The following is a 66,363-nucleotide window of genomic DNA, read 5'->3' as shown; positions in this document are numbered from 1 at the left end:
AACAATAAGAAAAAAAACAAAGAAAGTAAGGGGCAGAGACAGACAGAACATGCAACAGGGAAAGCCGTCAAGACCAGAGGAGCCCAGAGAAGAAACAGAGAGGAAGAGGAAGGGAGAAAGACAGAGACCGAGAGAACACACAATAGCAGAGATAAACACAGACGTTCCCATGGAGATGGACACCAGCACAGATGTGGACACACACGTGGAAAGGGCCAGCTGGCCTCAGGCTGTCCAGGCAGGTGTGACTGTGTGACCATTGTGGGTCTCACCTCCTTACCTCAGTTCTGTCTCTGTCCACTGCAGAGGGGGAGTGGGGTCCAAAGAGTCAGGGACAGGGGCCCAGGCAAACTGCCAACCCTGGTTCCTTCCACTCCTGGCCAGTTCCCATCAGTGTCCCTGGCATACGAGAAGGCTGAGAGTGACATCATGCACTTGCGTCCACGGAACCCAAAGCGGGACCGACTGGTCAACGAGCCCCTGGCTGCCTACTCCTACTTCCAGATCGGTGCGCGCCTGGGGGCGCGGGATGGGGCGGTGCAGGGCTGTCCTGTGGGACTGCTCGCCGACCTGCTCGCCGACCGTGGGGTCTCTCCCTGGGACTTTGCCTTGTTCTGGATGTTAGTGTCTGCCTTTGATCCTGGGTGTCTGTTGTTCTCTGAGTCTGTCTGCACACGATGGCCTCTGTGGGCCCCTGGGTCCCTCCTCTGTCTCTGGCCTCATTCTCCTTGACCCTGCCTCTGGGTCATTGCCTCTTGTCTTTTTTGGATCCTCTGGGTGTGTCTGTCCCTGCCTCTCCCTGTGTCCTGTCTCGTGTCACTGTCGATCTCTCTTGGAGTCTTTTCTCTGTCTGTCCACTGTTTGTGTTCTGTCTCCATGCTGCAATTTCTGTGTGTTCCTGACTCTCTCTGTCTGTCCATCTCTGTCTCCCTGTCTTCTCACCCAGGTGCCATCCAGTCATTCGCTGGCTTCACTGACTACTTCACGGCCATGGCCCAGGAGGGCTGGTTCCCTTTGCTGTGTGTGGGACTGCGGCCACAGTGGGAGGACCACCACCTACAAGATCTGCAGGACAGCTATGGCCAGGAGTGGGTGAGTCCCTGCCCCCATCCCCTGAGTTTCCAGTGCCACCTTCTTGAGTGTGGCCCACACTCACTCCTCCATGCATGACTGAGCTGAGCCAGAGCCTCCCGGACACCCAAGCTCTCTGCCAGTTCTGTGGTAAGGGGCCTTTCCCACCACAGTCTCGAGCTCCAACGTCTCGTTTCTGATGACCTAGCTGCAGATGGGTCCTCTCTCCACCTTGACAGCAAGACATCATCTCAGGTGTGGAATCAGGATGCTGCCCCGCTGCCCAGTATCCTGTTATTTTTCCCTGCAGCAGCATGACTTACACAGAGTATTTGCATGTGTGGCTGACTTAGGTGAAAGCTCGTGCACAGAGAGGCTAGATCTGGCTGACAGGTGTGTTTAGTTTGCCCTGTGGAGTGACAGATCGGGACATTCCCCTTGAACACTTACTGTTAAGAAAATAGATCTTGGTACCAGACTGCTTGGGTTCATTGTCTGCCACTGCTCCTCACAGCTGTGTGACACTGGGTGAAGTCATTTGCCTCTCTGTGCCTCAGTTTTCCCACCTCTAAAGTGGATAGCATACTCATGTCTTATCTTGGTGACTTTCACCTTATTGATTTTTACAGTGTGGTCCCCAGACCAGCAGTATCGGCAACACCTGGGAACTTGTTTAAAATCTCAGTTTTTCCCTCAGACCTCTGGGGTCAGAAACTCTATTGGTGGGACCCAGGTTTTAACCAATTCTTCTGGGGATTCTGATGTATGTCAAAGTTTGAATACCACCAATCTACCTCATAGGATTATTGGGAGGATTTAATGAGATAACACATGCAAAACACTTGGTACCTGGAGCATAGTGTTCCTTACACAATTAGTGGTATGTATAGAAATAGTTATACTGCAGACACGGATTGAACAGTGGCTGCCCCCTCTAAATGTGGCTTGTGCTGCATTCCTCAAAGGCCCATCTGGCTCACGTTTGCCATCTTCCCAGGTCCTGGAGTCACCGAACTTTGTATACCCTGCCTCAGGATTCGAATTCCCTTTGCCCAGGTGCTCCCTTTAGGGTGCCCAGGAAATCCTGCATCCCTCCTTTCATTATGAAGGCAATTGACCTGACCTACTGATTGGCCAGGCACTGACATCTAAGCTCACTGGACTAGGTTTCTAGGCCCTGCACTCTGGGGTCCTGCAAACCTGGCAGACCGTGCAACTCCCTTTGTCCCCGCCAGGGCCTCTGACACAAGGGATAGACTATTGAGGGGCTTGTGGCCCCAGGCCCTGTGTGCCCGGCTGGCTGCAGAGGCTCTCCGCCTGGGCTCAGGCTGCTTTTGTTCCCTCTGGGTCCACAGACATTCGGGCAGCGCCTGTACCAGCAGTACACCTGCTACACCGTGTTCTTCATCAGCATCGAGATGTGCCAGATCGCCGACGTGCTCATCCGCAAGACACGCCGCCTCTCTGCCTTCCAGCAGGGCTTCTTCAGGTGTCCCCGGCCGGCCACAGCCCCACCCCCACCCTGCCCTCCGAGCCCTCCGAGCCCGAGCAGGTCTTGACCAGGGCTTACTGCAGCCAGCAGACCCCAACACTGGATGTGCCAGGGCCAGGTGCTAATGTTCCTGATCAATAGCTGGCCAAGAGCTCCCACCCCGTGCATCTCAACTGGCCCCTCTATGTTTCATCAGCTAAAGGGGTGATACTGACCACTCCTGGTGTAGGGCCAGCGTCCACTGGGGGAGAGGTGCAGCTACGCCAGGGTTCGGTATTTAGAACATCTCCCTTCAGCTTCTATCTGACGCCCTCTGACCCAGCACCATGATGTCCATCCGGTCCCCATCTCCTCCTGGCCTGTCTTTGTCCCGAGTCCACCCGTCTGAGTCTGTTCCACCCCACCCCACCTGCAGGAATAGGATCCTGGTGATTGCCATCGTGTTCCAGGTCTGCATCGGCTGCTTCCTGTGCTACTGCCCTGGCATGCCCAACATCTTCAACTTCATGCCCATTCGGTGAGGGGCTGTGAGCTGTGGGCATCAGGTGGGCCTGTGGGACACAGACCTGGGGGTAGCCTTGACCTTGCCATCTCACCTGTGCCTTCAGGTACCAGTGGTGGCTGGTCCCCATGCCCTTTGGCCTCCTCATTTTTGTCTATGATGAGATTCGGAAACTTGGAGTCCGCTGTTGCCCAGGAAGTGAGTGTGGAGCCTGGAAGCCGGGGGATGGAAGGCTGAAACTTTCTTAGAGCTGCTGCCTTGACGTTTGATTTCCAGTACTTGACCTCTAAGCCCTTGACCTGCCGTATGAAACCACCACTGAGCTATCACCTTTGAGCCCCTGGCTCCCACATACTCACCCGAAACCCCCAGCACTGAGTCTCCTTTCTCTCTTTCTCTCCCCTAGGCTGGTGGGACCAGGAACTCTACTATTAGAAGGACCACTGCCTTCAAGTCATCCTTGTACCCACTACAACAGGGGTGGAGGTGGGGGACACCTGGGACCCTCTGAACAGCCGCCAAAACATCTGAGCAGTCGAGTTCCAGCCCCATCTGTGTCTGTTCTTGTAGCCCGCAACAACTCAACCTCGGAGAGACCTTCCCCACTCCCCTTCCCCACTCACCCTCCCTAGGCCCAGTTCTCTGAGCTGGCCTCAGGGAAGCCCCCACCTGAAGGGTAGGGGGCGCTCTGAAGGGGAGTGGGAGTTCACAGCTCCTACAAGGTGGGTCTCTCCTTAGGACTCCAGGCCAGCAAGTCTTCTTTAAAAACACACTTGTGTCTGCATGATAGTAATAAACCAGCTCACACTGACTGTGCTTTTATTCGGTGCTGGGCATTGTCATCTTGTTTTTTTTTTTCATGAGCCCCTTTGTTGCCTACAACTCAGGGGCTGTTTGTTCCAGGCTGTTATCTCCCGTTTCTAGAACACAGCCTGGCACAGAGTAGGTATTCAGTAAACGTTGCCTGGGAGAAGGAATTCCCAGTTCTTTGCCAAGAGTGACAGCATTTCTGGGCAAGCTGGTGTGACTGTGGGCATGCTCCAGAGTAGTGCCTTTTAACTGTACCACTAGCTAACCACCACCTCTGGGCTCTCCTTTCTCAGTACCCCTTTCCATCTCTGGAGGCTCCTCAACAGGTGTCAGAATCATTTCGGCCTGAAGCAGCCCCTCCCAGTTCACAGGAGTTTCCTGATTCCACTTATACCTTTGCAGCTGCAATGGGCACCCTATCGCTGGTTAGTCCCAACCGACTCCTGGAGGCTAAAAGTCACAGGTCCCCTCCTCACACCCCTATCACCTGAAAAGTGAATCCTCCAACTGTTGGAAACTCCCTTGTCCACAGTCCGCCCCCCTACTTTTGCCACTCCTTTCCCCAGTCCTCTTTTCCCTGTTCTTTGACAAGTCTCTCTGGCTGTACCCCAGGCTTCTCCTTCCTCATTGGCAGACCCCACACCCCTACCAGCCTCAGCCATCTCTGCAGTGATGCCCACATCTGCCCCCAGCCTCCCCTGGCATGTTCAAGGGGGCCTACAATGGCCTCTGCATCATCCTCCAAACCTGCTCCCATCATTCTGGCTCCTTCTCCCTGGAAACGTCGTGAGCCCTCAGGAGTGCTCACAAACACCACACTTCTATTACCCTGGACTCACTCCTTTCTTTCTCATGGGTCATCTCCCTACTCCCCACCCCCAGCCCACCTGGCAAGATAAAAACACACAGCTCCCTGAACTCATTCCAACCAGTTCTTGTTTCACTGGAAAGGCCAGGCACTCTCAACTTCAAGGACTTTGCTCCTTGAAAAGCAGGGCCTTGACACCTACTTTCTCCTCTTTGCCCCATGAAATCATCCTCTTAAGTCTCAGCTCACACACCCTCTCCTCCAGGAGACAGATAGCCACCTTTTCCCTTCCCAGCCTTTATCACTGTAGTCTAGCCCACCAGGGCCACCCTCCCGGCCATGGTTCACCATCAGTCCTGATCCGTCTGGCTTGAGTGCCCCTATTCAGTCCCTGAACCCCATGAAAGCTGGGACTACTTCACAGACAGATGGCCACCAGTAGGCGGCCTGGATCAGATCCCTGCTCAGCAGATAGGATGAACATTCATTTCTGCAACCTTCCCTCTATGTGCTCAGGGCCAGGTGGGGCATGGGAGGGGGATACGGGAAAAAGCAATACCCTTAAATATCCACGCATGTGGGCTTGGGGAGCGCCCCATCCACTCCCTTTTCATATCAAACTCATGGTGACCTCTCACTCACCTCCCCACCTCATCCCAAGGCCCCTGGAAACCCTGTCTTGACTATGAGCAATGAGGAGGAGGTGGGCTACATGGTGGTTGCCCCATCTGAAGGCAAATGCTGCCTCTGGAAACACCAAGACTCAGAGTAGAGCTGAAGAGATCTGTGTTTGGTGCTTTTCTAGGCCCTGGGTCAAGTAACATTATGGCAGGACTTGGAGAGCCTAGTGGAGGGAGGGAGGCAGGAAGGGAGGGAGAGAAGGGGCACGTGCTCTATCTCATGCCCTGGGGGATCCCACTGATAACAGCAGGGCTGGGGTGCACCTTCCCATGTGGTCAGGGTTTGCAGCTGGGTGGATCTTGCGGAAGCCATTCAACGCCTTGCTTCTAATCAATCCCCCTTAGGGAAGGGGAGAGAAAGTGGCATAAAGCTGGCCTTACTAGACCAGGGAAGGGCTGGGATGAGCAGGGTGGTATTCAGGGTAACAGCCACATTGGTGGGCTCTGCTCCTGGGCTGCAGCTGTCTCTGTTCTCCACCCTAAGAAGACTCAGGCCAGGGTTTAATCTGAGGGCCACAGAAACAAGTCAGCGCACTGAGAACCTCAGAATCACAAAACAGATGCTCAAAGATAAAACCAAGGGTCCAGTGGACTGCTCCAGTGTGAGGAACCCTAGATAGTTGTAAGCAGAGAAGGGCAAACTAGTAAGACGGGGGTTTCAGATAGATTCCCTTAGTTCCCATACAAAAGGTGGATGGGGGGATGGTTTGGGACCAGGAGCTGAGGAGGTGACCAGCCAGGGAAGGGCCACATGGGAGAGGGCCAGGTTAAGGCAGTGAGGAGAAGCCCTCAAGAACCATCTCTTGGATTCTGGCTCCCCTCTGTCACCTGTTCCCTGAGGGCCCAGGCTATGCCACTGCTCAAAGACTGTCTACAAGCCCTCAGCCAACTCAGGGAAAACAAGGAGCAGAGGAGCTGGTCCAGGAACACAGGACAAATCAATGCTGCCTAGTCTCCCGGCTTGTCTACCTGGCTCCGAAACCAAAACGAGGGCCGCTGGCACCCAGGTGAGCACAGTATTGGCAGACAGTTCCAGAGAGAGAAACGGAGGCAGAAACAACTTTCCAAATACTGTTTACTTCACTGAACCTGGGGATGGAGAGGAGGTATGTGAGAGTCTGGGATGCCAAGCCTAGGAATGCACGTTGACAACGGCGACATACAGGGCCAAGGTGCTGAGGGCCAGCAGCCCCGTCACCAGCGCTCGGGCCAGCAGTGCCGTCCAGCTGCCCAGGGAACAGAGGTGGACGAAGGTCCTGTGAGGAAACAGCACAGTGAGGGAGGGAGAAGAGAAAACCTGGCCCATCTAGACCCGGCCTCCAACCCCACCCCGCTCACTCCATGACAAAGGCCTTGTAGACGCTAAGGAACATCAGGAGGAGGACTGCTGGCCGGTAAGTGTGGTACAGGTCGTAGCGAGTTATCATCCACACCTGGGCAGAGGCGACGATGTAATGGACCTGGAGGGAAGCGGGCAGTCAGGGCCGGGCCTCAAGAGGAGTAGAGCCACCAGCAAAGGAGATGTGTGTGGGGTAAGCAGGACTGCGTACCAGGCTGATGTTGGAGTCGATGCTCATCTGGATGTATTTCCAGTCAAACTCAATGCCCCGAGCTCCAACCCAGAGGGGGATGCAGCTGAGGAAGGCAAAGGGAGGGATTCTCCAGTACCCAGACACCCTCAGCACCCAGAATCTGAGTGAGCCCCCGCCCTCCAGCACCCCCTGGAACCCAGGTGTCCCTTCTTAGGAGTCTGGGCTCCAGGCTGCTGCACACACCGGGACATAATGAGCTCGGCGGTGGCCCAGCCCAGGGCAGCAACCATGATCTTGTATTCCCCCTTGCCGGCGTTCCGGGACATGACAAGGTTTAGGCCTATCAGGTCTGCCACGTCCACGCTGGCCTTCATGAACTCCTGTGGGTCAGGTTGAGGCTTGAGTAAGCACAGGTGCCAGGGGCCCCCACTCCTGTACTCCCTCCCCCTCCCTTGCCCCCACTCACCCCAATGAAGTCATAGATGCCGCCTTCCCAGGTGGGAAAGAAAGTGGCCAAGAACAGCATCTGAGACCAGAACACAGAGAGGTCACCTCAAGGTGAGGGAAAGCAACCACATGGATTGGGTAGGAAGTTAGTACGTGGAGGGGAGTATATTGGGGTTCTGGTGGCGGGGAGTGGGGGGTGGTCCATGTGGAAGAGGGATCACCAGAGAGCAGCAAGAAGGCAGAAGCTGGGGTGACTGAGGGCAGGGGCTTGGAAGTCTGGGTTCTGTGGTGATCAGAGGGGATCGAGGTCAGGTCTGGAGGCGCCGCGGCTGGTTACCCACCAGGGCAGTGGTAGCAGTGTTGGTGGGAGTTGGGGTTAGTCAGCGGCTCTTAGTAGTTAGTATCCAAAACCGTCTTGGCCATGTAATCGAACGTTCTCAGTTTTACTAAAAGTGCTATACAAAAGTTGCTCGGGGACCTCTCCTCGGGTTCCAGCCTTTCCAAGCCCGGCTTCCCCAGGCATTCTGGAGCAACCAGTTGGGGTGCGGGAGTGGCCCCACCTCGGGGGTCCGGGCGGGGGCACAGATGCGGGTCCCCCGAGCCCTAGCGCGGCACCGCTGGCGCCCTCACCTTGCACAGCTGCACGAACAGGTAGGTGACCCCGGCCTGGACGCACTTCCAGAAGGCGTTGTACTCCGACCTGGGAAGTAGGCGGTGAGGGGGTCGGCTCGACCCGCAGCACCCGCTTCCCACCGCCCCGCGGCCTCCCCGTACTCACAGGCCGCTGCACTTGTAGGTGATGAAGTAGGGGAAGTAGGCCAGGGCGAAACAGTTCCCGAAGTGGAAGAGCGTCATGACGCCGGCCGCCCGGCCCGCCGGAGCGCGCCTCTCTGCCTCGGCGGCCTGGCGCCAGAGCCCGGGCCTGGCGCCCACCTGCCTCCGCCGCGGCCCGCGCGGCCTTCTGGGAGCCGGAGTCCGTGGCGCGGCGCGCTGACGTCATCCGGCTCCGCCGCCGCGCCCGGGGGCGACCAGCAAGGAGCCCAGTCCGGAGCTGGGCCCCGCGCCGTCCCGGCCTCTCGGAAGCGGCTCTCGGGGTCCGGTCGCCCGAATCGAGCGAGCGCGCGTGCGGCGCGGCTCTGGATCTCGGACCCGACCCCGTCGTGACCGGCGCAGAGACATGGCGCGCAGCTGTGAGCACTCTGGGTTTTTATTTTACCACTGGCCCAGCGGCACAGGCCCCTCGCGTGGGGACACCCACCTTTCCCCGGGGGTCCGAGGACGGGGATAGGAGAAACAGGTTCCAGCCCGGGAGCACTGGGAAGCAGAGGTGGGTCAGCCTGCTTCACTTGTCTCTGCTGAACATGTAGCGGACGAGGTCCACCACTCGGTTACTGTAGCCATATTCATTGTCGTACCTGGGGAGGGAGGGATGGAGGGGGTTCAGGGGATCCTTTCCGGCCACTCCCACTCTGCCCACCACGGTCTCTGACACCTTCCCCCTTTACCAGGAAATGAGCTTCACGAAGTTGTCGTTGAGCGCGATGCCGGCCTTAGCATCGAAGATAGACGAGTGGGTATCGCTAAGGAAGTCCGTGGACACGACCTGAACATCAGAATTTCAAAGATAAGCGTGGGTCGCAGAAGAGGGACCTTCAGGAGCGCAGTCTCTTGGGCGCACAGTATTTGATGGAGCCCCACTCTGTCCAGGTTCTGGGGACAGGGTATGAGGGAGACTCATGGGGGCATTGCATAGGGGCCTCATAGGGGCCAGGCTAAAGGATACAGACTGCAAACAGCCTTTAATGCTGCACCAACCGACATCTCTTCCTGGGAATCCTGCAAGGGGGATGAGTCGCTAGAGGCCCTTGAGGGAAGGTGGTGAGCCTGGCTCTGGACGACTAGGAGGATCTGGTCAGTTCCACCCCTCAGTAGGGTCTGAGGTGGAAGGAACTGGAGCAGGAGGGCCCTTGGGGGTTTGATCCTAGCACGGTGGAAGGCTACAGGAAGGTTTCCAGCTTTGAGGATGATGTGATCTGATTTCTTTAAGAGATCCCGGCAGCTTTGGGAGGGTGGACTTGAAGGAGCTAAAGCAGGGAGACAGCACCAAAATGGACTGATGGAGCAGAGGGAGGTGATACCCATTCCTCACAGGGAAGGCCATGGGCTGTGGCCGGCCCAAAGCAAGTGATGAAAAATGGGAATCCTTGTCTTGTTCACTAAGCATGTGTTGAACACCTCCTGTATGCCAGGCCCTGGAAGATGGCTGGAAGTGAAAAAGGAGTCCCAAGGTCACTACTGTCTTGGAGTGTTCATGCTAGCGGAGCCAACAGTGACCATGAAATGACATTTCAGGTAAGGACAAGGGCCACAAAAAGAGGTAAGAGGTTTAAGTAGTGACTTGGAGAAGGTGAGGGCACACTATGTGGCTACTTGAGGGAAAAGCAGTCCAGACCAAAGGGGAGCGAGTACAGAGACCTGATTTGGTGGGGAGAGCTGACCTTCCCAGCCCTGCAGGTCCTATCTTAATACGCTGCAAACAACTCCTTGGCGAATGGAAAACCATGCTCCCTCCCCAGAGGGCTCTTCCCAGGGTCCCTTCTCAGCTCCTACCTCATCTTCCGTATAGGCAAGGATGCCAGCCATGGGCCCCTTGGCTGCTGCTTTGATGGCGTCCTTGATGGCTGAGTATGGGGTAGGCTGGGCCAGGCGGCAGGTCAGGTCCACCACAGACACGTCTGGGGTTGGCACTCGGAATGCCATTCCTGTCAGCTTCCTGAAGAATCCCACAGCAGGGGCAGGAGTCAGAACCCAGGGGCCTCGCCACCATTCCCCCTTGTCTCTGCTTTCCCCACACTGGACACCTCCAGGGTTGGGGGCCAGTCCAGTCTTCCTGGGGTGGGCCCCTGCCCCAGTTGCAGCCTCATGCTCTCATACCCTTTGAGGTCTGGGATGATTTTGCCCACGGCCTTGGCAGCCCCCGTGGAGGCTGGGATGATGTTCTGGTGGGCGCCCCGTCCGTCTCGCCAGGCTTTCTTCGACGGCCCATCCACTGTCTTCTGGGTGGCCGTGTAGGAATGGACTGTGGTCTTGGGGAGGAAGAGGGCCAAGGTGAGGCCTTCCCGGCTCCTAGGCTTCTTCTTCCCAGGCCCAAGGTTAGTGGTCCAAGTGTGGAGGTTGGCAGGGCCACAACCACCCATCCACAGGAGGAGCACATGCAGGCAGGATCCAGAGTTCAAAGGATGTCACCACTGGTGGGCTTCTCCCCTCCCAGAAATCCAGCCTCTCCCTGTTAACTCCACACACGAAGCGAGTACGGGAGGAAGAGGTATAGGTTCCCAGCTGTGTCTCCTGCCCCACCCCCTTTCCCCAGCTTACCATCAGCCCTTCCAGAATCCCAAATCGTTCATGGATGACCTTGGCGAGGGGGGCCAGGCAGTTGGTGGTGCAGGATGCATTGCTGAAACAGCCACGAGTGCCAGGGCACTGTGAGGTGAGCTGCAGAGCCACCCCTCCCCGCTTACCTGACCTTAAGGGTTTGCACACAGACTTGGTTTGCTAAAAACTTGGGCTGGGGATGAGGGAGCAGTGGGGAGTGGAAGCTCCCCAAGCATGTTCTGAGAACATTTCTAACTGATGGCTTTAGAGTAACATGAACAAGAGGGCTGCTAAGACCTTGGGAAGGAGAAGTGAAGTGAAGTGAAGACAGCACCAGGGGGCGAGGGGGAGTGGTGAGGGTGAGACGGATTCCTATGTCCCCCACCCCCCACCCCCAGGCTTGTCCTTCAGGCACACCCTGCAGAATATTGCTGCCCATACGTCGTTACCTGACGATTTTCATGGAGCTGGGGTTATATTCCTTTTCGTTCACCCCCATGACAAACATGGGTGCATCTGGAGAGGGCGCACAGATGACCACACGCTGGGCACCTGCCTCGATGTGGGCCTAGAGAAGAGGCAGAGAGTCACGAGGCACTTCGAGTGCCACCCCACCCAGGCAGCCCCGGGTGTCTCCTCCCAACTTACCTTAGTTTCCTCTAAGGACAGGTACACACCGGTGGCCTCCACCACAAAGGGGCTCCCGACAGACTTCCAGGGGATTTCTTTGGGTTGCTTGCTGTGGAGGGGCGGCAGCGCCGTCAGTCAGTCTCTCTGCTGCCTGGCCTCCCCTTCATAGTCCCTGGCCTTCACCATTTGAGCAAGGCTGACCCGAGGCCTTCCTGCCAGGCCATCTGGCAGGAATGAGTGGCTTCCTCGTCTCCCTGGGCACCACGCATGGTTCTCACTCTGGTCATCTGGCAGGTCCCCCTTTTCATCATCTGACCCAAGCAGCTCTTCTCTTATCCCCCCCTTCCCCTTTTTCTGCCTTCCAAGTTGGGGAAAGGGCCCTTCAACAAATTTCCTCTGCAGCAGTTGGGGACCTGGCATGCGGCAGAGTCAGTGACTCTGGAGACGCCAGCCCCCTCCCCTAGGTTGTCATGGGCCCTGCCCTCCTGCCCAGGGACCTGTTTTGAGGATTCTATTCATTCGTTCTTCAAGAAGTACTAAGTCTACCCAGGGGGCCAGGGCCTGTGCCCACAGGTGCCAGAGCAACAGTGGTACTGCAGACTGACAGGGCCCTCCCTGCGGGAGCGCTGCATGAGGCCTTGTGGGAGGAGGACCTTCCTGGTGCTCCCCGCACACCTCTGGCCCTTCTCCCCGCTCTGGCTGCGGTGGGTATGATCAGCATCCCCATCAGATACACGAGGAAACCAAGCTTCATTCTCTTGCCCAGGGTCATGCAACAGGAAGTGGGGGAGCAGGGTAAAGGACACACATAAGCCACACTGCTTGTGCAGACATGCCAGAGGGCATCCATGGTGCTGCGATGCAGAGCAGTGGGGAAGGGAGAAAAAGGACTGCAGTCACCAGAGAAGGCGGGGCACACACGGGGTGGCTGTGTGCAGGCGGAACAGCACTGGGAGGGTATCCTAGGGGACAGGGATCATGGTGCCCGGGCCCAGGAAGGAAAGGACTCTGTGTCTGAGCAACAACTGCTCTGCTGGAATCGAATTGTTTTTGTTGTCATGACTTCAAATTGGGGTCAGACAGCTTCTCTCATTCTGACTTTCCAGTCCTCACCTCCACCCATACCTGACCACCGATGGACAGCAGGGCTGACAGTGGACCTGCTGGGAAGAGCGCTGGGAAGGCCGTGGATCTTGCCTGCGGCTGGAGAGGGCTTGCAGGTGTGCATGTGTGAAAAATGGAAGGCAGCCACAGGGCCAGCAGTGGCTAATTTACCTTAGATAAAGTAGATTTACTGATTCCCATTTTATACATTTTAATTTTTTTTTTTTTGGTATTTTGAAAATGTATTTGAAGCTTAGTAAACATCTAGTTGTTACTGATTTTGACTTACTAGATTCTAAACATTATCTTTAAGGGACTTCCCTGGTGGTCCAGTGGTTAAGAATCCACTTTGCAATGCAGGGGACATGAGTTTGAGTCCTAAGGTAGGGGAACTAAGATCCCACATGCAGCAGGTCAACTAAGCCCACGTATGGCAACCACTGAGCCCGTGGGCTGCAACCAAGACCTGAGGTAACCAAATAAATATTTAAAAAAGCACAAATACATCTTTAGATGAAGGACGAGTGTTTGTATCAGTGAGAACTGGGTGAAGTGGGTTCTAAGAGGTGCTGGAGCAGGGTTCCAAGAGGTCGATCGCCAGTGTGTCTTTGGTGACATGGGGCTGGGGCATGGGGCACATAGTTGGTGGGGAACCCGGTCAGCAGCTGGGATTTTGTTTGTGGGGTGATGGGAAAGCCACTGGAGGATTTAAGTGGGGATGGGGGGTAACCAGTCCAGCTGTTTAAGAAGGCTTCTGTGGCTGCTGTGTAGGTACTGAATGGAAGTAGTTGGCTAGATGGTGATGCCGTTTCCTGGGCAGGGGGATAAATAGATTGAAGGGTTGAAGGATAATCAAGAGTTGAATTTTAGACAGGTTGAGCTGATATGCCTCAGAGAAAACACACACATGTGTATTAAATAAAAGTATTTTGAGTACAGTGGGACATCTTTCTAGATTAGTGCTTCCCCATTCTAGGGGTCAGGGGCTTCTCCAAGATTGCCTCTCCAAACCAGTACCTGGAAGCATATGCACATGCAGTTTGGGGGATTACAAATTGAACCCTACATGAGAGGCTGGAATCCCCTTCTAATCACCTCTACAACCCCTACATTAATATGTTGCAGGTTGGCATCAGACAGCTGCCCTTACCACTGGAAGACACTGATCTCATTGTTATCGACGACCAGTTGTCCATTCTTGTGTTCCACGTTCCCCTTGTATCGACCATGGGTGGAGTCATACTTAAACATGTACACCTGCAGGAGACAGAAGGACTTCTAGTCCTGGAGTGGATGGGGAGTGAGCATCTCTAGGGACCAGGGCCCCCCACCCCCCGTGAGAGGTCCACAGGGCAGCTGGGAGCCTTCCACAGAGCTCCTCCGAACCCCTTTGCCACTCTGGTCCCACTGTCTCCCACCCTGCCTTTTGTCTGCTGCTCACCATATATTCCAGGTCAATGAATGGGTCGTTCACTGCTACCACCTTAATGCCCTTCTCCATGCAGGCACGCAGCACTAGACGACCGATGCGTCCGAATCTGCCAGGGAGAAGGTTGGGGGTTTGTCCTCAGAGTCCCCAGTCAGCAGGCAGAGGAGGGGGGTGGGAGGGAGGGGCTAAAAGAGGCCTGCTCGGGGACTGGGTGGGATATCTCAGTCTGGGGAAGACGGTCCCATCCCTGTGCGGGCCGGTGTCATTTTGCTCACAGGATCTCGCCCGTTTCCACCGCTTTATGTGTTTCTCTGCCCCTCTGTCCTCACCCCTATTCCTCACTTCATAGCTGGACGCATCCTGTAGAACCTCAGGTCAGATTATCGAGCTGAAAAATGAAAACCTCTATCCCCGTCTATCAGTAAAACCAGATCCAAACTCCTGACCATGGTCCTTCAGGCCCCTGTGTGGCTTTCCACCATCCTCCGTCCTCTTCTCCCTTGTTTGTGCCACCCCCCACCAGCTGTGCTGAATTCCTGCCTGTCCTTAGAACACTGAGCTGCCCTCTACACCCCTTAGCCATTGCTTGCTGCCCCATTGTCACTCAGAGCATGGTCGGACTCCAGTGTCACTTCCCAGAGGCCTTCCTTGAGTCCCTGGCTAACATAGCCCTCTTCAGTCTTACTCTTCCCCCAAGTTCCACACTGTTCACCACTGAGCTGCTGTGTGCCATAATCATTGACTTTCTACCCAAATGTGAGCTCTCTGAAGGTGGAGCCCTCTTGACTTTATCCCTGTGTTTCTCCAGGACGGGCAGGATGAAAGCATTGGTAAGACATGAGGAAATGCCCCCTTTAGCAATAGAGTGTCGTTGTTTAGTCGCTATGTCATGTCCGACTCTGTGGCCCCATGGACTGTAGCCCACCAGGCTCCTCTGTCTATGTCCATGGGATTTCCCAGGCAAGAATACTGGAATAGGTTGCCATTTCCTTCTTCACGGGATCTTCCCAACCCTGGGATTAAACCCAGGTCTCCTGTATTGCAGGCAGATGAACCACCAGGGAAGCCCAATGGGGTAGAGCTTTAGGGGTAGGCCCTAAAGCTTTGGGAACCGCTCAGGGGTGACTCACCCATTGATGCCAACTATCAGCTCCCGAACCTTCTTAGGTGCAGGAGGGGGTGGCGGTGGTGGAGGTGGTGGGACTTCCTCCTTGATTGGCTCCGGCTGGGGCGGGGGCTCACGCTGTGTTTCAACCCTGGGCTCTGGTGGGGGCGGTGCTCTGGTTACTGTTGGGAGCAGGCGAGAGGGACAATGAGCTAATGAGCTGTACCATCACTGCGGCAGAACGAGCCATCTTTGCCACTCAGGATCTGCTGCTGGCTTCTGTCGAGCCCAGTGTTCCCCAAACTACCCAATCCACAGAGAGGATAGGGGGTGGGCTTGCTTTAAAATATCAGTGCCAGGGCCTCTTCCCTGGGGATTCTAACTCAGTGGATGTGTATTTTTTAACAACTGCTTGGGGTGATGGTCTCTGTGCCTCGTGTTCCTCCTCTGTAAAATGGAGATGATAATGGTACTTCTCTCAGAGGATCGCTGTAAGGATTAAATGAGGTGACACAGTAGTGCTTACAAGAGAGTCTAGGAAACATGCCACACACAATATTTTGAAGATTGTTTCCCAAACTTATCTGATAATTGATCTAGTCCAGTGGTCCCCAAACTGTAAGGATCCTTTTGGTAAGGATCATGGGAAGACCTCTTCCTAGGGAAATCTGACTCAGCGGGTCTGCACTGAGCCCCAGGAATCCTGTTTCCAAGGTGATTCTTATCCTCGGAAACAGAAGTCCATTGTAACATATGAAGTGAATGGAAATCCCTATCAGCTTCTGCTTCTCCAAACATGCATGTCCACATCCATACTGTGTTTAAAACATGCTTGAAGCTGTGTTGTCTGAGCTACAGTTTGAGGGTTTGATGTGGGGAGGAGGGACCTGGTGGAGACAGCAGTCAAGGGAGCCTGGCTGGCAGAGGGTTTCAAGCTGGGGGTCAGGCCTGGATGTCAGCCCTGGCTCAGCCACCTGCCAGCTGAGTTGTCTTGAGCAAGGTAATGAAACTAGCCTGTTTCCTGGTGTCACACCTGACCCTTCACCTGGGGGCTACTGTGAGGACTCAGCGAGATCTCAAGGCACAATCGGTGCTGGTTTTAAGAGAGGGGAGAACGTCTGACACTAAGTGTAGTCTGACACTAAGTGTATTCGTGAGGAAAGGGAAGGGAAGGGATTGAAGAGAGCCTGGAGGATGAAGGTTGGAGTTGTGTTTGGCACCAGAATCAAAGGGACTTTGCAGGGGGTGGGATTAGGAGCTGGGGGTCAGCTGACCTCTCTTCTAATCTCTCCAGTCTGCCAAAGACCTTGTGACCTGAGGCTGGGCTGTGTGTGTTTCCAGTACCGCTACAAGTTCATAAAACTATTGGTCAGTGTTTATTGGTGACCTTAAGAATGTCTGTATTCGTGGGGGTTCTGTTTCTGCTCTCGTGAAAAGGGGCATTTCTTCATATGGTGAAGAGTAGGGATCTGAGCCTACACTGTGACCTTTCAGGAGAAACCCTAGCTGGTCCTTTTGCAACTTCCCCCAGGCTTGCCTTCTTCCCTCTGCTCCTGGATCGGGTACATGGGCTGGGAAGGAAGAGCCTGGGGCAGCTTCGGTGATGAAGCCTCACCTGGTAGGTGAAACACAGTACTGGGCGCGCTATCAATTATTTACAATGACGCTCCCATTTCCTGGTGCCACCAAGGCTAGATGCTGTGCTGAGCTCTTCACGTGCATCAGCTCACTGAATCCTGTGAGGTGTGCGCTGTACACCCACTTTGCCGAGGGGAAACCCACGACTGAGATCACTGAGCGAGTGATAAGCAGGGAGGGGGTTCAAGGTCTACAGGCTCGTTCCAGGGTCTCCAGGACTCTGGAGCCCCGCCCAAGCCCCACCCACCGCGACCCTGCCCACCCCCCTGAGGTGCGGAGGCTGCGGGCCGCCTAGCCCTCAGTCGGTAAGGGGGCGGGCGGGAAGTGGGTGAAGATCCCGGGTGCCGCCTCGTAGACCCGGCTCCTGCCTTCACCCAGGCCGGTTTCTACCCTTCCATGGCGCTATTGGCGCAAAGCCCAGCCTGGAGGCGGGGGTCCCCTTTCCCTCCACCACCGTCATAGAACGCACTTTGCCCGCAAACCAGGTGGTGAGGAGGGTGGGGCTGTGGGGAGCGAGGGCAGCGGCTCCGGATGGAAGAGCCCCGACCGGCAAGTGGTCCCTCACCCCGCACCTCCTGTCCGGCTCCTGGTGGACGCTACCAGGGCGCCCCCCGCCGGCAGGGGCTCGGACCCACCGCCCTTTCTTCCCTCCCCGGGGGTCGCTCCGCCGCCTCCCTCACCAGGGCACGGCTGTCGCAGCAGCTGGACAACGGTGACATTGGTGAGGATGACGTCGCGTTTCGACATGGCCTTCTAAGGTTTCATGGCCCAGCTAGCCGCCCTGGCACTCGCCGCGGTGTTACTGCTTGACGGGGCTCGGGGCTGGAGGGACCGGAACTTCTTTCCGTGACGTCCTGTGACGTCACAGAGGAGCCTGTGCGAAGGCCCAGTCCCAGTCGAGGCACGTGGCTGCGGCCATGTACCACCCTTCCAAGACCACCCCTGGCGTCTCGAATGGAATCCAACATTTTGCACTGATCTTAAAAGCCCTTTCTCTGTTCTTTCTTCTCCTTGGGCACACAGGCTCTATGCTCTTCTGGACCCTCCTCTGGATAGTTATCCTCGCTATTTCTTTTTGCCTGGAAGTCCTGTATTTATTCATTCGTTCTGGTATTCATTCAAGTTCTTCCCTTGGCAGCCTCTTGGTTTCCCTCAGGTGCTACACTCTAAGAGAGTTCCTCCTAACTCCACATCTAAAGTTCTCTCCTTTCTCAGCCACTACCTGCCATGACCATTAATTACTCCTGTCATCCAGGAATCTTTGTTTGACTTACCATCCTGGGTTACATATGAAAATGTGCCAAACTGCTCTAGGGTTATACTCTATAATTTTCTTTTCCTCCCGGCATATGTCTCTCTCTAAAGATCATTTTATTTATCCTTTTTTTTTTTTTTCTTGCGAATTGTCTCTGCCCATTAGAGGGCTTGTCTGCCTTCGTCACTTTTATATCCCATTGACTAGAAGAATGATACTTAAAAGGTGCTTGCTCAAAAAATAATTCCAGGATGAATGAATAAATGTAACCTCCTGAGGTTTCTTCTGATGCCCAATCTTGAGTCCTGTCCTCTCGCACATGCTCTTCTTTTCCTGATGGCTTTTCATGTATTTAGTTTCCCATGAGGCAGTTACTCCTTTACTTGTTCATTGTCTCCCTGTTGGGCCCATTGTTTTCTGTTTTGTTCATCACTGGTCCTCCAGCTCCTGTGCCTGACACAAAGCAGGCTTTCATTAAACATTCTGGGAAGAACACATGGACCGATGGCTCCCTTCCCCCAAAGCATGGGGTGTGGGGGCTTGCTTGCCTGCTCATCTGTGACTCACAGGCAGGCACCTTCACCTGTAGGGCCAGTTGACACACAGTTGTGACCAAGATTTCGGGGGGATTTGGGCCAGGAGGGAGTCATCATCCCAGAGAGAGGTGTGGAAGCAAGAAAGGGCAGAATGACATAACCTCTTCCTTCCCCTAACCTCCATAAGGACTCAGTTTGCTAAGCATCTGCCATGAGACAGAGCAAGGGTGAGGCCCTCCTGCTTGGATGAGAAAGGTGAAACTGAAAATAAGTTGAGTGAACAGTTGGGGAGATGTCAACAAACCCAGACCAAAAAAGAGAACAGAGCTGGGGGGTACCAAATTTAACATGTATAGTCTAGATGGAGGAAGTGTGCACAAATAAAACCAGGACTGAAAAGGGACCGATTTTGTATGCCTTTACAATAATAGATATGAACAACTAGATGCAGTTAAAATGTTCTTAGAAAATATGAGGGATCAAAACTGGTACAAAAAGAAATGGCGGGACTTCTCTGGTCTGGGAAGATCCCACAAGCCTTGGGACAATTAAGCCCGTGCAACGCAACTACTGTGCACAGTAACTACTGAAGCCCACGAGCCCTGGATATTGAGCTCCACAACCAGAGAAGCCACCGCAATGAGAAGCCTGCACACTGCAACTAGAGAAAACACATGCCCAGCAACACAGACCCAGTGCCACCAAAAAAAAAAAAAAAAAAAAGGAAATGGCAAATCTGTGGAGGCCAATAACAAGAGAAGAAACAAGGAGTTAAGATCTGTCCTCCCAAAGGGTGACTCAAATCCCAATGATTTTATGGGCAAGATGTGCTGAGGCCCTGGGAACAAATATTCGCCATTCTACAGGACCTAGTGCAGAGCCTAAGTGAAGCTGGGAAGCCTAGTGGCAGCTCCTGTGCTGAGGCACTCCGGGTAGGGCCTGGGCTCTGAGGCCCCATGGAGTGGCAGGCACACTGTGTGTACCCACATTGCACACTTCATGGGAGTGCTGTGGGGGTGCTGTGACAGCTCAGCTCCTGAAACCTCCACTACTCACTCGAGGAAACAGCGGAGAAAGGACAATTCCAGGTTAATCTCATATACGGACATAGATGCCAAAGTCCTGAGTTAAATAGTGCAAGTGAGAATGAATGGTTTTTCCAGTAGTCATGTATGGATGTGAGAGTTGGACCATAAAGAAGGTTGAGCATGAAGAATTGATGCTTTTGAACTGTGGTGTTGGAGAAGACTCTTGAGAGTCCCTTGGGAAGTAAGGAGATCAAACCAGTCAGTCCTAAAGGAAATCAACCCTGAATATTGATTGAAAAAACTGATGCTGAAGCTGAAGCTCCAATACTTTGGCCACCTGATGCAAAGAGCTGACTCATTGGAAAATACCCTGATGCTGGGGAAGATTGAGGGCAGGTGGAGAAGGGGGCGACAGAGGACGAGATGGTTGTATGGCATCACCAACTCAATGGACATGAGTTTGAGCAAAGATAGTGAAGAACAGGGAAGCCTGATGTGTTGCAGTCCATGGGGTCACAAAGAGTCGGACATGACTGAGTGACTGAACAACAACAATGAGAACTATGCACTGAAGAGAAGGATGGAGACTGACAAGATGGTAGGATGGGGCGGGGCGGAGAGAAAGGGAGTACATTTCTGAAGGAGAAACCCCACCTCTCAATCTCGGGGCAGATTAAGATTCTGAAGCTCACCCTTCCCCACCTAGCAACCTCCTGGCCTGGGGAACTCCCTCATTGTGGTGCGGGACAAGGGCAGGAAAGCCACACCTGGGGTTGCCCAGAGATTTGACTTTATCCTTGGACTGTGAAACCAACTTGGTAAGCTCAAGCTTGGAGAGGTGGCACAATTAATCATGGTCTATGGGCAGAGCCTAGAGAAGAGAAGGCAGAAACTCCTGGCTTTCTGGATCTGGATCCCTGGATCTGAGATGGAGCCCTGGGTCCTCCAGGGGGAGTGGATCTTGTCACCCTTGTTGAGCAAAGCCTGAAAACACGTGCAGATTCTCGCCACACCTGGGCACCCACACGCGTAACTCCGCCGCCCCCACCTGCTCACACCCAGCACATTCCTTCGTGCCTGGCCTGCCCACCTGCAAACCCACCTTCACCCCCTCTCCCAGGCTCTCCCCTTGGCACCAAAACCCAAATATCTTTCACCCCGGCACCCAACTGTACCCGCCCACTGGCCATCATCCTTCTAGTCCCTCCAAACCAGCTCTACAGACCCACCAAGGACAGACCTACCACCACTCCCTGCCCTTCGCTCTGATGTCCCAATCCACACTGAGGCCAAACTCTCAGCTGTTTCTGTCTCCAGCTCTTGCCATTATGTCAACACTTGGGACTTCAGGTCAGGACTTAGGAGGCCTCAGGGGAAGGAGGGAGGGAGGGATGAGCTCCTGGCCCCCAGCCCAGGTTCTGGCTGACTGGCTCCTGCTGCCCTGGGTCTTCGGCTCCTCCCTATGGCTGCCTCAACCGGCTTTTCAGGAGACACTACGTCCTGTCCCAGCTAGTGGCAATCAGTCCTCTGCCCTTGCCCAAGGGCTGGGAGGTAGGGCAAGAATGTGTTTCTGGTTCCAAAATCTTCCCTCACCAAGGGACCTGATGCTGCTCTGGGGACACATACAAACTTCCCTTCATCACGCTCTGAGACCCAGGCTCAGGCCTGGACTCTCATCCCCTGGTATCTTCTAAGCCATCCATTGTTCAACCTACAAATGTTTACTGAATGTTCTCGAAGCTCAGGATATAGCATGACCAACACAGATAAAGGTCCTCTGGAAGTCTACAAACTGATAGGGATGTGTGTGTGTGTGCTCGTGCTCAGTCATGTCTGACTTGGTGATTCCATGGACTGTTGCACCCCAGGATCCTCTGTCTGTGGGGATCCTGCAGGCAAGAATCCAGTGAGTGGGTTGCCATGCCCTCCTCCAGGGGATCTTCCCAGCCCAGGGATCGAACTGAGATCTCCTGTGTTGGCAGGCGGGTTCTTTACCACTGTGCCACCTGGGAAGCGTACAATCTGATAGGTGAGACAGACAATAAAAAATAATTTCGGATTGTGGTAAGAGCTTATAAAAAGTAAAGGATGACATTACAGAGTATAACTGGGGGAGGGCCAGGGAAGGGTGTTTTGAGAAGGTGACATCTGAGGCAAGAAGAGAGTGAGGAGGAACCCAGCCTGTGAAAATCTGAGTTCTTCATTCTGGGCAGAGAGAAGAGCAAGTGCCAAGGGCATGAGGCAGGAATGAGCTCGGTGTGTTTGAGGACCAGAGAGAAGACCTGTGTGGCTGGAGCATAGTAAGTGTCGGGGGGTGGGGGTCAACAACAACAATCAGAGCAAGGTCTAAAGATTGCTTCCACTCCCTGGGGGGTGCTTCTGGCCCCTGCTCCCCATCTTTTCAGACCCTTGTTGCTGGGGAAGCTGGATTCTTAGATCCCCTGAGAGGAGTGAAGATGCTGAAGAACCAGCCAGGGTCCTAGGGATGGAGGGTGACTGAAGATGGGGTTGGGAGAGATGAAGCCTGGATAGTGACTGAGGAATGAAAAGAGCAGGTGATTGAAAGGGCAGACATATGGGCTCAGGGGTGGAGGGTGCGAGCTGGGCAAGGAGCAAAGATGCCGTGTGAGTCTTCTCCATTCATGACTCACCCTCTCTTCCTCCTCTTCTCATTGCTCAACCCCAGATCTCCCTGGGAAATACCTCCCTGACCGGGGACTAAGCACCTCACAGGGTAATTGAGTCATGAGGGGTGGAGAAGAGCAAAGGAGGCAGAGGATAAATAGAAGCTTTGCCTCCTTGGATCTTCTCTGCATCCTCCCCGCTTGCCCAACAATATGCATCTTGCCAGTTTGCTCAGCTCCTGCTCCCTCCTGCTGCTACTGGGGGCTCTGCCTGGATGGGCGGCCAACAATGATCCCATTGAGAAGGTCATTGAAGGGATCAACCGAGGGCTGAGCAGTGCAGAGAGAGAAGTGGGCAAGGCCTTGGAAGGCATCAACAATGGAATCACTCAAGCTGGAAGGGAAGTGGAGAAAGTTTTTAATGGACTCAGCAGCATGGGGAACCAGGCCGGCAAGGAGCTGGAGAAGGGCGTCCAGGGGCTCAACCGTGGCTTGGACAAGGTAGCCCATGGAATCAACAATGGCGTCGGACATACAGGAAAGGAAGCAGAGAAGCTTGCCCATGGGGTCAACCACGCTGCCGGACAGGTCGGGAAGGAGGCAGACAGAATGATTCAGGGGGTCCATCATGGGGTCAGCCAGGCGGGAAGTGATGTAGGGAGGTTTGGCCAGGGGGCCCACCATGCCACTGGGCAGGCTGGGAAAGAGGCAGAGAAGTTTGGTCAGGGGGCCCACCATGCCACTGGGCAGTTTGGGAACGAGGCAGAGAAGTTTGGTCAGGGGGTCCACCATGCCGCTGGACAGTTTGGGAACGAGGCAGAGAAGTTTGGGCAGGGGGTCCACCATGCTGCTGGGCAGTTTGGGAATGAGGCAGAGAAGTTTGGGCAGGGGGTCCACCATGCTGCTGGGCAGGCTGGTAAAGAGGGAGAAAAAATAGTCCAGGGGGTTCATCATGGAGTGAATCAGGCTGGGAAGGAGGCAGAGAAGTTTGGGCAGGGGGTCCACCATGGTGCTGGGCAGCTTGGGCATGAGGCAGAGAAGTTTGGTCAAGGAGTCCACCATGCCGCCGGGCAGGCTGGGAAAGAGGGAGAAAAAATAGTCCAGGGGGTCCATCATGGAGTGAATCAGGCTGGGAAGGAGGCAGAGAAGTTTGGCAAGGATGTTCATTATGCTGCCGGGCAGGCTGGGAAAGAGGGAGAAAAAATAGTCCAGGGGGTCCAACATGGAGTGAATCAGGCTGGGAAGGAGGCAGAGAAGTTTGGGCAGGGGGTCCACCATGGTGCTGGGCAGTTTGGGAATGAGGCAGAGAAGTTTGGTCAAGGAGTCCACCATGCTGCCGGGCAGGCTGGAAAAGAGGGAGAAAAAATAGTCCAGGGGGTCCAACATGGAGTGAATCAGGCTGGGAAGGAGGCAGAGAAGTTTGGCAAGGATGTTCATTATGCTGCCAGGCAGGCTGGGAAAGAGGGAGAAAAAATAGTCCAGGGGGTCCAACATGGAGTGAATCAGGCTGGGAAGGAGGCAGAGAAGTTTGGGCAGGGAGTCCACCATGCTACTGAACAGGCCGGAAAGGAGGCGGGTAAAGTGGCTCAAGGGGTCCATGATGGGGTCAACCAGGCCGGCAAGGAGGCAGAGAAATTGGGCCATGGGGTCAACCACGCTGCTGGCCAGGCTGGAAAGGAAGCGGAGAAACTTGGCCAAGGTGTCCACCATGCTGCAGGCCAGGCCGGGAAGCAGGAGGACAGGTTGCAGCAGAATGTTCATAATGGGGTCAACCAAGCCGGCAAGGAAGCCAACCAGCTGCTGAATGTAGGTGAACAGGGGTGGGGAAGTGGGGAGAAGGGTGTTGGGGAGGGAGAGGTTCAACCCTTGGGACATTTTGGGGAGCCCACGTCACCATTATTTGGTGAAAGAAGCTTGGGCAGCTAAGCTTGGGGGAAGCTTGGGCTTCCCACTCTCCATCTCCCTTACAAAGGAGCTGGTGGCCAACTGGTCAGACTGATTAAGCCATCTTATATGCAAAGCGCTGTATCAGAGAGTGTGGACAGGACCCCAGCCCCACCTCCAGGGAGCTGGCCTCCCAGTTAAGGCAATCGGTAGGGAGGAGCACTGCCTCCCCTGGGGAACAGGAAGCAGTTACTGAGGCCAAGATCTATTATGGAGCAAAGAGAATGAGTGTTGAGAAAACCCAGAACGTCAGCATGAACTTGAGGACTAGCTTTGGGAGATAAGCCCACTCTGTTTAATTTTCATAGCAAGCCTCTGAGGTAGTCAGGGTAAGGATGCTGACTCCCTGATTCTCAGATAAGGAACCCGAAGCTCAGCGAGGTTTGAGGGACTTGCCAAGGTCACATGGCTAGCACACAGCTTTGGTGAATTGCAAGTTAGGCTTTTTTCTCTTCCTCCACACTGCCCTGTCAGAGGAGGCCTTCCAGAGGATCTTTCTTCCCTTCTTCCTTCCTTTGTTTCTTTCTTTCTCTGTGCCATGCAGCATGGGCTTCCCTGGTGGCTCAGATGGTAAAAAATTTGCCTGCAAGACCAAAGACCTGAGTTCGATCCCTGGGTTGGGAAGATCCCCTGGAGGAGGGCATGGCAACCCACTCCAGTATTCTTGCCTGGAGAATTCCCATGGACAGAGGAGCCTGGTGGGCTACAGTCCATGGGGTTGCAAAGAGTCGGACATGATGGAGCAACTAAGCATAGAGAGCATAGCCATGTGGCATATGGGATCTTAGTTCCCAACCGGGGATCCAAGTCCCACCTCCTGCATTGGAAGTTCAGAGTCTTAACCACTGGATCACCAGGGAGACTTCCTGGGGGATTTCTGATCCCCACTTACATAGAGGGGAGAGATACTGGGAGGCAAGCTGCACCACACACAGCATTACGGGCACCAAGGAGGAGCAAGAGAAGGCTGACTCCTGCCTGCCCCAGTTCCCCACTCCCCACTCTCCATGCGGAGTCTTGGGACACCAGCTTGCAGACTGGCCCAGGCCTCGAAAGCTGCCAGCCACGGAGCCAGGGATGGGTGGGTGCGGAGAGAAGAACTATGTTGAAAGTGTGCAGGGTAAGGGAGAGGGCTGTGAGTCAGGTGCCAGGATTCACTGAATAGAGCCCAAGAGTGGGTGGGTGGTTTGGGGATTCAAGGCTAGCAGCATCAGTGCAGAGGCAGAGGCACTGCTGAGAGTCTGGGGAGGGTTCAGGATGGGGATCAGCCCGAACTAGTGATCAGGTTGGAGTGTGTGTAGAAGAGTGTGTTAGAGGTCAGGGCGGAGATTAAACTATGGTCTTGGTATTTGTGTGGCTCCTCTGGGCTCCCTTTCTAGTGAGGCCCCTTCTCAGTGACTAAGAACGTCTCATTAAGCAGAACAAAAGGGAATTGAGGGAAGACTGACCAGCAAGGGCAGACATGTTTCCTGGCTTCTCCTCTCATGGAATTCCCACAGCCACGTGGGCTTTGGGTTTTCTTCCTGGACAGTGCAGGTCGGCGAGTGAGCTTATGCCTCCCACCCTAGCCCCAGTCACCCTAGGGGAAATGGGCCACTGGGAAAAAAGAAGTTGGGAGACCCTCAAGGTCTGAGGGGTTGTAACAACAGTCTGGGCTTCGTCCACAGGATGGTCATCCAGGCGGATCCACCACCCAGCACGGAGGGGCCGTAACCACAACCTTAACATCTGGAGTAAGTCTCGAGCACACAGCATGGACTCGGAGGGTGGTGGTGTGGGGAGCGGAGGCTTTCCTCGGGTGGTAGGTGGGACAGATGCTGGGGACTGACCCTCTTGTCCTTGAATTTCAGGCTTCGGTCAACAAGCCCTTCATGGCCTTGTCAGTCCTGTGGAAGGTGAGTGCCTAGGTGGTTTCTGGGAGATGTTCTCACACCCTCTCCCATTACCTGTTCATTGAGAGCTGTGCTGCGGACAGACACTCAGGCTCTGCAGATACCAGCCAACCCGTTTCCCAGCTCTGGTCTGCCTTGCCTCCCCGCTCTCTGCCCTTCACATCCTGCTCTCACCTTTTGGGCTCTTTCTATTCCCATCCAAGCAGAAGAGACCTCCAGGGGTCCCTATGCATCTAGGAGCCAAGGAGGGAGGGGCTGCTGAAACCTTCCCATGTGTGCCTGTCACTACGCCCCTCGGCATCTCCTGTCACACCCACTCTCTTCACTGTGACTCCCTCGGCTGTTTTGTTCCTGCTGTCTTGTGGCAACATCCTGGGTGGTGGGAACCCCAGCTCTGTCCCTGGTGGACAGCAAGTCCCTCCCCACCCCCACCCCCCACCAGGCTAAAGGCTCCTCTGGGATCCTGGGCCTCCCTCTAGACCCAAAGAGAAGTCCTAGGTCTCGTCTGTGCTCAGTATATTCAGCGGCCTGAAACTGGATCCAATGGGTGAGGGTGTAGAACAGCCCTAAGGCTACGCCAGAAACTCAGAGACACACCCGTGTTTATTCCCGGGCTCTGGAGGTGGTGGAGGATCCTCTCAGGCAAAGCAGACAAGGCTTCTCAGTCTCTACTGAGGCTCCTGCCACCTGTGTCTGGGTGGACCGGCTCCCTGTTCTTCCTGAGTCTAGGTGCCGCCTTCCTTAAGATAGTCCCTGGAACAGAAGCAACTCCTGGCTGGAGTAGCTAGTCTCCCTCTCATCTCTCTAGGGGTGTGAGGGCACAGGACTCTGTATCCACTCCCTCTCTCCTTCTCTCCTCCAGAGCGTCACCAGCATCATTCCCTAAGCTGATGAACTGGCCTGGTTGAAGACACTGACATTCCTATTGTCATATCCGCTGAAATGACCTGAAGGAGCTGGGGCACACAGGGCGGGGTTGGGGGGGCGTGGGGAAGGGAAGGGGGAGGATGGATTTCTATAGTCCCTTAGGGGGCAATACTGAGACTTGTGAATAAATACAACACACTACACAACATCATGGTCCATTGTGCTCCCTAAGTGGGGGATCCATGGGAGGAGGCTTGTCTTTCCTCCTCTTGCTGCTTTGCTGGAGGAGCCGGGAGTCTGATGCACAGGATGGGTGGAGCTGGAGATTTTGGGCTGATCTGATGGAAGAGGGTGGTAACAGGGACAGGTTATACTTCACTGGTGCAAAGTTTGTGCTTGGCACCGACAGGAAATCCATGCAGGGAAAGCCCCTCTGGGCAAGTAGTGGGGGGAGGAGCACCTGGGGGAAAATGGCAGGAACCTTGGTGGAGCCCAGAAAGTTAGCATCCTCCTTCAGGGGTGTGGACCCAAAGGAATACCAATAGTAACCCGTGTGTATCGTGTAATTAAGGCATGCTAGGCTCCCCGGGCATTACATGCATGACCTCGCCGAATCCCCTCAATCGACCAGTTAGGTAAGAGGTACTGCTATTGACCCATTTTATAAAAAATCACATGGAGGTTCAGGCAAGTTAAGAAACACAACCAAAGTCACACAAGTGGAGAGAGAAACAGCCACAAAGGATATTCTGAAAACCCAGAGGTCTTTTGCTGTTTATTTTTTTTTAACATTAAAAAAAATATTTTTGGTTGCGCTGGGTCTTTGTTGCTGCGAGCAGGCTCTCTCTTGTTGTGGAGAGTGGGGGCTACTCGCTCATCATGGTGGGTGGGCTTCTCATCGCGGTGGCTTCTCTCGTTGCGGAGCACAGGCTCTAGGGTGTGCCAGCTTCCGGAGGTGCAGTTCATGGGTTCAATAGTTGTGGCTCCCGGGCTCTAGGGCACCTTCTCAGTAGTTGCGGTGCACGGGCTTGGCTGCTCTGCGGCTTGTGGGACCTTCTCAAGGACCAGGGATCGAACCTGTATCCCCTGCATTGGCAGGCAGATTCTTATCCACTGTACCACCAGGGAAGTCCTCTTTTGCTGTTTAGTATCAGTAGGGAGGGGACTCAGTGAATAAGGAGAGAGGAAGGAGGCACACGTGCGAGGTCTTCTCTCCGGTGGGACCACAAAGGGCTAAGGGGGAAGGACAGGAGGGAGGCCTCTTTTTGAGAGGAATGGTGACACACGAGGCCCCGTTTTCAGATCTGCAGATGGCTCAAAGCCCGGAGCAATGATGCTAGCAACTACTATATACTGAGCATGCAGTAGCTTCCAGGTACCATATGAAAGATACTCTACAGCCCTTTAAGCTTCCTACAACCCAAAGGATGTGATCTACACTGTATGGATGAGGAAGTTGAGGCTCCAAGGGGCCAGGCCACTTGCCCGGTTTAACCTGTGAGAAAGTAGCAGGCCTGTCTATTTCCAGAACCTGACCTTGCCCAGTTACCTATAAAGTCTGTAGAATACTCACCTAGCATGGGTGGAGTGCTGGGAGACCAGGTGCCTGTGGGCCATGTCCTTCCCCTCCAGGGGCCACCACTTCCTCCCATATAAAGGGGGGCGGGGGTCTGCAAGAGAGGACTACAAACATGGCTTCCAGCTCCAAAATTCTATCAACTGTGGGACCAGAAATGGAGACAGTGTTTTTGCCCTTAGGGAATTTAAAGGCTTCCTGGGAAGGCTTCCCCAATGGCTCAGCAGGTAAAGAATCTGCCTGCAAAGCAGGAGACATGGGAGATGTGGGTTTGATCCTTGGGTCGGGAAGATCTCCTGGAGGAGGAAATGGCAACCCATTCCAGTACTCTTGCCTGGAGAATCCCATGGATGGAGGAGCCTGGCGGGCTGCAGTCCATGGGGTCGCAAAGAGCTGGACACCACTGAGTGACTAAGCACAAAGCACAAACAGAATTTGAAAACAAACACAAAGTGATGTATCAATAAAGACTAAATTTAGGACATACCAGGGAAGGGAGGAGCCTGATATGCACAGTGAAGGCAACGTTCTGGGCACTTCATATTCTCTGTGTTTTTCCTTGTTTGTAGAATACCACTATTTTATTTTATTATTTATTTTTTGCCTCACTGCCTCCCCAACCACAGATAGAACCCAGGCCCCCAGCAGTGGAAGCTCAGAGTCCCAACCACTGGACCACTAGGGAAGTCCCTACTTAAACAATATATGCTCCTTTTTTTCCCTGGCAATATCTTATTGCAAAAATGAAAGAATTTTACAGTGGATACCTGCATACTCACCACCTGGATTCCACCATGAACATATGACTATGCTTGCTTTATCACATTTCCACTCAACACACACCAAGCCGTCTAGCCATGTACTGATACTTTTTCTTTTTTTGCTATACAGTAGGTCCTTGTTGGTTATACATTTTAAATATAGCAGTGTATACATGTCCATCCCAAACTCCCTAACCGTCCCTTCCCCTGATCCTTCTGCTCGGGTACTGATACATTTTCGATGCTTTTCAAAGTAAATCCCAGAGCTTTGTTTCTGTCATTTCAATAAACAGAAACATTCATTCCTATTGGGTTGGCCAAAAAGTTCGTTTGGTTTTAAGTAACAATAAAACACATATTTTTCATTTTCACAAGAACTTTATTGAACAACTGTTCACTAATCAAATGAACTTTTTGCCCAACACAATGCCGTGTGTTTCCTACACATGTGGGAACAGAGGGTCTACTCTGTGTTGAACGTCCTTTCATCTGGTCTGCAAGAACCCTTTCTGAGTGGGGAATCATTCTTTCAGAAAGTAAAAGCTTTCATTGATTCTATTTGCCCCCATTTTCTTGCTAGGTTGGCTTGAATGGGGTTCCTGAAGGTGCCAAAGAGATATAGGATAAGGCTGGGGGTCAGTCCTGGGAGGCTTCTGGAAGAGGAGGGTTGAGCCAGATCTGAAGGTTACAAGAGGCACGGCTCAGTCCTGCCTCGAGGCCTGGTGAGCTCTGCTTCCTCTGCTAGGGACGTTCGCCCTGCCTATCTGTCCTTTCCTGACTCCCCGGTTTGAACAAAGGGCTATCTTTGCTCCCATAGTGCACTGATCCTGGTCTTCAAGGTGTTGACAAACTGTAATTATATATTTGTGTGTGTGTGTGTGTGCATGTTCAGTCACTTCAGTCGTGTCCAGCGCTTTGTGACCAAATGGACTGTAGCCCACCAGGTTCCTCTGTCCATGGGATTCTCCAGGCAAGAATACTGGAGTGGGTTGCCATGCCCTCCTCCAGGGGATCTTCCCAACCCAGGGATCGAACCCACGTTTTCTGCATTGCAGGCAGATTCTTTACCCACTGAGCCACCTGGGAAGCCTGCAATTATCTCCTTACCTGTTTCATATCCATTTCCCCTAGACTAAGAGGTTCCGGAAGAGGGGTCAAGGCTGGGCACAGGTGTCTGGCAACTAGTAGAGAGGAGGCTACCGGCTGGAGCAGACCTGGGATGTATAAGCAGGAAGCCTGAAGCTGGGCCAGACAGGCAGAGTCAGGCGAGGGAGTCAGAAAGAGAGGAGGCCAGTTGCCGAGGCTGTGGAAGAACAGGGAGAGGAGTCTGGGTGGGACCGTCACCACCAGCACTTATTGGGTGTTCACTCTAGACTAAGCATTTACATGATTCAGTCACCCTCATAACCTCCCCTGAGGCGGGTCCCATGATCACCCCCTTAGAGATGATGAAGCCAAGGCTCAGAGAAGGGACAGAGTTGATGGAGGCCACCCAGCTAGTAGGCAGTGATGGCTGGCTCCTCGACCCAAGCACTTTCCTGCTGGGCATCTCTGCTCGAGGTGGGGTGGTGGGCTTCCTTGTGACCCTGGGTTGGGGGAGGGCTACTTCCAAATAAGTTCCCCGTACCAAGTTGTTTCTTGTTGCGGGTAGGGGAGTGGGAAGCACATTGCTTGCGAGATCTTAGTTCCCAGACTAGGGATTGAACCTGTCACCCCCCCAGTGGAAGTGGGGAGTCCTAACCACTGGACTGCTAGGGAATTCCCCAAATAAGTCCTTTTTAAAAGTAAATTTCTGCCTTTGGCCCATTCAGGGGGTACCCGCGTGCCTGTGCATGTGTCTCAAAATTAAACAACTGCCAGGAAAGGATTGCAACAGCAGTGATGTCTCTGACACTAGCAAGAACACTTTTCGAGTGTTCTTATGTGCCAGGCACCTTGCTAAGCTCTTTGCGTGTGTTACCTTGTGTCATCCTTGTATCTACCCCTCTTGCAGTAAGTAATCAAGTCAGGATTTGAGCATGGGCTCCAGGAAAGGATGAGGTGAGCCGGCAGCTGCCAGTCTGAGGCCCAGGACCCCAGAGAGGGGAGCAGAGACGCCACCGAGCTCTGAGCCCCATGCCCGCTCCATCCTTGATTCCGGCCTCCCCCCGAAGCTTCCTCCCTGGCCTCTGTACACCTCAGGCCCACCCCCACCCCAGTCTGTTGTCAGTTAAACATCTGAGTCAGGTCACAACCTTCCTTGGTTCCCAGCCCTTGGCTGGTTCTACCTCATTAGTACAACCTTCTTTGATTCCCAGCCTTTGGCTGGTTCTACCTCATTAGCAGTCAAATTCCTCACCGAAGTCCCCAAAGTTCCACAATCTGGCCTAGTTGTGTCTGACTTCAACTGCTAGCATTTCCCCTCTGCACAAGCCACAATGGTCCTCAAACAGAATAAGCAGGCTCCCGCCTCAGGGCCTTTGCCCTGTTTCTCTGCTTGGAATCTCTGGGCTCCAGATATTCTCATGGCTCACTCTCACTTCTTTTCAGTCTTGGGTCATAGATCACATCTCAAAGAGCCCTTTCCTGACCACGCTATTTAAAACACTATGAGGGGGTTCCCTGGTGGCCCAGTGGTTAGGATTCTGCGCTTTCACTGCTGTGACCTGGGTTCAATCCCTGGTTGGGGAACTAAGATCCTGTCAGCCAGGAGGCACAGCCAAGAAAACAAAAAACCCAAAACTAAAGCAACCCCAAACTCCGTCTTGTCTATTTCCTCACCCCCTTGTATCTTTCTTTATAAGACTCTTCATTACCTGATATGTTCATTGTCCAATCTCCCCTTAGTGAATGTGAGCTCCCCAAGGAGGGAGACTTTCATGATCTTGTTCCATGCTGTATTCTATGCCTAGAACAGGCATGACACAGAGTAAGCACTCAATAAACACTTGTTGAATGAATGAAGTAGTGAATTAGAAAAGCTGAAATCAGAGGGTCTGGGCATATCAGATTTGTGGATACTGTTATGCATAAAAGAAGAGAAGAGGCACGGAGCTGTAGGAGAAAAGGCTATTTGGAGTCAGACAGATTTAGGTCAGATTCTGACAGCTCCATTTTGCCATGATCTTGTATATGATTTTGTATGTGTGTTAAACAGCTCACGACCTCAGTTACCTCATCTGTAAAATGGGAATAATATCTATCTCTCAAGATTATAGTGAGGACTAAATGAGATCATTCATGCGAAAGCATCTAGTCTTCTGTTTATTAAATACACAACAGGTATTTAATAAACATGCCTTCAGACTGATCTGAAGTGACCCCTCAGGTCCACAGATGTCTGAGGGCAGTATTTTTCCAGAAGGTATAAATGGGACTACTGGTGGCATGGGATAATTTAGATGGCTTGTGAACATGGCTTTGAATAAGTCTGAATCAAAAAGTGAGAAACTTAACTGTTTTCTTAAAATGTTTAAGAAATTTTCGATTAGGTGAAGAAGGAGATTCCATTTCTGTGCTTGTGGGCTCAGAACACCTCTCTCAGATGTGCTAATCTTTATTTTTTAAAACAAAGAGGATACAGGAACTGCCACCAGCTATAATGTGATACAATTGCTTGCTTCTCACTTTGTTTTTTTTTGTACTTTCTATTTATGGGCCAGTGATCCTGGCTTTCTACTTAGAGTAGTGATATAAAGTATTCTCTTAAAATATACTTAAGAAGGTAAGCTGGCTCCAAGAAGGAGAGAGAAAGAAGAAAGAAGAAGGAACAGGGCAGCTCTATGCCATGGTGAGGATGTCCCATGAGGGAAGTGTGGGAAGGAGTCTTGGAGTTGGCGAGCATGTGTGCCACCTCCTTCCCTGAGGTCCTGTGTGGGTGGGGAGCAGCGAGTCCCGGGGGTGTGGGGTGTCCATCACTAACCCCGGAGGCCTCAGATTTATGCTCTCTGCCCCTCACATGGCCCCGGAGCAAAACCCAAACCAATTCTACCCAGAGAAGAATGAAGGTTCTGAAAACCAGGATAGGGTCTCAGGCACCAAGAAAACAGAGTACGCTGGGAACCAGGCTTAGGAGCGAGCCAGCCTGGGCTGGGCTTTGCCACTGCTGCTGCTGCTGCTGCTAAGTCGCTTCAGTCGTGTCCGACTCTGTGTGACCCCATAGACGGCAGCCCACCACTATATCCTCTCTGAGCACCAAGTTCTCTGTCCCTAAATGGGGGTAATAATAAGACCGATTCTTACAGGCCTGTCTGAGCCTTAAAGTGCTTAGTCCAGTGCTGGGCACATAGAAAGCCATAGATCAACTGCAGCTACAAAGATAACGATGACTACTATTGTATTACCATTGCCACTATTATTATCATTAAAGAGTCAGTGATGGAAAAATAGGGAAGTAGGAAGGAGCAGCAGAGGACAGGCAGTGTTTACATTGTGAGAGGTGATGGATGTTACAAGTTGGGGTGCGGGTGCTGGGGTGGAGAGAGACTGACTGAGAGACATTGAGAAAGGCAGATGGAAACTGGCCCCTCCTAATTGGGCGATGAGTCCCAGCAATACAGGCAGTGCCAAATGGGAGGACCTGGGGTTCATGGGAGTGGGAGAAGCAGCCACACTTGCTGAGCAGCGAGCCATGAGCCCTCTGGAGGATGCTCGAGTTCTGCATCCTGAGCTGGGCCCAGGGGAGAGGACCACTGTGCTGACCCCTCTTCCCTCGCCAGTGCTGCTTTGGCTTGTTGGGGAGCAGCTGGGGGCGGGGTGGGGTGAGCTGGTGTAGTCCCAGCCCTCACAGCAGGCTGTGAGCTCACACACATGCCCCCTCCAGGCCTGGCAAACAGGATAGGAGCCTGGGTCAGGCCTGGTAAACAGGATAGGTACCTGGGTCAGCTGCACCCTCCCTAGGTCTTTCCCTCCCACTCGTTCCCTGGGGGTGGCCGGCCCGCCCAGCTCCCCTGCTCCACACCCAGCTTTCTCAGCCCAGATGCTAACTGACATGCCCTGATGACCACTCTGAGGGTCGCGGCCACTTCCTTCCCTGACTGATGCCTGGGGTCCCAGGCTCTCTGTGGCTGGAAGGCATGGCAGTGTCAGGCTCTCACCTGTAGGTGGCAGTATGGGAGGTGAGAGAGATGGGAGAGATGAAGGCTGGCAAAGGTCACCTGCACCCATCGTGGTGCCCTGGATCCAGGCTGGCTTACACCTAGGATGGGTCCTGTTCCACTGGGCTCCTTACCCTCGCTCCCTCTTTTGACATCCTGTCTGATTCCTCCCTCCTAAGTCCCCTCCACCCCACCACCTTTAGGAGGCACCACCAGCCTAGCTCCCCAGATGCCCCCACCCCCACCCCGCGCCCCAAATTCCTGGGGTTGGGAAATCAGAACACTTTGGCACTGAACTCATCCCATTTCTTCCTCCCTCCCTGATGTACAGACTCCCTCTCTGTTTCAACACGGACACTCAGACTCACAATTACAGCTCATTACCCTATCAGGTGGTTGGATCTGAGTCACTGTGGGGAGGGACCCTGAACCGCCCAGCCCTGCCACCTTCTCCCAAGCTACACTATAAGGAGTAGCGGTGTGGAGGAGGACTTTGGGAAGACAAGGGCATCTGGGGAGGGAGAGAGCAGGCTGCAGACCCAGAGGGAGGGCGAACAAGAAGCCAGAAGGAAGGAGAGAAGGGAGGAGGGCCGGTAGACATCAGGGAAGCGACAGGGCCTGAAAGGGAACCTGGGTGGAAAGAAGACACTCAGGGAGAGGAAGTGAGGCAGAGATGAAGCTAAAGGGGTCTCTGGCCTGCCTCCTGCTGTTCCTGCTCCTGGGCAGTGGGGAGGCTAGCCCGCTGCAGAGTGGAGAGGAGAACACCAGAGAAGAAGCTGGGGAAGCCATTGGACACGGGGTGGGAGAGGCCTTGGGACACGTGCTGGGAGAAGCCACCATCCACGGAATCGAGAAGGCCATTGGCCGAGGTACTGGAAAGACAGAGGGCTTGGGAATCAGGGAGGCCAGGGACCCCCACTTGGGGGATGCTCTTGCCCACAAGCTTAAGGAAGCGAGCCACGCTCTTAAAAACACTGGGAGTGAGGCCGGCAGACAGGCTGAGAATATCATCGGACACGGAGTGGACCCTGCCCACAGGTCCTGGCAGGGGACGCCCGGCAGCAATGGAGCTTGGGTGAGTGGCTGGAAGGCCGCTGCGGAAATGGGAGGCTATGGGCAGTTGGGCTGAGGATCCCGGGAAGCAGTTGAAAGGAGGGATGCCTCCTCATCGATGGCGATCCTTCCACGTCAGGCCTCCCTCCTCCACTGCCCTGGGTCTCTCTCCACCTGCCTGCCCCTGTGTCCTGCTCTGGTTCCTCTCTCTCTGAGTTGCTCTGCCCGCTCTCCTCCACCCCAGAGTGAGGAGGTCACACACACTCAGTACAGCCATGTCGTTCTTTCAGGGAACCAATGGGCAGCCTCCATCTGGAGGCCATGGCATCCCTGGCTCTCAGGGCAGCTCTGGAGACCCAGGGGACACTCAGGACCACGTGTTCTCTGGAGGCTCAGGTGGAAGCTTTGGAGCTAATGCTCAGGGAGGCTCCTGGGGCCAGGAAGGCCACAGAGGGGCATTCAAATCGGGGGCCAACTCTCAGGTAAAGTAACCATCAACTGATGCTTGCCCCCTCCGTGCCCTCAAGCCCACACTCTTGGCGCCTCCCCCGTGTCCTTCCTGATCTCAAGCTCATCTCACCCTTCCTGCAGGGAACCGCGCCCCAACCTGGTTCAGTGAGAAGCAGCAACAACAGAAATACAGAAGTAAGAGGAAGAGCCTGGAGAGGGAGAGGTGTCTGGATGCATGTGATAGAAACTGGGAGAGATATAGCGGAGAGAAAGATGGGCAGGGGAGGGATGGAAGGAAGAAGCATAACAGTTGGGGAGAGACGGGTGTGGGGACTAGGATCAGAAGAGTGAGCTAGGCTTGGGGGGAGAGAGGCACTGGGACAGGAAGCCAAGCCGAGGATGCAGGAGAGCCTGGCCCCGGGGAACAGCTTCGGCTGGAACCCCACCCGTCCCCTTCCCTCCACAGTGCACCACCCCCCCTGGCTCAGGTGGAAGCTCTGGCAACTCTGGGGTAAGAGGACGGGGCAAACTGAAGCATTTTTGCACGGGGAGACAGAGAAACTCTACTCAGCTCACACTGGGCGGGAAATATTCCTGAGGGAGGAGGGAGAGGGAGGAAAGCCTTCTCCCTTGGTGTTCTCATCTTTAGACCTCACTCTGGTCTCTTGGCTCAGACGGTAAAGAATCTGCCTGCAATGAGGGAGATCAGGGTTGGATCCCTCGGTGGGGAAGATCCCCTGGACAAGGCAATGGCTATTCACTCCAGTCTTCTTGCCTGGAGAATCCCATGGACAGGGGAGCCTGGTGGGCTACAGTCCTTGGGATCGCACCGAGTCGGACAGGACTGAAGTGACTGACGCTGGTCTCTTCCTGCTCCTCAGGGAAGCAGCAGCAGTGGCGCCGGCAGCAGTAACGGTGGAGGCGGCAAGGACGGCGGCAGCAATGGCAGCGGCAGCAGTATAGGTGGAGGCAGCAATGGCGGCGGCAGCAATGGCGGCGGCAGCAGTATCGGTGGAGGCAGCAATGGCGGCGGCAGCAGTAACGGTGGAGGCGGCAATGGCGGCGGCAGCAATGGCGGCGGCAGCAGTATCGGTGGAGGCAGCAATGCAGGCAGCAGTGGCAGCTCCGGGTCCAGCTCGGTATGTTCTACTCTTTTGTTGAAGGCAGAGATGGGGGCCCTGGTGGTCCCTGCTGAGGACACTCACTCCAGGGTCTTCCTGAAAGCTGCCAGCCCCAGGGTAGCTGGCGTCAATGGAGTTGTCATCCCAGGCCCCCCAGCTCATGTTGCCCACCTTCCAGACCCACCAGGCGGTGCCACTGACACGTGCCCTCTAATTCCAGAAGAATTTACTGGAATTAGTTTACTGCCTTTACCCTAGCCCCTTGCCATCCACTTGGTGACGGGGGATGCTGTCTCCTGTCTAACCTCTGCTCCTGCAGGCATGTCTACTTGATGAATCTGACCAGAGCTGGGTGGTGGATGGAGCCAGAGAGGTGGGCCCAGGGAAACATGACACTTATTTGGGAAGCTCCCAGGAGGACGGGGACAGGACCACATGTGGAGACTTAAGGACACTTACAGAACTTCGGTGTAGATGCTAACAATAGTGTCCCCACAGGAGGGATGAGAGGGTCAGTAGGGGACCATGACCTGGGAGCTGGATGAGGGTGGAGCTCCGACCAGGGGGCCTGCAGAGAGGGGGCACAGCTGGCTTTTTTGGGGTTCTGGGAAAGGTCTCAGGCAAGAACAAGCCAGGTGCTGTAAGCTGCCATAACTTACTGCTCTCTGTACCACCCGCTTTCCCTCCATCTAGGACACTAGAAATTCTGATCATGGTGGCTCCTCCCAGGTAAGGGTTCTAGGGGTCCCTTCTCCTCTCTAGGTTCCAGGAGAGGGTGAGGGGATGGGGACAATCCCTACTTCGGGAACTCTGGGCCCTTCCAAGTCCTTTGAAGCCCCCACACGGACTCTTGCTCTCCCTTGTAGGGAAACAATCCCAACTCCTCCTCGGGGGGCAGAGTTGGAAGTGGTGGCGGGAACAAACCCGAGGTGAGTGTGAAGAGGCATGGAAGGTGGGCAATGGTGGGAGAGGACAGCTCCCTCAGTCCCCACAAGGAACGGGGGCGGATGCTGATGGGGTGATGGACCCAGGCCAGCCTTGGGGTGCGAAGGCTGCAGTCTGCAGGGCTGGACTAGGTGTCTGGGTGGGGACCAAGAATCTTCTCTTTGTCTCTCCCACAGTGTGACAACCCGCACGTGTCCGGGGGATCTGGGGGTCAGGTGAGAGCTGAACCTGCAGCAACTGCAGTTCATCCTTGCAGTGATGCCCCCTCCTCACTGCAGCTCCTCTCACCCCTCTCCTAATGCGAGCCTCTGTCTCGACCCTGTCTGTGGGGAATTTACAGTCCAGGGGGAGGAAACCATGGGCATGCTCCTCAAAAGACTAATTAGCTCCCGAGTAATAATTAATTGTAGGTCCTTACATGATCTATCTCACGTTAGACCACAGACTGGGGCTGTGAACAATGGAACGAAAACCAGTCCTTTTAGAAACAGGATTGTTTCAAATGTCCTATACCCGACCAGTGAACAGAATTCGGTGATGAGTTTTGAAACTGATTTTGAAAGCGTACCTTTCCCTCCTAGTTATCCTGGAAATCTGGCTCTCTGTCAGCACCTGCTGAGCTGACAGAGGAGGTGTTGCGCTAAGGTCCACAGGCAGCGCCCAGAGGTCTTGTGAAAATGCAGATTCTGATTCAGCAGGACTGGGGTGCGGCTGAGACTCTGGTTTCCAATAAGCGTCCTGCTGAAGCTGCTAGCCTATGTGAGAGGACGAGGAGCACGCCCAGTGGGGAGGAGGGCACTACAGCGAGAAGGCTCTGTGAAGAGATCCTCACATGTCAGGGACACTAACCTTTTATGGGTAGGCAGGTTTTAAGAAACCTCCCAGTGTGTAATTCTATTTTTAGTTTTCTTTTTGTACACCAAAGTCTTAAATACGTAGTGAGGTGGAAAAACAGACAAAAATAACAGAATAATCAGTCAGTTCAGTTCAGTCGCTCAGTTGTGTCCGACTCTTTGTGACCCCATGGACTGCAGCATGCCAGGCCTCCTGTCCGCCAACTCCCGGAGTCCTCCCAAACTCATGTCCATCGAGTCGGTGATGCCATCCAACCATCGCATCCTCTGTCATCAAGGGGATATTTATTATATTTTCTTTATTTACTTGACTTGCCCCACAGTGGGATCTTAGTTCCCCGTGCATGCGTGTTAAGTTGCTTTAGTCGTGTCCAACTCTTTTCGACTCTATGGACTGTAGCCCACCAGGCTCCGCTGCCCATGGGGATTCTCCAGGCAAGAATTCTGGAGTGGGTTGCTGTACCCTCCTCCAGGGGATCTTCCTGACCCAGGAGTTGAACCCATGTCCTTTATGTCTCCTGCATTGGCAAGCGGGTTCTTTACCACTAGCGCCACCTGGGAAACCCCTTAGTTCCCTGACCAGGGATCAAACCTGCACCCCCTGTATTGCAAGGAGGAGTCTTAACCACTGGGCCGCAGGGGAAGTCCCAGGGGGATATTTTTTAAAACCAAATGTAAGAAGACAGAATTGACAAGTGGAAAGGCAGTGAATTTTGAGTTAAAAGATGGAGGTTTGAATACCAGCAGTATCACCTGTCATCTGTGTGTCTCCAGGCAAGTCAGTTGACCTCGCTGAGCCTGGGCTTCCTCTTCTGTCAAAAAGGGACAGCGAAGCTAACTTGTTGACCCCCGTCAGTTACTGCAGAGCTTTCTGCATCGTAATCACACCAAGGTGGTTCAGAGTCCTGGCACTGGAGTCTAACACGGAGACAGGAGCTGAGAAAAGCTGCTGGGCAGCTCTCTGCTTGTTTCCTTCTGTAAAGCAAAGCCGTTTCCACATGGGAAAGTGGTGGAAAGAGGCACAGCGCCCCATGCACAGTGGGACTACATGTTGGCTACTAGTGGTGTTTGGGGAGCAAAGAATGGGGGGAAGAAAGAATATGGATTTGATTCAAGGGACTGGGTAAGGTTAGTCTGGAGAGCAAGCAGCAAGTCAGTCCAGGAAGGCTTTCTGGAGGTGGCGGCTCTTAAGTGCGGTGGAAAGAAGAAGTGGGGTGGATGGCTCGACAGAGAGTACACAGTACAAAGGCTGAGAAGAGAGAGGTGATAGGCGCCATGCATGACAGGATGCATGGAGCCTTGAACATCAGTCCCCTTTTCCCCACCCAGGGGCAGGGCTCCCGTGGAGAAGGCGAAGCTGTCAGTGGAATCAACACCTTGGTGAGTGAGAACACCTCTCTTCTTGGGTCGGGACCATGGTGTCAAGCACCCCTGCCTGCCCTCCCCACCCCACGACACCTGTGCCTCCCACCCCTGCCTCCAGCCCTCAGAGTGGGTTCTTACTCTCCTTCTGTTTCTCATTGGTCCCTTAGAACTCTCAGACATCTTCTGAGCCCTTCAACTTCGACACTTTCTGGAAGGTGAGTTCGGCAGGAGTGCTCTGCTCATTCTTTTTTGGAAACCAAACCTGTGTCTCTTGGTCCCACAGGCTGAAGTCTTTGGGCTATTGGGTTGGCCAAAATGTTCGTTCCAGTTTTTCCATACCGTCTTTGGGAAAACCCAATCAAACTTCTGGCCAAGCCAATATAATGATTGTCAGCAGTGGCCCTTGACCTCTCTTGTCCTGAGGCCCTGAGTCAATCACACTATGTCCAATTTGGCCATTCTTCTTCTTCTTCTTTTTTTTTTTCCTGCAGAATTTTAAATCCAAGCTGGGCTTCATTAACTGGGATGCCTTAAACAAGGTAAGGGCTGGAAGGCCGCGTCATTCTGATCTTTTTAAGAGAGGGATGTAGAGAAGAAAGCTAAACTCCAGCTAGGTGAGCCAGGGAACAGTGATGATGGTCATTAAGAAGGCATTTCCGCCATTTAAAAAGAAAAGATAAAAACGAGGAGGAAGGACAGCAGAGACCTGAAAAGAGAGGGAGAATTTCAAAACAGCTGGGAGTGGGGGATAAGGAGGGAGCAGGTTTCTTTCACCTCTCAACATGCAGACCTGAACAGTCCTGAACCTCAGTTTCCCCGGAGAGTAAGTAGATCTAATCCCCAGGAACCAGGGAGGGAGCAGAGGCAGAGAGAGGCAGGGCATAGACTGAATAATCACGGGAAGCTAAAGTTCACCTGAGGATTGATGCCAAGAGAGAAAGGAAAAGGGAATGAACACTGCACGTATCAGTCTGGGCCCTGCACATACGTAATCTTAGGAGATGCTCGGAGCCCAGAACCCTCTTGTCCTTCTTCCCTGCCTACTCCTTGCTCTTGCAGGGGAAGCCCTGGTCGGGCTGGTCTGACACCAGAATAGCAGATGTATCTCCAGAGCAGAGGGGGTGGACTGGAATGGGGGGTGAAGGACAAATAAATGATTCAAATACCAAAGGCAGAAGCTGCAATCGGTGGTCCACTGATCCTTTTGTTTGATTCATTTTCAAAGAATAATATGGCAACACTGGGCTCCTCTTTCTATGGCCTGTGAGAGCCCAGAGCTGAGAAGCAGCTGCCTCTTGCCACTGGGGCTTGCTCTCCAGTGGTCAGACGCCCCCTGCCCATCCCAGTCCTACTAGCCACCTGATTGGAGAAACTAGAGTTCCTGACCCTTCAAGTAAAAGAATGCAGACTAGGATTCTTGCCCTCCAAAACTCATGGGGGAGGGAGATGGTCAGTGGGGAGACAGAAAGGCAGTCCCCACCTCAGGAACGTCACCCTCTGGGAATAAGATGGGGACCGAAAGATGGAAGTTGCAGAAGCTCCCAGCTACAGCAGAGTCCTGGCTTGGAGGGACGAAATGAACAAAACAGCCTTTTCTATTTCATAGAGAATGGTCTCTGGTAAGGGTAAGACTCCTTGCCGTGGACCATGCTCAGGCCTGTGAGCATGGGCACTTAAGAATTTAATGGGAGAACCAGGGCATGCACAGATACTTCCCAGGGGGTCAAACGTTTTTGCACATCTAGGGGGGCAGTAAAGGGAGTGCTCGCCGCCAGGCAGGATTCATTGGGGGCGGCTCCCCCAGGAGCAGATCTCCCAGGAAAAGGACAGAACACAAGAGATGGGCAGAGAAGAGGAGGGAGAGATCCACCTCCTTCCTTCCTTCCTTGGTAGGGGGAGGGGCAATGAGGGAGCCAGGACTCGGCCAGATGAGGAGTGAGGACAGGGGACCACACATTCCTGGCAGGTATGGGGGTTTCCAAGCCCAGGAGCTGGACTTGACTGGATGACAGCCATGGGCGCAAAGGTCCCTGTAGATTTCTGATGTGGAGGTCCCATCTACCCCTGCCTTGGTCCACTGCTCACCGAATCCCTAGTCCTTGAGCTCCCCCTTGGATCTTCTTTCTTTGCCCAGGACCAGAGGAGCTTTCGCACCCCATGACTTCCAGACACGGAGCTACCAGATGGAGGGGAGCCCCCACCCTGACCCATTCTTTAAACACCACTATCTCCCTACTAACCTCAACGCTTGCTCCAAAATAAATCTCAGCTATCCCACATTCCTGGTCTCTGCTCCTTTCTTAACGTCTCCACTGTTGTTCTGGGGGATGGGGAGGGGGCGGGGTGGTTGGAAGGGGGGACTTCGGCTCCACATCTCTGGGAGGTGGGCAGGTAGTAAGGTGGGAAGGTCCAGGGGGCAGACCTGAGGTTGTGTTCTCCCTGAGGCTGGGGGTGGAGGGGGTGGAACTGGGCTAGAGAAGAAAGCTGTCGTGTGCTGTGAGGGTGACGGAGGGGTGGCTGATGGCTCCAGAGACCTAGCCTCCCTCTCCCTGTCCCCCAAAACAGTATTCTGGTGTCCCTAGAGGCACCAGCTCCCCCCAGACCTCAGTCACAGTGAATTCTGAAGGCTGAGGGAGGCAGGAGCAGGGGTACAGGTGAGGGTGGGTTGGGGACAGGCGCCTTGCTCACCGGCTCGCTCCCCACTTCCATCCGCAGGGCCAAGCCCCACCCCCCAGCACTCGTGCCCTCCTCTACTTCAGGCGGCTCTGGGAGGTAGGAGAACTCTCACTCTTTGAAGAACTGGGAATCCTGGTGATCCTGTCCTTCTTCCCTCCCTCCCTCAAGGCAGCTACCCCTCTGCTCCAGTCTACCTGTCACAAAATTCCCCCTCTTCCCACTTCTGAGATGCATCATCTCCCCCAAGTCTTATCACCAGTACCATCAGCAATGTAACACCCTCAGTCTCCTGGAGGATTATCTTCATCTAACCCCAAACTACACCCAGGCGCCAAAACCCGTTCTTGCACGTGATCTTGAAACTTTCACAACAGGCTGCCACACTCCACCCTCTGAATCCTCTTTCCCTGTGGCCCACTCATCTTTCCTTCTTCCTTCAGGATTTCAAACACAACACCCCTTTCTTGAACTGGAAAGTCATTACTGAGGTAAGGGCTGTAGAACCTCTGGTTTGGGGGTCAGGACACTCGGGGGACACGAGGTTCGGGGCCCCTGGGCAGCTGCGTGGAGATTCGGTTCTGCTTCCTCCCTGCTGAGGGAAGGTGCCTCCCTCGGTCCCTTCTTTCCTCCTTGTGTGCATGCCCAGTGGAGGTGGGGTGGGAGAGGGAAGCTGTGAGTCATGGAGAAGGAGCTGGGTGGGAGGTCCTCCCCGGGATAAAAGCCGAGGTCGCGAGTCAAGGGCTCCACAGGCGGGAGATCATGAAGTCGGCCACTGTCTCATCTCTGCTGTTGCTCCTGCTGTGTGTGGCCTGGTTCGGGGGGAGCCACAGCTGGGTGGGTACTGCAGGGGGAGCAGGGGGCAGGGGTCACGGGGTGGGGGAGATGGAGGGGCCTGGGGCTGGGCTCAACTCTCAGGGCCGGAACAGGGTCACTCAGGAGGAAAGCTGAAGGCCAGCGGGAGGGTAGTATCTATTGGGGGAGGAGGAGGAGGGAGGGTCAAGGTCGCGTGCAGGCAGGTGCCGGGGTGGGTGGGTGGGGGTCTGGTTATCTGAGTTCTGGGAAGGACGGGCAGGGCCTTAGTGTCCTGTTGAAGGCCACACTTGGGTTTCGTGGGGCTAGTGGCCTTCGGGAATCAGGACTCTTGGGCACTGAGGCCAGGGCCGCCGGCTCCCTTGTCCACGTGGGCACGTGAGGCTGGACAGATGGGGACACGTTGTCTTGATTTTTTTCTAGAAAAGCTAGGGCTTTCAACTGTTCACAACTAATTGAATTTACACATGCGGACCAAGCCAAAAAATGCCTGTGGAGGCCTGAGGTCCTCCAGTTTGTGTCCACGTTTTTGGGGCTAGTAGTGGGGTTAGAAGTTAGTGACAGAAAGAACGAAAAAGAAGTCAATGGCAGGTATGGATAAGGTTGAGTGTTAAGCCAGATTTGGGGAGAAGATCCTGAGCCTAAGAAAGAGACAGGCAAGATTTCCCCTTGCCTTGATCAGAGGAGGGGACGTGGCCTGTCCATCTGCAGTGCTTCTTCTTTTTAAAAAATATTTACTCATTTCCTTGGCTGTGCTGGGTCTTAGTTGCAGCATGCAGGACCTTTGATCTTTGTTCTGGCATGGGGACCCTTAGTTGAGCCATGTGGGATCTTAGTTCCCTGATCAGGGATTGAAGCCGGGCCCCCTGCATTGGGAGTGCAGAGTCTTAGCCACTGGACCACGAGGGAAGTCCCTGCAGTGCTTCTTAAGGGCTCTGTCTGCTTTCCTGTATTTCTTCTTTGCCTCTCTCTCCTTTGACTTGACCTCCGTGGGAACCAGCCGGGCCTTCCAAAGACCCTGTAGAGAACAGCATTTGGGAAGAGGGATCACCAGGCCTGTGAGGGGAGCAGGGTGTGTTGCAGGCTGAAGATGGGTGGGGCTGACTCTGGAGCTCCGCCCTGGGAGCTTGCATAGGTTCCTTCACTTGTTATTCTGGCTCAGGCCAGTACTGCAGGTGCCTGGGTGATGGTGGGGCTGCCAAACCTGTTCTCTCCTCCTCGCTGCCCACTGAGTGTGGCAACCTGTCCTCTATCTATCTGGGCCATCAGTTTCCTCCCAGCCCGCCGCCTTCACCATAGGCAGCACCTATCACGGACCCCGAGAGGGGTGGGTGGGCCGGGTGGGATGCTGGCCTCCAGAAGGAGGGCAGAGCCTGGGTGGTGAGAGTCCGGCAAGGCCTGAAGGACCATGAGGCTGCCCTTGTTCTGACTCCCCCTTCCTTCCAGGGCGAGGACATGCCTTCGCTTCAGAAGAGGGCAGGTGGGGCTGGCCAGGTGAGTCCCTCCCTCAGAATGCCCTAGAAGGCCCATGGCCCCTTTCTGCCTGGCTCTTGTGCATGCTAAGTCACTTCAGTTGTGTCCAACTTTTTGTGACCCTATGGACTGCAGCCCACCAGGCTCCTGTGTCCATGGGATTCTCCAGGCAGGAACACTGGAGTAGATTGATATGCCCTCCTCCAGGGGATCTTCCTGACCCAGGGATCGAACCCACCTCTCTTATGTCTCCTGCATTGGCAGGAAGGTTCTTTACCACTAGCGCCACCTGGGAAGCCCACCTGGCACTTGGTCTGGCCCATCTGAAATTCTCCCTCCTCATGCCTGGTTCTATCATTTTCTCAGCCTGGCACAGGATGGCAAGACGCAGTAGCTGGGACTGCTAAGGTGAGCTAATTGCCACCTGACCACCTGATTCAGACTTCCCTTCTTTCCTTGGTCTCCTCTGCCCACCTCCTCAGTGACACCTGAGATGCTGGGAGAGGCAGAGAAGGACGAGGGAGGCCAGGCCATCTGGGCTGGGAGGTGAAGTGAGGTGAAGGGGTGGGTGTGGCTAAGGAGATGCTACAGAAGCAAACACAATGATGTGAGGAGGGGAGGAGGCAGGGGCTTGGAGAAAGGTCCAGCCAGAGCAGGGGGTTGGGGGTAAAATGCCTTCATCCCTTCTCTCCTGTCCCCCTACCCACCCACGGCCCCCACTGCTTCCTTCCACAGAACTACAATTACAACCATCAGGGACCTCCTGCAGCCCTTGGCGGGCAGTACCCAGCCAAGACACCCGCTAAGGTAAGACTTGCAACTGCCCACCCACTCAGAAGAGTTTACAGGGGAACTGTGATTTCATCGCATGCCATGGAGAAAACTGGGATCCTCTCAGTGAGGAACATAAGCCTTCTCAAAAATTACAGGACCCACGGCAAATCTGCTCTCTATCTCTAACTGCTGACCTTTCTCGGGGAGAGGAGGCTGGCCCAGAAACTCTTGGTTGGTGGGAAAATGAAAGCTTTTCATAAAGGAAGTAACAGGAAAGAAAAGTGAGGATTTTGCTTTATTCAGGCTCAAAGAAACAATTTTATAAATTCAGTAAAGGAATATGCTGAATACTAATTTGGCTGGTTAACAAACAAACGAACTGCCAGTAGTTCCCTCCATCTCTTGGAATAATAAAGCCCCTGCCCTCGGGGACTTCTTCTGAGAGATCAGAAACTGCCTGCTGATTGAAAGGAGGTGAAGCTGCAGTTAATACTCCTGTGGGTATCCACTTTGCTCATCCCCCGGGCAGGCAGAGGGAGACCTAACTTTCCTCTTCTCACTTCCCTTGGTCAGTGCACGCTCAGGGACCGCGTTCAGTATCATCTTGGGTAAAAAGCACGCAGGATGAGAAACTGGCTGTGGCCGAAAGGCTGCCGTCAGACCAAAGGATCTCTGGGATGACTCTGGTCTGAACGTGCTGAGGCCACAGGCCCCTCCTGAGCCCTGAGGACATGGCTGATACAGAGCAGTCATGGAGGCCCTCACCTCACCTCATCTGATCTTCTCTTTACAGGGGGGAGTCACGGTTTCTTCCTCGGTAAGTTCTGGGCCAGAGAAAATTTGGCTCTCGAGAGAAGGGGTCTGAGGCCAGAGGGTGCATGGGGGATGATGCGCTGTCCATTCAGACCTTCTCCTTGCCCCACAGGCTTCCCGGACGCACCCTGGCCTGCTGCAGTGGGTGAAGTTTTGGTAGGTGAGTATCAGGAGCTGAGGCACAGTCACCTGGGGTCAGGGCTGGGGGCTGGGCATTCCCTTTGTTCTAGAAGAACATGCTAAAGGTATTAAGGAGGAGGAGACACCTGAGTGAGGGTGTGGAGAAAGACTCATAAGAAAGTGACCGGGAACTTCCCTGGTTGTCCAGTGGTTAAGACTCTGAGCTTCCAATGCAGAGGGTGTGGGTTCGATCCCTGGTTGGGGAACTAAGATTCCCGCATGGCTTGGCCAAAAAATGTTTTTAAAAATTAAAAGAATATACTTTAGTTAAAATAAATACTTGGAAGAGTTTTTTAAAAATGACCTAGAACACTGGGAATGTACCCTCTGAGTGCTGCGTGGGGCCAGGCAGGGACAGGAACGAACACTAGAGTAAGGAGCGGGAACAGGATAGGAATTGTGTGTGGAGGGGGGAGGGGGCTGTGGGAGGGGTAATACTTGTTTTAGGGAGGAGAGAGAGAGGAGACCGCAGGTGGCAAGGGCAGGACACGAGGGAACTGTGGGTGCAGCAGCTGGGGGAGATGAGAGAACGCCTGGTTTCAACAGATCTGGGAGTGGCTGGTGTTCTACCCTTTTCTCTGTTCTCTTCTTCTAGACAAGCACTTCCGACCGTGACTGAGGCCCTGAGAAACATGGGTCGTCAAGGGACCGGACTGTGCCCGGGCCCCAGCTCTTGGTCTGAGCGCCAACACCTGCCTTTTCTAGCTTGGGGTCCTGCCTGCCTGTCCCTTGTCTCCCCCCACACACTGTGGTGGTGTCTCCTTGACCACCAGTCTCAGTGGTACCCCAGTCGTTTCTTCACCAGCTCCATTTTGTGACCTGAAGTCACCGTGACGAAAATTCAGAAGGAGCGTCCTACTTTAGTTTCTCTGTGGAAATAAAACACGAATCTTGTATCCCTAAGACTTTGGCAGATTTTATTCTTTAATACGACAATGATGGTCTGGGTCAGGGAGGAGGGAAGACGGGTTTGGGGCGAGTAACTCACCTTCTTCCTGAGTGCGCTCAGTCACTCAGTCGTGTCCGACTCTTTTTGACTCTATGGACTGTAGCCCGCCAGGCTCCTCTGTCCATGGAATTCTCCAGGCAAGAATACTGGAGTGGGTTGCCATGCCCTCCTCCAGGGGATCTTCCCCACCCAGGGATCAAACCCACATCTCCTGCATTGCAGGCAGATTCTTTACCATTGAATCACTGGGCTGCCGTCTATGGGGTCACTCAGAGTTGGACATGACTGAAGCGACTTAGCAGCAGCAGCAGCAGCAGCACTGGAGAAGCCCCTTCCTCCTGAGAGGGGTGTACAAAATGACTGACATGAGGGGGAAGGGGAGGTTCAGTTCCCAGGGCTTAGCTCAGGGCCTGGCACAGGGTGGGCCCCAAATAGCTGATGAAGAAATGAAAGAAGCCAGGCCCAAAGCGGACTTAGGGGAAATGACGTGCATCTGTTTCTCACGTTTGTCCTTAAGCCGGGGTTCCTGCTTTATATTCATCTCTGAATCTCAGGGGCTTCCCTGGTGGCTCAGACGGTAAAGAGTGCAGTGCAGGAGACCCGGGTTTGATCCCTGGGTCAGGAAGATCCCCTGGCAAAGGGAATGGCAACCCACTCCAGTATTCTTGCTTGGAGAATTTCATGGACAGAGGAGCGTGGCGGGCTCCAGTCCACGGGGGTCGCAAAGAGTCGGACAGGACTGAGCCAGGAACACTTTCACACTTTCCGGATCTCACCTGGTTAGGGAGGGCCTTGCAGTACCTCCTCGCAGCCACAGGGGGGAGAGCGCGTCTGTCCCGGGCTGCTGTTCTGTCCTTCCAGCTGACTTGACAGCTGGCTTCCTTCAGGGAGTGTGAGTGAGCGACAGAAACTGCTGGACCTCACGTTGCCTCCTGCCAATCCCTGAGGGATTGAGGGAGAAGCTGGGGATTGAGGGATCGAGGTGGTCAACATAGTTCTGGACTTGGGGCGTTCATGGTCCAAAGGGCTGAAAGCCACCCTCTAAAGTTTAAAGCATTGGGTGAAGCAGGTTGAGGCCCTCTGGTGTAAAGGATTCTCAAAATAGCAGGCCAGCCCTTTCTCCTGCCGGGACCTCTGAAGCAGCTTATTGATGTAGCCTCTGACTTTTGAGTTTCTCCTAACATCCATTCTCCCACAGCAGCCAGGGAGGCTCCCCTGCTCAGAATCCCCCATAAACCCCTCTGTTGTTTGGTAGCTAAATCATTTCTGACTCTTTGGCCACCCCATGGACTGTAGCCCACCAGGCTCCTCTGTCCGTGGGATTCTCCAGGCCAGAACACTGGAGTAGGCTGCCATTTCCTTCTAGGGGATCTTCCAGACTCAGGGATGGAACCCCTGTTTCCTGCATTGGCGGGCGGGTTCTTTACTGCTGAGCCACCAGGAAAGCCCACAAATTCAATTAACTGTTGAATAAAATTTCAACCCCTGAGCACGGCTCAGCTTGTTCTGGCTCTCGTCTCTCTGTCCAATGTCAACCCAGATGTGTCTGGACAGTTTACCAAAGAACATTGCTGTTACCTATCCCTGAAACCCCGGATCATCGAAAGGCTAAAACTTTAATGACTTTTGGTCTAAATGCAAATCCCCAAGCCAGCTTAACCAAGGACACCTCCCCAACCACTCTCACATCACCTGATCTTATTTTCTTCACAGAGCTTGTCATCCTCTGAAATGATCTTGTTTCTTAAATTTTTTTGTTAGGTTATAATCTGTTTCCTTTAATGGAACAGAAGCTTCACAGGACAGGTTTCTGTCCATTTCGAATCCTCAGCACCAAGAGCCAAAAAAAGCTGTTTAATAAACATTTGGGAATTAGAGAATAGAAGAGGGGTCAACATTAAGTGGGTTCAACAAAGTCTTAGCCTCTGTCAGCCACTTGTGAACGTAGTTTACAAGGTATAAGAAGTATTGAGATAAAGTAGGTAAATGAGATGGTCTATCTCCAAGTTGGTCAGCTTTTACATCATATTCTGGGAATATTCATCCACGAGAACTGCATGAAAATTTTCCAATTCGGTCGTCGTTTGATATTTTTGAAAAGACAAAAGTAATTCTGGTATCTGTCTGGCACAGGTCACTGTCAAGCAGGAACAAAATCTTTGCACGGAATGTGTTAGTCATTATCCTCGGGCTTTTACAACCTTGGTTTGAATCTGTCATAATGAAATAAAACTCTATTTCTTGAAAAAGAAAAAAAAGAATTAAGTGGGCTCATCTAGGAAGTCTTCCTGGGAGAAGTTTAAGCAAAGTGTACACAGAGCAGAGGGTGGGCGGCAAGGGAAGATGCCAGACCTGCTGGGCAACGTGACTGCGTTCTTGGGTGTGACCGCAACACCGACCCAGGGAGAAAAGGATGAGACAGGGATGCCGTGGGCTCTGCCTCTCCATACCCCATACCTCATACCCTGGCCCCCTTTCTCTCCAAGGATTCTAGGCTTTTCATCTCGATGTTCACCAAGACCCTGAGACCCTAGCGTGCATCCCTTCCCTGAGCCCAAGGAGGCTGACTCCCAGCCCCTAGGTGTGTCTGTAATGTAGCAATCAGGGTTGGGCCTCGCCTCCCACCCACACTCAAGTTCTGGCAGATTTGGGGCGGAGTGGGCCAAGGCCTGTGGGAAAACAGGGGCTTACTGGTATTCTCGGAGTGAGAACTAGGAGATCAACCAGACTTGGGGCTGGGGTGACACAGAGGCAGGCTTGGTGACTCTGCCTGACTCCACTTACCCTGTGGGATGCAGCCAAAGCAAGGCTGAACCTGGGAAGATCCTCCTGCTTAGGGTCCCATTAACTGAACTGCGGGGACTCTCTCTGCCAATGAGGATCCTCCTGTGCCTCTCTTCCCAATCTCCCCAACCACTGGACGCTGGACGCTTGGGAAACACAAACTCACCGAGGCAGTTTAAATGGGGGAAAGGGAGTGAGCTGGGAGAGAGGGACACTAGACTCTAGATTAGCATTTACAGCATAAATCATGTAAAGCCAAAATTACCCTTGAAAATCAGGAAGGTGCCAAATGGAAATAATCATAAGCCCGGCACGGCCAGTTGTTTTTGTTTTAACTTTTAATTTTATATTGGAGTATAGCCGATGAACAACACTGTGGTGGTTTCAAGTGGACAGCAAAGGGACTCAGCCATACGTATACATGTAACCATTCTCCTCCAAACTGCCTTCCCGTCCAGGCTGCTACATAACATTGAGCAGCCTGTGGCACACCCAGTTTGTTTTTCTCCAGAATGTGAACAGAATTTCTTGGGTTGTGCACATGAAACAATAGGCGTGTGTTTAGAGGCATTATGTAAAAGCACCTATCTTTAAACACTAGAAGACTATCTTTAAACACACCCTTGGTGTGGCAAGATGCTCAAACTATAAGAGGCATCTGGATCTTAGGCAATTGCAGGTTCATTCTGGGGCATATGCTCAGTGAGGACCATTTAGTCTCTTAGTTCTCTGTTTCCATTTGGTAACAACACAGCTTCAGTTAGTCAGTTCAGTCGCTCAGTCATGTCCAACTCTTTGGGACTCCGTGGACTGAAGCACGCCAGACCTCCCTGTCCATCACCAACTCCCAGAGTTTACTCAAACTCATGTCCATCGAGTCGGTGATGCCATCCAGCCATCTCATCCTCTGTCGTCCCCTTCTCCTCCTGCCTCCAATCGCTCCCAGCATCAGAGTCTTTTCCAGTGAGTCAACTCTTCGCATGAGGTGGCCAGAGTACTGGAGTTTCAGCTTTAGCATCATTCCTTCCAAAGAACACCCAGAACTGATCTCCTTTAGGGTGGACTGGATGGATCTCCTTGCAGTCCAAGGGACTCTCAAGAGTCTTCTCCAACACCACAGTTCAAAAGAATCAATTCTTCGGCACTCAGTCTTCTTCACAGTCCAACTCTCACATCCATACATGACCGCTAGAAAAACCATAGCCTTGACTAGACGGACCTTTGTTGGCAAAGTAATGTCTCTGCTTTTGAATATGCTATCTAGGTTGGTCATAACTTTCCTTCCAAGGAGTAAGCGTCTTTTAATTTCATGGCTGCAATCACCATCTGCAGTGATTTTGGAGCCCCCCAAAATGAAGTATGACACTGTTTCCACTGTTTCCCCATCTATTTCCCATGAAGTGATGGGGCCAGATGCTATGATCTTCGTTTTCTGAATGTTGAGCTTTAAGCCACCTTTTTCACTCTCCTCTTTCACTTTCATCAAGAGGCTTTTTAGTTCCTCTTCACTTTCTGCCATAAGGGTGGTATCATCTGCATATCTGAGGTTATTGATATTTCTCCTGGCAATCTTGATTCCAGCTTGTGCTTCATCCAGTCCAGCATTTCTCATGATGTACTCTGCATTTAAGTTAAATAGGCAGGGTGACAGTACTCCTTTTCCTATTTGGAACTAGTCTGTTGCTCTATGTCCAGTTCTAACTGTTGCTCCTGACCTGCATACCGATTTCCCAAGAGGCAGGTCAGGTGGTCTGGTATTCCCATCTCTTTCAGAATTTTCCACAGTTTATTGTGATCTACATAGTCCCATGGGTGGAGGAGCCTGGTAGGCTGCAGTCCATGGGGTTGTGAAGAGTTGGACATGACTGAGTGACTTCACTTTCACTTTTCACTTTCATGCATTGGAGCAGGCAATGGCAACCCATTCCAGTGTTCTTGCCTGGAGAATCCCAGGGACAGGGGAGCCTGGTGGGCTGCCGTCTATGGGGTCGCACAGAGTTGGACACGACTGAAGCGACTTAGCAGCAGCAGCAGCACAAAGTCAAAGGCTTTGGCATAGTCAATAGAGCAGAAGTAGATGTTTTTCTGGAACTCTCTTGCTTTTTCCATGATCCAGCAGATGTTGGCAATTTGATCTCTGGTTCCTCTGCCTTTCCTAAAACCAGCTTGAACACCTGGAAGTTCATGGTTCACGTACTGTTGAAGCCTGGCTTGGAGAATTTTGAGCATTACTTCGCTAGTGTGTGAGATGAGTGCAGTTGTATGGTAGTTTGAACATTCTTTGGCATTGCCTTTCTTTGGGATTGGAATGAAAACTGCCCTTTTCCAGTCCTGTGGTCATTGCTGAGTTTTCCAAATTTGCTGGCATATTGAATGCAGCACTTTTACAGCATCATCTTTTAGGATTTGAAATAGCTCAACTGGAATTCCATCACCTCCACCAGCTTTGTTCATAGGGATGCTTCCTAAGGCCCATTTGACTTCGAATTCCAGGATGTCTGGCTCTAGGTGAGTGATCACACCATTGTGATTATCTGAGTCATTAAGATCCTTTTTGTACAGTTCTTCTGTGTATTCTTGCCACCTCTTCTTAATATCTTCTGCTTCTGTTAGGTCTGTACCATTTCTGTCCTTTATTGTGTCCATTTGCATGAAATGTTCCCTTGGTTTCTCTAATTTTCTTGAAGAGGTCTCTAGTCTTTCCCATTCTATTGTTTTCCTCTATATCTTTGCATTGATCACTGAGGAAGGCTTTCTTATCTCTCCTTGCTATTCTTTGGAAATCTGCATTCAATTGGGTATATCTTTCCTTTTCTCCTTTGCCTTTCACTTCTCTTCTTTTCACAGCTGTTTGTAAGGCCCCCTCAGACAACCATTTGGCCTTTTTGCATTTCTTTTCTTTGGGGATAGTCTTGATCCCTGCCTCCTGTACAATGTCACAAACCTCTGTCCATAGTTCTTCAGGCACTCTGTCTATCAGATCTAATCCCTTGAATCTATTTCTCACTTCCACTGTATAATTATAAGGGATTTGATTTAGGTCATACCTGAATGGCCTAGTGGTTTTCCCCGCTTTCTTCAATTTAGGTCCGAATTTGGCAATAAAGAGTTCATGGTCTGAGCCATAGTCAGCTCCCGGGCTTGTTTTTGCTGACTGTATAGAACTTCTCCATCTTTGGCTGCAAAGAATATAATCCATCTGATTTTGGTATTGACCATCTGATGATGTCCACGTGTAGTTTTCTCTTGCGTTATTGGAAGAGGGTGTTTGCTATGAGCAGTGCATTCTCTTGGCAAAAGTCTGTTCACCTTTGTCCTGCTTCATTCTGTAGTCCAAGGCCAAATTTGCCTGTTACTCCAGGTATTTCTTGACTTCCTACTTTTGCATTCCAGCCCCCTATAATGAAAAGGAGATCTTTTTTGGTGTTAGTTCTAGAAGGTCTTATAGGTCTTTATAGAACTGTTCGACTTCAGCTTCTTTAGCATTACTGGTTGGGGCATAGGCTTGGATTACTGTGTATTTATTTATTTATTTATTTTTATTTTTTGGATTACTGTGTATTTAATGGTTTGTCTTGGAAACGAACAGAGGTCATTCTGTAACTTTTGAGATTGCATTTTAATTCGCTGAAATTAATGTATGCGTGCTCAGAGCTGCCATCTATGGCTGTGCAGGCCACACACCGCAAAAGGACACTTGGGACTTTCCTGGTTGTCCAGCGGTTAAAAATCTGCCTGGCAATGCAGGGGATGCTGGTTCGATCCCTGGTCCAGGAAGATCCCACATGCTTCGGAGTAACTAAGCCCACGGGCCACAGTGATTGAGCCCATGCATTCTAGAGCCTGTACTCTGCCACAAGAGAAACCACCGCAGTGAGAAGCTTGTGCACCACAACTAGAGACTAGCCCGCACTCACTGCAACTAGAGAAAGTCTGTACAGCAACAAAGACCCAGCACAGCCAAAAATTAAGCAAATAAAAATTAAAAAACAGGACACCTGTTGAAGAGGACTAGTGAGGGTTCCCTGCAGCTTTGCCCCCCAGTTCTCAGGGTGTGGGTCTAATTCATACAAGGCTCTAGGTGGGCAGGCTGAGACCCTCTGCAAGGCACAGTACAGGAAAGGAGTGGTACAGGTGCAGGCTCTGGAATCTGGGGTTGTAATGCTGGCCTCACCACGCCCTGGCTGTGTGACCAAGGGTGAGTGGTTTAACCTCCGTGTGCTGTGGTTCTCTCCTGCCTACAGACTGTGGATAATTGTAATACCCGCCTCACAGGAGCTCTGTGGGATTTCAGTGAGATCACACACTTTGAGCGCTTAGCGCAAGGCCTGCCACAGAGTAGGACATCAATAAACTGGCTCACGTTATTATTAGCAGCATTTGCATGAGGTGGAAAGGAAAATAGGGAAATCAGTTTGTTGCAAAATTTCTCTGGAGCTGGAGAGGTGATGGTGCTGGGCTGGTCTGTTTTTCTAGGTGATCCAGGCCGAAGTGCTCCTTCATTAGCAGGTCTGGTGGGACTTCATTACACCATGTCGGCTCTCCTTGGTCGAGTCTTCATTTTGGTCATTCTTGATTATTATTTATGTATTTTTTTGTTTACGGCTGCTTTGGGTCTTAGCTGCAGCTGTGCAGTCTTTTGTTTTGGTGTGCGGGCTTCTCTGTAGTTGTGGCTCATGGGCTTAGTTGTCCTGCAGCATGTGGGATCTTAGTTCCCCGATCAGGAATTGAACCTGTGTCCCCTGCATTGGAAGGGAGATTCTTAGCTACCGGAATGCCAGGGAAGTCCCATTTTGTTCATTCTTCATTCAGCTTCATTCATTGTTGACCCTATGCTGACAGAATGGTGGTTAATGAGATCCTTCAGGCCCTGTTAATTAGTTGGTAAGAATTCATCACACATTAAAAAACTCATGTCCTCCAGAAAACCTTTTTAGGAGGTGCTCCACCCACCTGTCATTTTCTCACTTGTCCCCTCCAGGAGCACCAACCTTGTGTGACATTCATGGTGACCTGGTCATCTGTGCTTGATGGTTTCTCAAACACTGTCTCCTCAGACAGCTCTGCAGAGGGGAGGTGCTGTTAGAAAGACAGAGGAGGCTTCCTGAGGCTAAAGAGGGGCAGGATGTCAGGGACTGGGATGTGGGGTTCAAAAAGACTGTTGCTGAGTAAGACCCAGCCCTCCTCCGCTAGGCCTGCTAGCTCTGTGTAGCCCATCAGGCTGGGGTAAAGAGCCCAGTCTTCTTTTTTTAAAGTTGGTTTTTTTTTTTTGATATGGGCCATTTTTAAAGTCTTTATCGAATTTGTTACAATATTGCTTCTATTGTTTATGTTCTGGTTTTTTGGCCACAAGGTTTGTGAGATCATAGCTCTCAGACCAGGGATCAAACCCACACCCTCTGCACTGGAAGATGCAGATTTAACTGCTGGATCACTAGGGAAGTCCTAAGAGTCCACTCTTAAAGAAGATCTTACCTTGTCGAGGCAGCTCCCATCTTCATTCCAGCACCTCCCTGTTACATCAGGAACCGGTTGGGCTGCCTGAACCTCGCTGCAGAGAAGGCTGCTTGATGAGGGTGGCTTGTTGCTTTGAGATGATACAACTCCCAAGCTGGGGGAGTGGGGTGGGAAACAGAATCAGCTCAGCGAGATGGTGTAGGCACTCAAAGTTTAGGACCTAGAGCCCATCTCCAGCTGGGTAGCTCTAAGACCTGTTTTTGCTTTCCTGTGTTTCTCAGTTCTTTGTCTAAGGTCAAGACAGTTACCTCTCTGAAGATCCAAGAGTAAAGGATGGACAGCTGGATAATGGGTCCAGCCCTAAAGGAAGAAAGTGTACAACTTGGTGGAAGGATGTTTAAATTCTAAGATGCTTAATCTAGCATCTGTAGAATCCCGCTCCATTCTAAGGCGCGGTGCTGGGGGATATAAAGGTGATCAAGATATAGTCCTTGACCTCAAGGAACTTGACATTCTAAGAGGGAAGACCACAGTGACTCTAGGTACAATGCCAGAGAGATACAAATGAAGTGCTATGGCAGTTCTGAGGAGGGAGGGAAAAGTTTTGGAGTCAGGGGTAACAGATGATGACAGATATCAAGGAAGTTTATCTAAGATGGGTGTTGGGTTCTGAGAACAAAAGTGGAGAGAAGGGCATTTTAGGCATAAGTTAGCATGGGCAGCTGCTTGGAGGAGGGAGTAAAAGGGTAGCTTTGGTAAGGAGTTCAGTTTGGCCAGAACATGAGGTATGTGCAAAGGGAGTAAAAGGAAGGAAAAGTTAGAAAGCTGGGTTAAGACCAGAGCCTGGTAGGCCTTCAGTGACAGTGTAGGGGGTTTAGACAGAATTGGATAGGGTGGGAAAAAGTCTGAATTATAAGAAAGGAACCAAGAGCTACAAGGAAAGGAGACAAAGACTAAAGGACAGATTGCTTGGGTGCCACTGCCAATCACTTGGAGGGACAGGTCCAACCTGTCTCTATCTCAGCTCTGTTTGCATGAAGAACCCCATTGCTGGCTCACCTTTGTAGTGCCCGAGGCAGTATGTGAATTGAGAAATCCAAGGTAAGTGGGGAACAATCCACACCTCCCCTTCCCAGAGCCCGAGGGGTGGGCAATAGGATCTGGAGGTGAGTCAGTGGGGTGGGGACCCCAGTTCTGCTCAGATCTGCCTCCCTGGGAATATAAAGGGCAAGCCTTGGGTTGCCTTGCCTCAGAGCACCCCAAACTTGACATCATGAAGATCCCCGTTCTTCCCGCTGTCGTTCTTCTCTCTGTCCTGGCGCTCCACTCTGCTCAGGGGGCGGCGCTGGCCAGCTCTGAGGTGAGCGATGTCACCTGGCTTCTCTTATTAGCTGATTTACTCCTCAGTTTCTTTACCCTCCATCAGTTACAGGAGAAGTGGCTCTTATCTTTGGCCGTTCCCATGGGCTGAAGGTGAAGCTGGGGCTCTGAGGAATGGAAGACAGGAGGAAGGAGACAAAGCATCCCTGGGAAGGGGCAGAGAGGCTTATGCTTCTTGGAAAGGATGGTCAAGTGTGGGGTGGAGGCTGGACATCCTGAGAGGGGACAGGGGCTGAGGCTGGTCGTCTGGGTTCAGCCACACCTTTTTTGACCTCAGGAAAACCCCTGAGGTCCCTCTCTTCCCACCTTATCCCACTGTCGGGGGAGAATGTCCACGCTGGATATGAAAGTCAACGACAAGGCACAGGCTCCACTGCGTAGGACGGGAGCAAGTGACGTTGGGGAGCAAGAGGGGAGGTGGCACGGTCTTACCCCAGCTCAAAAGGGACAGTCCGTATGCCACCTGCCTGCTGCTAAGTGGGAAAAGGTACCTGGTGTGGCCAGAGTTGAAAAGTTTTCCAGAGAACCTGGAAATCTGATTTATGAACTCTTACTAATTAAAAATGTTTAATTCAAATTAAAAAACAAACAAGCCAAATTATGATGTGATGTCAACATTTGGGTCTAGCCTGTGGGCTACTGTTTCTGACCTCTGTTGTGGGAAGGAAGAGGTAAGGCGGGGATGAAGCTGGGCAGCTGAGTTGGGGAGGGTGACAGCCTGGAGGCACCAAGGTCCGGGGATGGGGGCTGGCTACCACCTGGAGTAGAGAAATGGAGACCGGGACTCTGGTGGCAATCAAGTCACAAAGCAAACCAAGCTCCATCAATTAAAGGCAGGCAGGGCACCTCAGAAAGGGGTCCCACCGGCCTGCTAATCTCCTGCGCCCAGTTTTGTGGGTTAAGTGGGAGTGTCTCAGAACACCCTGAGTCTACCGCAGAACCACACAAGCTAGTTTTTCTTGGGAGGAGTCCTCTTTTCTCCACCCTCTCCCCCTGCTGCCTACAGGGGATGCAGTCTTGGGCTCCGAACTCTCTGTCTCCCGCATGCCGCTCTCCAATCCCTTTCTTGTCACCTGTATGCCTGTCTACCATCCACCACCATACTGGGACAGAGTGGGTTAACTGAGGCCCCCCGGGATGGAAAATGGGGCTGGCCTGTGGAGGGTGGCAGAGAGGCTTTGGGGAAGGTGATTTGCCATCAGGTGATCATTTAACCCCTTTCTCTTCTTTGCTTTCCAGGAAGAAACCACCATTGGTAATTATGAGGCAGGACCCGAGGTAAACCACCTGTTTTCGCCATCTGACTATGAGTTTGTCCCCTATCTCTTCAATGTTCTTCAGTAACTTTCTTAACATCCTGCTTCTTTGCCTAGGCCTTTAATGCCCAGTTCCTGAACATTGACAAGTTGCGATCAGTAAGTTTCATTCTCTAGAGCGGCCTCCACAAACACTCCCATCCTCAAGGAGATTGATGCCTGGGTGGAGAGCTTGCAGGGTTTCCTCGGTCCCTCACTCCTCCCAGAGGGCCAGGGGCTAAGCTCTGTCCCTCCCTGGAAGTGACCCTCTTCTGGTCTCTTTCTCTCTCTGCAAAGGCTTTAAAGAATGATGAATTCCTGAACTGGCATGCTCTCTTTGAGGTAAGAGCTTGGGTGCCCTTTCTCTCCTGATTGTTTTCCCGGGTAGGGGGCAACACATCCTGGTCTAGCCCTTTTGGTGCTTTCCTGGGTTCCAGGAGGGAGTAACTGTCCCTCTGGAATGCTGCCCAGCTGAAGGAAGTTTCCCTGGGAGGCTGTCGTGGCCACACTTTGTTTTCCTAATGTGACCCACAAAGACAATCCCTGAAAAGTAAGAACTTAATCAGTCAAGGGTTTATTCAAATCCCCTCATCCTCCAGGAAGAAAATGCAGTCCTGAGTTGAGTGACTTATCTAAATTTAGATGGCTAAAGCCAAGGACTTCCCTGGTGGTCCAGTGGATAATGCAAAAGGGGCCCAGGTTTGATCCTTGGTCAGGGAACTAGAACCCACATGCCACAAATAAGACCCAGCACAGCCAAATAACTAAATAAAAATAAATATTAAAAAAAAAAAAAGGAGGCTAAGTCCGTGACAGAACTGAAAGTACAGCCTGTGGTGCGTGATCCTGCACCTACTCATGCAAAGGTCTTCAGTTCTCTGAGCCTCAGTTTCCTCATCTGTGAAGTGGGTATGATGTCAGTACTGAAATCAAAAGATTGCTGCAAAGACCAAGTGAAATCACGCCTGTAAAGTAGTCTGTACAAGGCAAGCACAGAATATAGACTCAGAAAATATTCATTCTTACTGTATTTATAAGACAGTGACACCATCACCACTTCAGAGAACTCTTCAACAAGAGCTTACTGATCCGTGTTCACCTGACCTGTAACACATTACTCTCATTCTCTTTTTCTGTCTTAGTCTATCAAAAGGAAACTTCCTTTCCTCAACTGGGATGCCTTTCCTAAGGTAAGAGGAGGTGGGCATTAGGAGAGAAAGGAGGCTGGGGGTGAGGGAAAAAGCAGAGGATCTGAGCGGGAGAGTAAGGAAAGTGAAAGCAGGCTAAAACGTTCTTCTGACCAAAGCTAAGTCAGACAGAGAAGGACAAATATCACATGATACCACTTATATGAGATATCTAAAAAAAAAAGCTATCAATGACCTATCTGCAAAACAAAAACAGAGTTGCTGATGTGGAAAATAAACTTATGGTTGCCAGCGGGTAAGGGAGGGGAGGGATAAATCGGAAGATTGGGACTAACATATATGCACTACTACAAATAAAATAGATAGCTAATAAAGACCTACTGTATAGCACAGAGAACTCTACTCAATACTCTGTAATGGCCTATATGGGAAAAGAATCTAAAAAAAGAGTGCATGTATGTGTATGTAAAACAGATTCACTTTGCGGTACACCTGAAACTAATACAACATTGTAAATCAACTGTACCACAGTAAAAACTTAAACAGCAACAACAAAATAAGTCTAAGGGAAATTGCAACCACTATAACTCAAAGAAGAATAGGAACTTAGACAAGGGCAGTGAGTCCTCTCTGTCAGAACCCCACCCTATCCTGGACTTCCTTAGGACCCTGGCTCCCCCTGCCCCAGGGTCTCCAATCTGACTGTACCCTCTCTCTCTCAGCTGAAAGGACTGAGGAGTGCAACTCCTGATGCCCAGTGACCCAGAGACCCAGCGCTGCTGATGCCACTGAAAGAGTGGGCTACTGATCACCATCCTATGATCACCCTTTGCTGCCTCAGTAATGCCAATAAAACATTTTCCAAACAAACAGCTCCTGCATCTGTATCTCTGTCCTTATCTTACTGGGCTCTCAAAAGGAATTAAGATGGAGTGGGATCCAAGGCTGGTAGGCAGAAATTTTGACTTCTGAGAGGATAGTAAGTAGAAAGGGCTTCCCAGGTGACGCTAGTGGTAAAGAACCTGTCTGCCAAGGCAGGAGATGCCGGAGATATGGGTTCGACCCCTGGGTTGGGAAGATCTCCTGGAAGAGGGCATGGCAACCAACTCCAGTATTCTTGCCTGGAGATCTCCTGGACAGAGAAGCCTGGCAGGCTACAGTCCCTGGGGTCTCAAAGAGTTGGACATGACTGAGTGTGCATGCACACACACACACATACACACATAGAGTAAGTAGGGAAAGGGAAGCTGCTCAATCGTGTCCGACTCTTAGCGACCCCATGGACTACAGCCTACCAGGCTCCTCCATCCATGGGATTTCCCAGGCAAGAGTACTGGAGTGGGGTGCCATTGCCTTCTCCGAGAGTAAGTAGAGAGTAAGTAGAGAGGGTAGTAAGTAGTGAGATAGGATGAAGTGGGAAGGGCATATCAGGCTGGCAAGAGACCCCCTGTGTCTTAGCTCCTTAGCACTGGCTGACACTCTTGAGGAGCATGAAGTGATGAGCGGCTTGGTAAGATCCCCAAGGAAACTAAGCTGCTCCCTGAACATCTGGCACCCTGCCTGACCTGCCTTCTGAAAACCTGAGTCCTCTGGTGGTGGTGATTTGGTATAACAGAGCTATCTGGGATTCCAGGCTCAGGACCCAGCTTGAATCGTAAGAGCCCATCTGAAATCCCTTCTTAAAAATTAGGTAGGTTATAGCTTTTCCAGTAAGCAGCCTGAAAGTGAAAGTGAAGTCGCTCAGTTGTGTTCGACTCTTTGCATCCCCATGGACTGTAGCCTACCAGGCTCCTCCATCCATGGGATTTTCCAGGCAAGGGTACTGGAGTGGGTTGCCATTTCCTTCTCCAGGAGATCTTCCCAAACCAGGGATCAAACCCAGGTCTCCCGCATTGCAGGCAGACGCTTTACCACCTGAGCCATCAGGGAAGTCTGAGATGATGTCTAAAAATGGCGTGTTATTCACTTGACCCAGAAAACCCCACAGGATCCTTACTGAAAAAGAACAGACTGTTCCTAAACGAGAAGAGGAGGTTGCAAAGAAGAAAAAGATATCCCATAAGAAACTGCAGAAACAAAAACTTATGGCTCAGGAATAACTGTCACAAAAAATAAATGCAAATAAAAGTAAAAAAAATTAGGCAGGTTATAAATAAAGAAAACTAGTGGTGTGACCCTGGGCCATTTTAAGCCTCCTTTCTTTATCTGTGAAATGAGTGTGGAAATAAACAAGAACCATAATAACTACCTTGAGGTGTTGTTATGAAGGTCAAATGAGATAAGGTACGTAAAACCTTTGCACAGAGCCAGGTATATAGTAGGTCCTCAACAATTGCTTGTTTTCTCTACTCCCCTCCCCCACAACCTTGGGAACTGCGGTAAAGACCCAGATTCATTATTTACTCACTCACCCACCCACCCATCCATCCATCCATCCACCCATTTACCGCAAAGGTCTAGAAGTATGGAATGGATTCAGTTTCGGTTCCTGCAAACATACTTTGTCTGGAATCTGTGTGCTCTGTGTGGCTGCTGTATGTACTTAAACTGTTGAATTAGTTGGGGTTATTTCTGGTTTCTCTTGAAAACTGGGAAAATGAGACAACAAGGGACCCTCAGCTGGCTTAAATCCAAGTAACAGCTGCCGTCTTTACAGAGGACATGGTCTCAGCTAAGTTCCACGTGGCAAATTTCACTTATTTACATTGCCTTTTGGCTCTTACAAGCAACTGAACTTGCAAACTGTGGCCTGTAGTTTACTTGAAGAAGTAGACTACAAAGGGAAATTAAACATGTGTAGGGGGGAGGAAAAACTTCCCTCTACACTCTTAAGTTCTGTGGCTGGCCTAAAAATTAAATGGACGTGAGACAGGTTAACAGGAGAAAGGCATAAACATTTAATTTGTTTTTACATATACACAGGTATCTTCAGATGGAAAATGAAAACCCGAAGTCGTTAGGTCCTAAAGATTATACGGTACACACCTTTTAACAAAAAGAATGATAAATTGTGGGGATGTGACAAAGAACAGGGGCTTGTACTAGGGGCAATAAATCATGGGACAGTGACTAGGAAGTATGTGAAGGGAACTGGTGGATAATAAGGGTTATTTTAGTAGGTTTGTTTATACAGACTGGAGTCAACTCCCAGTCTCTGATGATAAGAATGTTCTTCTCTTCCTGGTACAGGGAGGGTACCTTTCTCAAGGAAAAATTTACAACTCGCTTTAGGTGTGTATGGGGGATGTCAGAGGGCCCTTCCTGTTATCTGCTGTTTAATAAGTGTTCTCAGCTCAAAATAATCAATAATTAACCATCAAAGCAGAATATTTGAACACGGCATGTTCATGTTGTTTATACCTGTTCTTCTAGTTGACACACACACACAAACAAGAAGCAATTTATAAACAGGATCATTAATGGGAAAGAAAAAGTGGAAAACTGGTTAAATGCCACAGTCAAGTAAAATACTTAGCAAAGATTGAACGCTCATAAACTGGGTGATAGGAAATGGAGGAGAGGAAGAAGAAGGGGAGGTCCTTAAGCTATATTTATTGAGTGAGTAGGTTTTAGGGAAGGAGACAAGCTGTTATTACATAGAAGGCAGGAGTGTCTTTGAGATAAAGCAGTTCTCAAAGTGTAGGTCTGGGATCAGCAGCATCGGCATCACATGAGAATTTACAAGAAGCACAGATTCTTGGGCCTCGCCCCAGATCTACTATATCAGAAACTGGGGGTGGAACCCAGAAATTCATGTTTTAACAAGCTCTTTTGGTGATTCTAATGGCTTGAGAACCACTGAGAAAGGAAAACCGGAGAATGATTAATGCAAAATTCAGGATAGTAGTTACCTCGTAGGTAGAGAGACCATCATGCGACAGAGAAGGGATAGATACATGGAGGCAGTAGGAAGTGAGAGAGGCTTCTATTATTAAGGTTTTAATTTTTTCCTTAAATATATTGGAGGGGAGGAAAAATAAATCTTTTCCTTCTACTCTTCCAGTTTCTTGACGGGGTCTCTGTAACAAAAGACATGTTAACAAAAGAAAAGCATACAAATTTATCTAGTATAAGTTTTGTGTGACATGGGAGCCTTCACAAATAAATGAAGGCCTGAAGAAGCAGTCAGGTTTGTCTGTTTTTGTGCTAGGTTTGATGAAGAGTGGGCAGTCATGGTGAAATGGGATAGGTCAAATGGGATATGAGCTCAGTAAACTGGGGAAACTTAGGTGTGTTCAATGTTATTCCTCTTGGGTGTCCCTCCATCTTGGAGGCAAGCATGATCTTTTCCCTTGGGTGGAGGGAGGGCACTTCATACATGAGGGTCTTGTGACCTGGTTCTAGGGAAGGTCAGAGAGTCCTTCCTACATCTATTTTCCTGGATTCCTTCAGCTTGAAATATTCAATGTGCTAAGGCAGTGTATTTGGGGATAGTGCATACTGAGCCCCACCAATAATACACATTTATGTATTCAGTATTGCACAATAACATTTGAGTTGATCAAGAAGTTCATTCAGGGTTTCCCGAGGACGGCATGGAAAAACCCGGACGAACTTTTTGGACAACTCAATATTTTATTAACACAAGAGTAATCTGTGAGTGCTGAGGGGTTACAGAATTAAGAAACAATTTATGAGTCTAGGCAGAGAAGGCAATGGCACCCCACTCCAGTACTCTTGCCTGGAAAATCCCATGGACGGAGGAGCCTGGTAGGCTGCAGTCCATGGGGTCGCAAAGAGTCTGACATGACTGAGTGACTTCACTTTCACGCATTGGAGAAGGAAATGGCAACCCACTCTAGTGTTCTTGCCTGGAGAATCCCAGGGGCAGGGGAGCCTGGTGGGCTGCTGTCTATGGGGTCGCACAGAGTCGGACATAACTGAAGCGACTTAGTAGCAGCAGCAGCATGAGTCTAGGAAGACTGGACTCTGAAGGGAAAAAAGAATGCAGATATGCTTTTGTAAATGGGTGATGTATGTACTCTGCTGCTGCTGCTGCTAAGTCACTTCAGTCATGTCCAACTCTGGGGTGGATTGCAATTTCCTTCTCCAATGCATGAAAGTGAAAAGTGAAAGTGGAGTCGCTCAGTAAGTGTCTGACTCTTCGTGACCCCATGGACTGTAGCCTACCAGGCTCCTCCATCCATGGGATTTTCCAGGCAAGAGTACTGGAGTGGGTTGCCATTGCCTTCTCCGGTATGTACTCTAGATCAAACGAAATTGCCAAAGATGGACCAACATGGGTGAGATAATTCAGAGGATTCAAAGAACAGAAAACAAGATAGCTGTTCTCTCTGGGGAATGTGTAGGATAAGGAAGAAGCTAAGCCATTTCACTCTACATTTCATAGAAACAACAAATGCATTCTGTGTGGACATTATGCTACTCATTAACAGGATGCAGAAATACACGTTGAAATATAGAATAATCTCTAAGATATAGTAAAATGGAAAAAGAAAGTGGCAGAACAGGGAATAGTATGTTAAAAAAAAAGATGGTAGCTCTTGTATGTATAAAGTAGGACTTCCCAGGTGGCACTAGCGGTAAAGAACCTACCTGCCAATGAAGACAGATGCAAGAGATATCTGCAGGGTTTGATCCCTGGGTCGAGAAGATCCCTGGAAAGAGGGCACAACAACCACTTCAGTATTCTTGCCTGGAGAATCCCATGGACAGAGGAGCCTGGCAGGCTGCAGCCCATAGGGTCTCACAGAATCGGACACAACTGAAATGACTCAGCATGCATGCATGCATAAAGTACTCTTAGAATACAATTCCAGAAGTAACAGTGATCATCTTTGGGGGCTGATGTACTTTCACTGTGTACCCTTTTGGATTTTATGAAAAATAAAAAAAATTTTTTTTTACCATATGTACTATTATATATTCAAAAAGATAAATAAAAAAAAACTCTAATAAAACAAATAAACCCACCAAAAAACCTTCTGCATTTTAAGGTATTAGGGCCCAGCCCATGAACTAGTCTGAGTCAGCACTTCTTACTGAGTGGATGAAATTTCCCATACATTCACCATACCCTTTTGCTACTCAAAGTGTGTTCCTAGGAGCAGCAGCATTGGCACCACTTGGTGCTTGTGAGGAAGCAGAATCTCAGCCCATCCCAGAGCCAGTGAATCAGAACATGCATTTCAACAAAAACTCTGCTCCCCTCCCCACTGCAGCTTCCCATAGAATTCAAATGAAGGCACCTTGAAGTTTGAGAAACACTGCCTGAGGCATTATGTTAAGTGCTGTGCGGAATGCCATCAAGGAACTTCTAATCCAGAGGAAGACAAAGAGAAAGTGGTAGCAAGCCCTGGATAACATTAGAAAAGATTTGCTTAAATTCAGAAGGGAGAAATTTCTTTTTTGAGTTAGGGTAAAAAAACTAGGGGAAATAACTTTGGAGCTAGGCATTGAAGAATTCATAATAGGGTTAAAAAAAGACCAACAAACTCATCTGTAAGCTTTAGAGGCTGCTTGGGAACCAAATTCATTATTCTGAAAACTGCTAAATAAAGGGAATGAACCAAGTATTTGTTCTCTTTCCTGTAGGAAATGTACCTCTGGGCAAACAAATAGTTTTTCTTTACACAAGAATTTGAAGTTAATAAATGCAGAAGGATTAACAGAATTATAATATCACCATTTTGCA

At 51.8% G+C, this 66,363-nt stretch overlaps 6 protein-coding genes and 1 long non-coding RNA gene across 10 annotated transcripts in view; 5 read left to right on the top strand and 2 right to left on the bottom strand.

Annotated features, from left to right (window-relative positions):
- Window positions 1-3,632, top strand: part of ATP4A (ATPase H+/K+ transporting subunit alpha) — a 12,676-nt gene extending 9,044 nt beyond the window's left edge. The window contains exons 17-22 of the mRNA XM_055551433.1: window positions 385-508; window positions 947-1,092; window positions 2,427-2,560; window positions 2,979-3,080; window positions 3,172-3,263; window positions 3,472-3,632. Of these exons, the coding sequence (XP_055407408.1) occupies window positions 385-508; window positions 947-1,092; window positions 2,427-2,560; window positions 2,979-3,080; window positions 3,172-3,263; window positions 3,472-3,500 (627 nt within the window). The 3' untranslated portion in view covers window positions 3,501-3,632. The remainder of the gene's footprint in view (window positions 1-384; window positions 509-946; window positions 1,093-2,426; window positions 2,561-2,978; window positions 3,081-3,171; window positions 3,264-3,471) is intronic.
- A 2,681-nt stretch (window positions 3,633-6,313) lies between these two features.
- TMEM147 (transmembrane protein 147) lies at window positions 6,314-8,317 on the bottom strand. 2 transcript variants are annotated; one of them, XM_055552229.1, is made up of 7 exons: window positions 8,121-8,317; window positions 7,973-8,042; window positions 7,362-7,421; window positions 7,139-7,275; window positions 6,914-6,998; window positions 6,797-6,823; window positions 6,314-6,619 (listed from the first exon to the last, which is right to left on the bottom strand). In XM_055552229.1, the coding sequence occupies exons 1-7, from the start codon at window positions 8,195-8,197 to the stop codon at window positions 6,329-6,331; spliced, it is 747 nt and encodes a 248-aa protein (XP_055408204.1). In that variant the 5' UTR covers window positions 8,198-8,317; the 3' UTR covers window positions 6,314-6,328. The 2 variants fall into 2 exon arrangements, with proteins under 2 accessions (XP_055408204.1, XP_055408206.1); XM_055552231.1 differs by having other exon boundaries at window positions 6,422-6,619; window positions 6,702-6,823; window positions 8,121-8,309.
- A 31-nt stretch (window positions 8,318-8,348) lies between these two features.
- LOC129631301 (uncharacterized) lies at window positions 8,349-16,508 on the top strand. 2 transcript variants are annotated; one of them, XR_008703979.1, is made up of 4 exons: window positions 8,349-8,669; window positions 8,851-9,694; window positions 12,454-12,567; window positions 13,577-16,508. It is a non-coding gene; the product is annotated as an uncharacterized LOC129631301 (long non-coding RNA). The 2 variants fall into 2 exon arrangements; XR_008703978.1 differs by lacking the exon at window positions 13,577-16,508 and having other exon boundaries at window positions 12,454-12,730.
- GAPDHS (glyceraldehyde-3-phosphate dehydrogenase, spermatogenic) lies at window positions 8,685-17,370 on the bottom strand. The gene is made up of 11 exons (XM_055552232.1): window positions 17,304-17,370; window positions 15,011-15,167; window positions 13,893-13,989; window positions 13,602-13,708; window positions 11,366-11,456; window positions 11,167-11,285; window positions 10,718-10,799; window positions 10,277-10,428; window positions 9,953-10,115; window positions 8,848-8,945; window positions 8,685-8,757 (listed from the first exon to the last, which is right to left on the bottom strand). Exons 1-11 carry the CDS (start codon window positions 17,368-17,370, stop codon window positions 8,685-8,687), a joined length of 1,206 nt encoding a protein of 401 aa, XP_055408207.1.
- A 4,574-nt stretch (window positions 17,371-21,944) lies between these two features.
- SBSN (suprabasin) lies at window positions 21,945-26,885 on the top strand. The gene is made up of 5 exons (XM_055552228.1): window positions 21,945-23,140; window positions 23,249-23,872; window positions 25,678-25,743; window positions 25,861-25,905; window positions 26,765-26,885. Exons 1-5 carry the CDS (start codon window positions 22,280-22,282, stop codon window positions 26,786-26,788), a joined length of 1,620 nt encoding a protein of 539 aa, XP_055408203.1. The 5' UTR covers window positions 21,945-22,279; the 3' UTR covers window positions 26,789-26,885.
- Window positions 26,886-34,839: 7,954 nt separating this feature from the next.
- On the top strand, window positions 34,840-47,598 carry DMKN (dermokine). Its single transcript, XM_055551523.1, has 19 exons — window positions 34,840-35,256; window positions 35,525-35,716; window positions 35,826-35,879; window positions 36,151-36,195; window positions 36,566-36,823; window positions 37,499-37,534; window positions 37,672-37,734; window positions 37,927-37,965; window positions 39,934-39,984; window positions 40,137-40,184; window positions 40,461-40,508; window positions 42,685-42,741; window positions 43,086-43,133; window positions 44,902-44,949; window positions 45,295-45,336; window positions 45,664-45,735; window positions 46,496-46,519; window positions 46,628-46,675; window positions 47,291-47,598. The coding sequence occupies exons 1-18, from the start codon at window positions 34,855-34,857 to the stop codon at window positions 46,673-46,675; spliced, it is 1,575 nt and encodes a 524-aa protein (XP_055407498.1). The 5' UTR covers window positions 34,840-34,854; the 3' UTR covers window positions 47,291-47,598.
- A 9,560-nt stretch (window positions 47,599-57,158) lies between these two features.
- On the top strand, window positions 57,159-60,557 carry KRTDAP (keratinocyte differentiation associated protein). Of its 2 annotated transcripts, XM_055553225.1 has the most exons (6): window positions 57,159-57,245; window positions 58,505-58,543; window positions 58,639-58,680; window positions 58,858-58,902; window positions 59,703-59,750; window positions 60,431-60,557. In XM_055553225.1, exons 1-6 carry the CDS (start codon window positions 57,159-57,161, stop codon window positions 60,467-60,469), a joined length of 300 nt encoding a protein of 99 aa, XP_055409200.1. In that variant the 3' UTR covers window positions 60,470-60,557. The 2 variants fall into 2 exon arrangements, with proteins under 2 accessions (XP_055409200.1, XP_055409201.1); XM_055553226.1 differs by lacking the exon at window positions 58,639-58,680.
- Window positions 60,558-66,363: the final 5,806 nt, after the last annotated feature.

This window comes from Bubalus kerabau, chromosome 17 (assembly GCF_029407905.1).
Source record: "Bubalus kerabau isolate K-KA32 ecotype Philippines breed swamp buffalo chromosome 17, PCC_UOA_SB_1v2, whole genome shotgun sequence".
Taxonomy (NCBI): Eukaryota; Metazoa; Chordata; class Mammalia; order Artiodactyla; family Bovidae; genus Bubalus; species Bubalus kerabau.
Note: the sequence above shows the minus strand (reverse complement) of the source record. Positions and strands in the feature narration are given on the sequence as shown.

Bases quoted from the DNA above. Each gene is read 5' to 3' on its own strand.
- TMEM147 (XM_055552229.1), bottom strand. From the start codon at position 8,197: ATGACGCTCTTCCACTTCGGGAACTGTTTCGCCCTGGCCTACTTCCCC. The intron at 8,043-8,120 runs GTGAGTACGGGG...CCTACTTCCCAG, and splicing joins ACCTACAAGTGCAGCGGCCT to GTCGGAGTACAACGCCTTCT. The intron at 6,620-6,796 runs GTGTGGATGATA...GTTTCCTCACAG, and splicing joins ACATCGTCGCCTCTGCCCAG to GACCTTCGTCCACCTCTGTT.
- GAPDHS (XM_055552232.1), bottom strand. From the start codon at position 17,370: ATGTCGAAACGCGACGTCATCCTCACCAATGTCACCGTTGTCCAGCTG. The intron at 13,990-15,010 runs GTGAGTCACCCC...TCTCCCTGGCAG, and splicing joins CTGATAGTTGGCATCAATGG to ATTCGGACGCATCGGTCGTC. The intron at 13,709-13,892 runs GTGAGCAGCAGA...TGTCTCCTGCAG, and splicing joins TCATTGACCTGGAATATATG to GTGTACATGTTTAAGTATGA.
- KRTDAP (XM_055553225.1), top strand. From the start codon at position 57,159: ATGAAGATCCCCGTTCTTCCCGCTGTCGTTCTTCTCTCTGTCCTGGCG. The intron at 57,246-58,504 runs GTGAGCGATGTC...TTTGCTTTCCAG, and splicing joins CGGCGCTGGCCAGCTCTGAG to GAAGAAACCACCATTGGTAA. The intron at 59,751-60,430 runs GTAAGAGGAGGT...TCTCTCTCTCAG, and splicing joins ACTGGGATGCCTTTCCTAAG to CTGAAAGGACTGAGGAGTGC.
- SBSN (XM_055552228.1), top strand. From the start codon at position 22,280: ATGCATCTTGCCAGTTTGCTCAGCTCCTGCTCCCTCCTGCTGCTACTG. The intron at 23,873-25,677 runs GTAGGTGAACAG...CTTCGTCCACAG, and splicing joins AAGCCAACCAGCTGCTGAAT to GATGGTCATCCAGGCGGATC. The intron at 25,906-26,764 runs GTGAGTGCCTAG...TCTCTCCTCCAG, and splicing joins CCTTGTCAGTCCTGTGGAAG to AGCGTCACCAGCATCATTCC.
- DMKN (XM_055551523.1), top strand. From the start codon at position 34,855: ATGAAGCTAAAGGGGTCTCTGGCCTGCCTCCTGCTGTTCCTGCTCCTG. The intron at 37,966-39,933 runs GTGAGAGCTGAA...TTCCCCACCCAG, and splicing joins CCGGGGGATCTGGGGGTCAG to GGGCAGGGCTCCCGTGGAGA. The intron at 42,742-43,085 runs GTAGGAGAACTC...TTCTTCCTTCAG, and splicing joins ACTTCAGGCGGCTCTGGGAG to GATTTCAAACACAACACCCC.